At 46.4% G+C, this 72,089-nt stretch overlaps 2 protein-coding genes across 4 annotated transcripts in view; one reads left to right on the top strand and one right to left on the bottom strand.

Annotated features, from left to right (window-relative positions):
• Positions 1-11,829, bottom strand: part of tbl1x (transducin beta like 1 X-linked) — a 21,793-nt gene extending 9,964 nt beyond the window's left edge. Inside the window, exons 1-2 of one of the 3 annotated variants that reach the window (XM_072686690.1) lie at positions 8,007-8,078; positions 7,861-7,925 (exon numbers count right to left, since the gene is read on the bottom strand). The gene's annotated coding sequence lies outside the window, so the exon portion shown is untranslated. Of the gene's footprint in view, positions 1-7,860; positions 7,941-8,006; positions 8,079-11,788 lie in introns of those variants that run through there. The other 2 variants (XM_072686691.1, XM_072686692.1) reach the window with 2 other exon arrangements.
• Positions 11,830-26,387: 14,558 nt separating this feature from the next.
• LOC140560770 (anosmin-1) lies at positions 26,388-71,715 on the top strand. The gene is given in 16 exon segments (XM_072685301.1): positions 26,388-26,624; positions 37,103-37,150; positions 51,640-51,702; positions 52,340-52,562; positions 58,258-58,442; positions 58,654-58,783; positions 61,744-61,949; positions 63,272-63,419; positions 63,538-63,666; positions 67,007-67,095; positions 68,094-68,112; positions 68,115-68,264; positions 68,609-68,731; positions 68,734-68,818; positions 70,182-70,323; positions 70,678-71,715. Coding segments are annotated over 15 exon segments (1,914 nt in total). The 5' UTR covers positions 26,388-26,408; the 3' UTR covers positions 70,282-70,323; positions 70,678-71,715.
• Positions 71,716-72,089: the final 374 nt, after the last annotated feature.

The raw sequence follows: 72,089 nt of genomic DNA, 5'->3' as shown, positions 1-72,089 counted from the left end.
ATTAACAAACTCTAGCTGTTCTTAAGGTGCTAAATTTAAAACATAGGTGTTTTTATACATATATACACACACACACACACACACACACACACACACACAGTGTCACAGTATACACACACCATCCCCTCAGTGTCCAGTGTGCTGTTGTTCTCCTTCACTACAGTGACTCAAAGACGCCCACTCTCGGGCTCTGGTCGGACGAGTGTGTGTAATAATTGGAGTTGGCAGCTGGCGGAGATAACGCGGCCTTTTCTCCTGATCCTGAATTCTCCACATTTATCACCGGGACGCAGAGACGACTCCGGCGCTGGGCTGCGGGCTGCAGTAATATGTAGGTCAGCACTAAACCTCATAAACATGCGCGCAGGAACTCCATAACAGTAATGAATAGTCATCATGTGCTGCTGAATTATGCATTTATGATAATTCAGGCGGTGTAATGAACTGCTATTTTGGTGTTTATGATTTGCTAATTCGTTCCTCCTGGAATGCTGAAAATGAACAGACGCACTGTTTTAGCCAAATGATGAAGGCGGGGTTTGGTGTTTTATGGTAATCTGAGACCAGGTTATAGGATGAATGTAAAAAAGTGGTTTAGGGTAAACCTGAAGATCTGGCTCCAGTGACTCCTGTCTGTCGAGAAGTGGATCTACATATCAGTCAGGTCTTGAAGAACAGTCAGGTCTTGAAGGTCTTGCAGGTGATGAAGCAGGAAAAATGGACAAGCGTAAGAACCTGAGACACTTTGACAATAACCAGTCTGTGATGTTCTAGATACTGACTGGGTCAGAACATCTCCAGAACGTCAGCAAGCAGGTCTTGTGGGGTGTTCCTCCCAGTATGCAGTGGTCAGCACCTACCAAAATGGGCTCCCAAGGTTCACTGATGCTTAAGGAGGTCCCACCTCATAAGCAAATGTTAGTCTTGGTGGCAGATACACCAGGACACCTTAAGAGGTCTTGAGGAGGCCAAGCCTGGACACGTCAGAGCTGTTTTGGTGGAATGGGGAGGATCACATTTCTGTTATAATTATTATAATTATTATAGCGTACAGTTGTGTGTTTGGTGTTGATCTTGTCTGTGCACTGCTGGAACCCTAATTTCCTCTGAGGATTAATAAAGTCTCATCGTACGGCCCTCGTCGTTCCTGTTGTGAAAAGAAGAGCTCAGCTTAAATGAATCAGACAGCCGACGAGGACCGCCCGCAGCAAAAGCCCCGAGCTGCTGGTGAGTCATTCAATCAGATCAGTTCCAAACAGACAAAATAATGGAAACAGCTGTGATGAAATCAGTGTTTTTGTCCTTCATAGTTTCAATTACACTCTGCTTTCACCAGAAGCCGAATTCCCATCTCCGCTTCTTTATTTGGGCCAACTAACACAGAGACGTCCAGCTCTGCTCTGAGCGATGGGGGGCACCACCGAGCAACCCCTCCAGTGTTAGCTTAAATGTGTAAAAGAGGTCTGTTTAAGCCAATGACAGATTCATAAAACAAATAAATACAGCATTTGGGGGCGTGTTTACAGAGCTGAGATGTTTTGGGGTGTTTGGTAGCAATGTTAGCCTAGCGTGTCCAAACACGACTGAATCTGGACTCAAGAGATCAATCATTACACTCTGATCTGAACGGCTACTTCAACTTGGTACGAGTCCGACAGTACATTCATACTGAACCCCCTCCAGGTAAGGCTCTCTACTGGAGCACTGCTGTTAGTTAGTGAGGTCTGATGATCACCACCACACCTTATCCCACATGTACTGGATGGAGCTCCTCCACCATCATTCCAGAGAACACAGTTCCTCCACTGCTCCACAGCTCCTCAATGCTGGGGGGCTTTATACCCCTCTAGCCCACGCCTGGCATTATTAGGCAGCATGGAGCCAATAGGGTCATGATGTTGATCTGCTCCAGAGAGTCCTATTCTATTGGCAGTTCTTCTTCTCTACAGGGACTAGACAAGCTGTGTGTGCATTTGCACATCTGTGTCAGCAATGGGTGCAGATTACAGTAGCTGAATGCATTTAATAGAAGTGGTGTCCACAAACATCCCTCTGGTGATTGTGTAGCACTGTTAGCATGTTAGCATTGGGCCGCAGGAGGCTTGCCTTCACCCCGGCACTAATCCAGCTATCAGATAAGCTAATGCTGGACATGCCAATTACACAAATCCTCCCACCCATACCTTCCACCCCCCCACCGAGTGTTCAGGTGTCCCTGAACTCAAACCAGGGCCTCGCCCAGGGAACCCAGCACAAAACCAGGCTTACCCGTGCTAGTCGCACAGTACCGCAGGGGATTTGCTTAGATGTGCATGCAGGAGCTAATTACAAACCCAACCTAATCCCAACATGAAAAAGAACACTACAGGAGATCTGACATTTAGCAGAGCATCTGCCTCAGCTTTCTGAAAACCTCTCTGCCTTCGCAAAGCGATGCTAATGTGCTCGGAGACTATCACGCAGCGGAGTGAGCCAGGGCGACGAGATGCAGCAAAGCCCCGTACCCGACCTGCTAACTTCACAGGAGGAGAAAGTCAGGTTCCTGACTTTAATGAATGGAAATTCAACAGTTTTATTCCACACTGGAGCGTTTGATCGGTTCGCTCGTTATATAACATCCACAACTGTAAGCTGCTGTCTGGTGAATTACACCACTGCTTTTCTTAGAATATCTTAGATATGACATATTTCTACCCAGACAGTAGACAGTTCTAGGCCAAATATGGCCCAGTTAGGGCACTTGCATGTCAAATACTATGGCCCAAAATTGGCCCAACTGTAGGTGCTATGATTAAGGTACAACCCACCATTTCAAATGCTAGTACAGCACTTCTACTTTGGCCCAACTGCAGCCCACTGTGGTGGCATTTTAGTACCCAAATGCGGGCATCGGGCAAGTGATCACCCTCATTCCATGGCAGTTTGTGAGCCAGATGAAAGTGTGGGCCGAAATTGGGCCACGATTCACTTGAAATCACCATAAGTCTGTATAATTCTGGCCACACAATCTTCTGGGCCAAACAGGGATCAGTTATGGCACCTAGAGTTTACATTATGCTAATGATAAGTGTACAATGGCCCAAAACTGACCCAACTAGAAGCGTACTGACGCTTTGTTGTGGCACCTGAACTCTGGGCCTCCTGCTGCTAACTGTGAAAGGTTTGTACAGTGCTCCTATTTTGGCCCAAAACTGGCCCAACTGCAACCAGCAACTGCGTTTCAGCACCAGAATCAGTCAAAGGCATCGCCACTATTCCACGATGGTATCTAGGCCAAAACTGGGTCGTGATTCTGGTAGGATTCATTGGTTGTTGGCCCGAGAGGCGAGTGTCTATCCTGAGTAGCAGTAAATGATTACCCCCTATTCTCCAACAGCATTATAAGCTCTGCACTGCATAATGACTTCTGTAGGTCAATGAGAAGCGCTGCATGTTGGAGTACTGTGGGTAGGACGTGCTGTTCGGTATATTCCCAACTAAACCTGGTTTACTGTTAAATAAATCAGAAGAAGCAGAGAATTAACGGCTGGAACTGAAAGAGCGTCGGGTTAACGAACACAGAAAGCAGGAAAGACTAAAGCCCCCGAGCCACCGGCCCCTGGCTTACGTGGAAAAACAGGACACTGGTAACAGTGCAACCCAGAAATCGGAACAGAGGAGGGGAGGGGCTCTGCTGGCTGAGAGTCTGCAGAGAGGCTCGTTTCCTCCTGGCTGGTCACCTCCTGACAGATGTGCAAACACGAGCTGGAAACAGCAGCAGCCATTTTCTCCTAATCCGCTCTGGAGCGGCCCCAGGGGTCAGTGGTTTGGGACTCGTATCGCTAATGAGCCGGCAAATGCTAGCGCCATTTCTGCATGATCCTCCACTTCAGTGACGACTTAGTTCAGCGAGCCCAGCTGCGGGGGGGCGGAGCGGGGGTACGAGGGGAAGTACGCCATCTCTCAGGGGGACAGCGTGCACTGGAAGTCCGAGTTTCCAGAGTTCTCCTCTCTCCAGACTCGGTGCGGACTGCTCTGGGTTTAACGCCGGTTCTGAAGACCCACACTTCACAAGTCCAATCTGCAGGACTACACCTCACCCAGCTCTCACTGCGGACCTCTCAGACTAGAGCTTTAACGTGGTGCAAACCCAGACTGAGCCCGACTGTCCCCCCGCAAAAGACCGAGCCCGACTGTCCCCCCCACAAAAGACCGAGCCCGACTGTCCCCCCACAAAAGACAGAGCCCGACTGTCTCCCCACAAAAGACTGAGCCCGACTGTCCCCCCACAAAAGACCGAGCCCGACTGTCCCCCCACAAAAGACAGAGCCCGACTGTCTCCCCACAAAAGACTGAGCCCGACTGTCCCCCCACAAAAGACCGAGCCCGACTGTCCCCCCACAAAAGACAGAGCCCGACTGTCTCCCCACAAAAGACCGAGCCCGACTGTCCCCCCACAAAAGACCGAGCCCGACTGTCCCCCCCACAAAAGACTGAGCCCGACTGTCCCCCGCAAAAGACTGAGCCCGACTGTCCCCCGCAAAAGACTGAGCCCGACTGTCCCCCCCACAAAAGACCGAGCCCGACTGTCCCCCCACAAAAGACAGAGCCCGACTGTCCCCCCCACAAAAGACAGAGCCCGACTGTCTCCCCACAAAAGACCGAGCCCGACTGTCCCCCCACAAAAGACTGAGCCCGACTGTCTCCCCACAAAAGACCGAGCCCGACTGTCCCCCCACAAAAGACTGAGCCCGACTGTCCCCCCCACAAAAGACCGAGCCCGACTGTCCCCCCACAAAAGACAGAGCCCGACTGTCTCCCCACAAAAGACCGAGCCCGACTGTCTCCCCACAAAAGACAGAGCCCGACTGTCCCCCCGCAAAAGACTGAGCCCGACTGTCCCCCCACAAAAGACCGAGCCCGACTGTCTCCCCACAAAAGACTGAGCCCGACTGTCCCCCCGCAAAAGACTGAGCCCGACTGTCCCCCCCGCAAAAGACCGAGCCCAACTGTCCCCCCACAAAAGACTGAGCCCGACTGTCTCCCCACAAAAGACCGAGCCCGACTGTCCCCCCACAAAAGACTGAGCCCGACTGTCCCCCCCACAAAAGACCGAGCCCGACTGTCCCCCCACAAAAGACAGAGCCCGACTGTCTCCCCACAAAAGACCGAGCCCGACTGTCTCCCCACAAAAGACAGAGCCCGACTGTCCCCCCGCAAAAGACTGAGCCCGACTGTCCCCCCACAAAAGACCGAGCCCGACTGTCTCCCCACAAAAGACTGAGCCCGACTGTCCCCCCGCAAAAGACCGAGCCCGACTGTCCCCCCCGCAAAAGACCGAGCCCGACTTTCCCCTGACAGAAGACTGAATCCTGGGGCAGATTTTTATGTTCCGGACCTGAATTTGAACAGTTTGGTTCAGGACAGGAGAACCGAGCTGACCCAGAAGTGGAACAGTGTGGCTCTAGAAGGGTCAGGCTGATATATGGGGTCTTATTATCAGCTCTGCCAACATTCACAATAACAGTTCTGTGTGGCTCCGCCCCCAATGCCTCAATATTTATGTCACTTAAGGCTGTGAGTTTCTAGAAGTGCTGTGTGTGTGTGTGTGTGTGTGTGTGTGTGAGAGCTGTGAGATGATTTACAGTCCAGTTCACACACTCTCACACAAACACCACACTTCAAAAATAACAACGTTGCCAAGGAGACGGAATCCCGAATGTCTTATCAGCAGCTGCAAGTGGCACTTTGAAGTCTCGTCCCACCATAAACTTCTCTCTCTCTCTCACACACACACACACACACACACACTCCATCTAACACAGAGGTCATGGAGAAGGCTGTGCAGACAGAAGTGAGCATTTCAGTCACCCAATCACAGCGCAGCACTGATCCAGAGTATAGCACTGACCCAATCACAGCGCAGCACTGATCCAGAGTATAGCACTGACCCAATCACAGCGCAGCACTGATCCAGAGTATAGCACTGACCCAATCACAGCGCAGCACTGATCCAGAGTATAGCACTGACCCAATCACAGCGCAGCACTGATCCAGAGTATAGCACTGACCCAATCACAGCGCAGCACTGACCCAATCACAGCACAGCACTGATCCAGAGTATAGCACTGACCCAATCACAGCGCAGCACTGATCCAGAGTATAGCACTGACCCAATCACAGCGCAGCACTGATCCAGAGTATAGCACTGACCCAATCACAGCGCAGCACTGACCCAATCACAGCACAGCACTGATCCAGAGTATAGCACTGACCCAATCACAGCGCAGCACTGACCCAATCACAGCGCAGCACTGATCCAGAGTATAGCACTGACCCAATCACAGCGCAGCACTGACCCAATCACAGCGCAGCACTGATCCAGAGTATAGCACTGACCCAATCACAGCGCAGCACTGACCCAATCACAGCGCAGCACTGATCCAGAGTATAGCACTGACCCAATCACAGCGCAGCACTGACCCAATCACAGCGCAGCACTGATCCAATCACAGCGCAGCACTGACCCAATCACAGCGCAGCACTGATCCAGAGTATAGCACTGACCCAATCACAGCGCAGCACTGACCCAATCACAGCGCAGTGTCAGAACCCACATAAGCTAGTGTAATGGAGCTCAGGCTGGTGCACTGCTGAGCGGGACACATAAGCCACATTAGCCTCGTAGCTCCAGTGTAACGCTGAGCTCTTGTCTGATCTCGGTTTGGGGTGAGAGGGGTCTGATTGTTGATTTGGGGGTAATAACTGCGCCGGAGGGGAACTCCAGTCCAATCCTCCAGTAAGATTTTCATCAATGCTCTCGTAAAGTAGGCCAGGCCCGCGTCCTTATTTCTGCAGGATTTGGAGTCGTTACCGAGAGAAAGACCCGTCTCTCTCTCTCTCCACCAACCATTAACCCACTCTGCTCCTAATGATTTACAGCACTCAGACTGAAGCCCCCGACTCGCTTACACATGCGCTCTACTTCTCTGTAGAGAAGAAGTACTGCCAATAGAATAGGACTCTCTGGAGCAGATCAACATCATGACCCTATCGGCTCCATGCTGCCTAATAATGCCAGGCGTGGGCTAGAGGGGCATAAAGCCCCCCAGCATTGAGGAGCTGTGGAGCAGTGGAAGAGCTGTGTTCTCTGGAATGATGGTGGTGGAGCTCCATCCAGAACATTTGGGATAAGGTGGGGATGATGAGGTGGGGTGATGATCATCATCCAACATCCCGACCTCACTGATGCTCTTGTTGCTGAAAGCAATCAATCAAATCCTCACAGCAACGTTCCTCCTCCTTCTCTGGAGAGTAGAGACAGTTACTTTTAATATCCTTGATTTTAGAAGAAGCAGTGAATGAGCAGGTGTCCCAATACTTTTGTCCACATAGTGTAGGTCTGGGTCCACTACAAGAGGGGGCTGCCCAGTACAGGTAAGGCCTGCTTTTTCCCTCCGTGTCTCACAGGACTGATCTTCTCTGCCTGGTCTAAGAAGGTTCACAACTTCTTGCTTCTTCTCCAAATAAGTGGAACCATGGTTCCTCAACATAGCGTCTGGTCATGTGATCTGTGCTGTGTCTGATGTAATCGGTGTGCTTTCTACAGATTATTTAAGCTGTGTGTCCTTCAGAGCGACAGAGCATCAGCCTGCCCGGGGGACTGCAGATGGGAATCAGCCACTTGGCTAAACCCTGCAACTTACATTATGGAGTAATGATGCTGATTAACGTCCCCTACTGTCCCCTTAATTACACACAGCCAAAGTCAAACGTGTCCCTCAGATCTATTAATCAGACATAATAATCAATTCAATCTAATCAGAATCGATCACTGCTCTTTAATGAACTACGTGGTGCTGGTTTGCTGAGGGACGCTACCTTCTAGACGGACCTTCTGCTCCTTCTGGATCCAAAGAGTCCTCCACAAGCTCTCACGTTTACAGCTGCAACAGGAAGGTCACAACCTCAGAACTCCAAAAGCAGCTCCACAACACACCAACCGGTTCACCAACTCTGACCCGTACCTTTCTGACGGTCTGAAAGCGGTCCCAAGGGCCCGGATCATGAAAAACCCAATTCTCCCTCACGATCCAGAACCTCCCCCGCCCCCACAGTCCACATATAAGCACTAAACAGGAAATAGAAAACGGGTCGTTTTTGTGATGTCACAAACATATTTACATATACCCACCTACTCAGCTTAGCTCCGCCTATTTGGCCTACAGCACTGTACTGGAGGCTCAAGGCTGGAGTTTCTAATAAAGTGGCCAGTGAGTGGAAGCATAAGGTAGTTGTTTCTGATAAATTGATCAGCAAATTAACTACAAAGGAAGGTGTTTCTAATAAAGTGGCCAGACTGATCTGGTCCCACCCTGGTTACAGGCAGTGTGCTGTTATTTAGCGTGGCGGCGCGCCACAGCGGTGCGTCAAACAGAAACTGAATGAGGCGACGCGGTGAGGGGTGAAGACTGCTGACTCGAATTCCAGAAAGTTCTGCTTTATAACTTCCTCATTATTAAACATCTGCTCCACTACCACCCCACCACTGAAGGTCACAACACACCCAGACTCACAACACCCCTCAGAGGCGCAGATTCAAATATTTTACATTTATACCTCTGATCCTGTTGCTTTATGTGCTACAGTGCGGCCATATCTAAATATCTAATAATAATGTAAAATAAGTCACTTCCCATTATTATTATTATTAATATTATTAAAAATAACTATCTTAACTCTCACAGTAAAAAATAACTAATTTGAGAAATTCTGAAACTAGCACACACATCAACAGTTAATGCATCGCCCCGACCGAGACACACCAATATGCAAACCAACACCTTACACCTTATTATAGCTAATGCTAACATCACAAACTGATTTTAATGACTTATTATAATTAATAAAATAAATGTATAGTATCTAAGCTGTACAGTTGATGATCTCCTCCAACTACAACTACAGACAGCAGCCCATCTGAAATACTGAACCATTAAAATAAAGCACCTGAAGAGGAACACCCTCCACCATGTTTATTATTTTACCTCCATCATCTGTTATTGTTATTATTATGATGATGATGATGATGATGATTAGTGAGCTGGTGCGGCAGACGGACGTTGGGTCAGTGTGCCACAGCCTTCAGGAAAACACCTGAAAGAAGAGAGCGGGTCAAAAAATCCCAACCAGACACAATGAGACCAGCGAGCCCCTACGGCTTCCTACGGTCCATACGGCTCAGAAAATGGCGCTTATGTTACAAAGGCTCTGAGCTGGCTGCCAGCTGGCCCCCGGCCCCGTGAGAACGGGGCGAGGAGAGCAGCCTTCCATCGGAAACATCAACCACCAGCCTGTGAAGGCAAGCCAGCGCCGGGGCGGCACCGCAGGACCTTCTGCCCGGGTAAACCGTGGGGCTGATCGGCCCGGGGCCGACCGGCGAGTTTGTGTGCCAGCCGTACAAACGGACAGCCAGGTGGACGGAGAACCGCGCAGAACCATGAGCTGGGGATCTGATGAAGCCGCCGGGTTCAGAGCTCAGCGTGAGCGCAGGGTGAGCGCGGGGTGAGCGCAGGGTGAGCGCGGGGTGAGCGCAGGGTGAGCGCGGTGTGCTCCGGCTGCTGAACAGAACTCACACCCACTGCCTGGTTTGTTCTGTGACTCCGCCCCTTGACTGTGATTGGTCCAAAATACTCCCTTGTTTGTTTTAAGACTGCTCCCCCTGCCTACGACTGGGTGTAATTACACTCTCGTTTGGTCACTTGTTCTGAGACTCCTCCCCTTGATTGTAATTGGTCATATTCTAGCTCATTTCTTCTGTGACTCCTCCCCCGGTAATCAATGAATAGTTCCACTTTATTAGGAACAGCAGAATAATGGTAGGTAAGTAGGTGTGCCCCTCCCCCCTCGATCACTTATTGTATACAGTGCAGCACTCTTCATCATCATCACCCACCTCCTCCTCATCAATCATCATCATCATGAGAGAGGTAGAGAGAGAGAGAGAGAGAGGTAGAAAGAGAGAGAGAGAGAGAGGTAGAGAGAGAGAGAGAAAGAGAGAGAGAGGTAGAGAGAGAGAGAGACAGAGAGAGAGAGAGAGAGAGGTAGAGAGAGAGAGGTCGAGAGAGAGAGAGAGAGAGGCAGAGAGAGAGAGAGGTAGAGAGAGAGAGAGAGAGAGAGGTAGAGAGAGAGAGAGAGAGGTAGAGAGAGAGAGGTAGAGAGAGTGAGGGAGAGGTAGAGAGAGGTAGAGAGAGTGAGAGAAAGAGGTAGAGAGAGAGGTAGGGAGAGGAGAGAGAGAGAGAGAGAGAGGTAGAGAGAGAGAGAGAGAGAGACAGAGAGAGAGAGAGGTAGAGAGAGGTAGAGAGAGAGGTAGAGAGAGAGAGGAGAGGTAGAGAGAGGTAGAGAGAGAGAGAGAGAGAGAGAGGTAGAGAGAGAGAGAGAGGTAGAGAGAGGTAGAGAGAGAGGTAGAGAAGAGAGAGAGAGAGAGAGAGGTAGAGAGAGAGGTAGAGAGAGAGAGAGAGAGAGAGAGAGAGAGGTAGGGAGAGAGAGAGAGAGAGAGAGAGAGAGAGGTAGAGAGAGAGAGAGAGAGAGAGAGAGAGAGAGGTAGGAGAGAGAGAGAGATGAGAGAGAGAGAGAGAGAGAGAGAGTAAGCGAATCAATGAAACGTGTGTTTTTACCGTCAGTCCGCCGCGAGCTCCGGTTTTTCCTCACCGCTCCTTCCCGCCCATCCTGTTTACTGTTGTGTTTGTTTACTCGCCTGTTTGTTTGTTTGTTTGTTTGTTGCAGCGACTAAAGAAAGAAAATAAAAAGAAACGGCGCGAATGTTAAGGTCGCGTTCACTCGCTGGTCGCGCGCACAGAGCGGAGCGCGTTCACGAGGAGGAGGAGAAGGAGGAGGAAGGGCGGGGCCTTCGAATAGGGTGACCAGCCATGAGGAAATGGGTGAGCAGGAGAGAGTGGAGATTACTCACACAGACAACAACAACAACAACAACAACAACAACAACAACAACAGGCGTTACGCTGCTTCCACAGCCCCGCCCCTGTTAATGGCAGTCATGTACAGTTCCAGCAGGCTGTTCACTCAGCCGAGCCTCACAGGCTTTAGGAGTCAACCGAGCTGTGATGAGTTTCCTCCGGCCCCATGTGGATGTGTGTGTGTGTGTGTGTGTGTGTGTGTGTGTTTAAGTATATGCAATTACTTTAAAATTGACTCAACAAATCTGTCACTCACATCCTCTTTTAATGCGTCTCACACAATCAGTTTGGATATGAACATTAAAATATGCTAAAACATCCATCCAGCGCCTCAGTGAGAATTAGGCCCACAGGTCAAATCTGCCTGTTGACCCCTGGAGCTGCAGAGCCGCAGATACGGACCTACACTGGAGAGAGAGAGAGAGAGAGAGAGAGAGAGAGAGGTAGAGAGAGTGAGGGAGAGGGAGAGAGAGAGAGAGAGAGAGAGAGAGTGAGGGAGAGAGAGAGAGAGAGAGAGAGAGAGAGAGGTAGAGAGAGGTAGAGAGAGTGAGGGAGAGGGAGAGAGAGAGAGAGAGAGAGAGAGAGAGGTAGAGAGAGAGAGAGAGGGAGAGAGAGAGAGAGAGTGAGGGAGAGGGAGAGAGAGAGAGAGAGAGAGAGTGAGGGAGAGAGAGAGAGAGAGAGAGAGAGAGAGAGGTAGAGAGAGAGAGAGAGGGAGAGAGAGAGAGACATAGAGAGATAGAGAGACAGAGAGAGAGAGAGAGGTAGAGAGAGAGGGAGGGGGAGGGAGGGGGAGGCCGCGGGGGTGCAAAATCGTGGTGTGACGCAACACTTACTGGATGCCTCTCCTCTCCACGGCTGGCGGCTCTGTTGCGCCTGCCCGGTCACAGCCAGGCTGATTTAATTCCCCCTCTGGCCCTGCTCAGTCATTCACATTGGGAAAGTAAATAACAAGTTGACATCATTACAGCCCTGCATTAGAGTGACACATCCTCTGGGTGCCGTACACACTGAAATACACACGCACTACACACACACACACACACACACACACACACACTCTTTACACTGTGTGATATCTGGAATAAAGGGTACTGACTGAAATGGTCTGAAATGTAAAAGATATATCAAATATAAAAGCGTTTGCCTGCTTGTACTTCCACTCTGCTCGGCCTTCGCTGACGTTATAACTACAGTAGAGCTGGAGGGAATTTACTGCTGCTCCTCATCTCAAACCAACCAATACTGTAATGTAGAGTAAATGACAGCTGACAATAAATGGCTTTATATAAACTTTATAATACAGCATAAATAATTAGATATCCAAATGAATGATCAGTGGTATTCAGTGATCGCCCGCGCGCCGTGCTGCACGTTTCCACTGATATTTGAGAATAAACTGAAATATAAATCATGTTATTTAGTTGTATTTGTTTTATGTCTCATTTTTCTGTGAAGGCTGACATTGAGAACATGTAACCAGTTAAACCTGGCTCTGAACTTTGGGATGAGTGTGAGAGATGAATGAGGAAACTCATCCCGGCTGAAGCCGCTGTCAGAGCTGCAGATGTGCTGGAAATCCATGCTAGCTCGTATGCTAGCTGCTCCACATGTGAGTTTGGGTGTGTTCCCCGTCTCCCTGCTGAGCTTTCTGGCATTGAGGTTGCGGTGTCTTGCATCATGGCAGTCTGAGATTAGCTCTGTCACCCCCCCCAACACACACACACACACACACACACACACACCACAAAATCAAACTTTCATGTCCCGTTTCTCTCAGGCTAGCACCCTCCTCCTGCCTCTGCTAAAGCGTTCGAACCTGGAGCTTCAGTACTTAAACTCTTAACTTTTACTTTCGAGAATGAATTTCCTAATTTAACACCCAAAACACAAACATCCACAACAAATAACAACAACAACCAAACATGGCAGCTACAGTTTAGGGTCTGAACAGCTACACGGTGCTAACGGCCGCTAAGTGAGCTAAATGAGGTCAGACAGAGTAATAATCTGAGGTCAGGGTATTTCACAAACGCAGGTCTTCTCAGGTTAGTCAGATAACTCAGGCCCAGAGTTTTCGGCTAGCTGAGGAAAGCTGCTTTGAGATAGTCCACTGAGCTCGGCCTCAGCATTCAGACCATATGGAATTATAGTACACTAGCACTAATCCACACTCCCCAACTCATCCCCAAGTACTGGATGGAGCTCCTCCACCATCATTCCACAGTTCTTCCACTGCTCCACAGCTCCTCAATGCTGGGGGCTTTATACCCCTCTAGCCACGCCTGGCATTATTAGGCAGCATGGAGCCAATAGGGTCATGATGATGATCTGCTCCAGAGAGTCCTATTCTATTGGCAGTACTTCTTCTCTACAGAGACTAGACAAGCTGTGGGTGCATTTGCACATCTGAGTGCTGCTTTAAGTAGCCGAATGCATTCATTAGAAGGGGTGTCCACAAACATTTGGACACATAGTTTGAGTTTATGCATTTGTTTGTTCGTGAGAACCATTTAAATGAACTATTAGGATGTGTAAATGGTTCTCTATGGTTCTGAAAGGGTCTAGTTAAATTGTTATTCACATATATGGAGATGGTTCTGTGCAGAACTATATATGGTTCAGCAGAGCTGCCCCGCCTGGATTTTTACTTTCTGGACCTGGATCTACCACTTTTGGTACTGAGCTCAGAACCAGATCAAACAGAAGGTCAACAGGATCAGTAATCTGAACCCAAACAGCCCACGGCGAGGCTGTGGAGGAGGCCGAGTGCGCGTCTGTTAGCGGGCTTACGGTAATTGGGCCTCCTGCTGGGGAGCTGTGGAGCTGGTGCTGACCTGCTAACAAAGAACAGGTTCAGCCCCGCCTGCCCTCCCCCTCCCCCTGCCCCCCCTCCTCCCCCCACCAGACTGATGAGGGTCACATGACCTTTCTAGACAGCGCTGAGCGGGGCGGTAATATGGTTCCGTGGGGAAGGGCGTCCCCAGACACACTAGGCCTCCCGGGGTGTGTGTGTGTGTGTGTGTGTGTGTGTGAGTGTGTGTGTGAGTGTGTGTGAGTGTGTGTGTGAGACACTTTCTCACCCGCAGTACACACTGGGAGTGTTCACACTGCACTGTGTTGAACTGACTTCATTCAAAACACAAACAAACAAACAAACAAACAAACAAACAAACAAAATGATCAGTATTAATAATAATAATAATAATAATAATAATAATAAATATGAATACTTTATTGTGTGTGTTTATTGTATTATGCACACATTTAAATCAATGCTACAGTGTACTACACAGACGGTTCTAGATAGAACCAGTGTTGTTTGGATTGTGGAACCTTTTTGGTTCTGTATAGAACCTTTTTGATGAAGCATTTATGCTAAAATTGTTCTTTGCTTGGTTAAATAAATCGTTCTATATATAGAACCTTCTAAAATGGTTCTCCCTTTCTTTTGGTTCTTTGACTCATAACCATAAAAGGTGGGTTCTTCATAGGTTCTCTGAATAGAACACTTTTAAGAACCCACCTATAAGAGACTTTCTGTAAATTTAAGGAACCATTATAGACATTCAAACGGTCCTTTGTGTTGTCATGGTTCTCTATAGAACCATTGTTTTTATGAAAGAACCCTTAAAGAACCTTGAGCATGGCTCGTGGATGTGGAATGTAAGTAGGGGAATCTCAGTAGAGTAGCAGTGATTAAGTATGTGTGTGTGTGTGTGTGTGTGTGTATGTGTGTGTGTGTTCTGCTATGAGGAAGTGTGTGTGAAGCTGTGCTCACAGACTGTACACACACACACACACACACACACACACCGCCCATCCCCCACTATAGCAGCAGAGAGCGAGCGAGAGAGAGAGAGAGAGAGAGAGAGAGGATATTACATCAGCCAGCTCTTCTGTCGACACACAGCTGCTCACGCAAACCTGTACGAATCGCTTCACACGGCGCAGACACCCACAGCCTCGGTTAAAGCGATAGTTCAGCAAAGGAGCTCATACCCCACCAATTAGCACTGGAGCTACGAGACACATGTTCATGTCAAGTAATTAATAATACACATCACCCACCAATTAGCAGTGGAGCCATGAGGCTGATGTAACAGTCAAGTAATTAAAGCCTATAGCCCACCAATTAGCACTGAAGCTACAAGGTCAAGTATTGTAAGATAACAAATAATGAACTCTTATACACCGGCAATTAGCACTGCAGGTACAAGGCTAATGTAGCTAACAGGCAATAAAAGACTGTACCCCTCAATTAGCGCTGAAGCTTGTACCCAACTAATAGCCATGAGGCTATTGTAACAAGCAGGCAATGCTAGCCCCACCAGTTAGCACTGGTGCTACGAGGCTAATGTAATGTAGCTAGTACGTGCCGTGATTATAAACAGTTAGCATAATGCTAACTGCAGGCCTGACTGTAATCCCGGAGGTGGAGAATGAAAGCTTTAGCACCATTTGAGGAGCTAGGAAAAAAACTATGTAGGATTTAGGTGTCCTGGTTCTCCATAGAACCATTTCCTTTAGCAAAGAACCCTTGAAGGAACCACTGAACAGCAGCACAAAGAGGCGTATGGGGGAATGAGGGGCGGGGCGGGGAGGTGGGGGGGGGGTGTGTGTGACCAGACAGATGTCAGAAACTTTAGGCTAGAGGTCAGAGGTTGCTGACCTTTGACCTGCAGCTTGGCAGCTTGGAAAAATATGTCACCTCATGAAAGAGTGGAGGCTCCCACATGTGATAGCACTGGGGCTAACAGCGCTCTGCTCTGGTTTGTTAAGCTTTAGAGGGATACTTTACTATACGCCAATCAGCCATAACATTAAAACCATGTATAAAGCACAATATTGTGTGGGTTCCCCTCGTGCCATCATAACAGCTCTGACCCGCCGAGGCATGGACTCCACAAGACCTCTGAAGGTGTCCTGTACTGTATCTGGCACGTGAGGTGTGGGACCTCCATGAGCATCAGTGAATGAGCCTTGGGTTCTAATGACCCTGTCGCTGGTTCCTTTCTTGCGGAACACCTCACAAGACCTGATGCCTGATGTTCTGGAGATGTTCTGACCCAGTCATTGTCTAGAACATCACAGTTTGGTCTCAGATTCGTACGCTTGTCCATTTTTCCTGCTTCATCACCTTCGTCACCTTCATCACCTGACTGTTCACTCACTGCCTAATATGTAGATCCACTCCTCGACAGACAGGAGTCACTGGACCCAGATCAGCAGTGTTCTTCAGGTCGGCTGGCAGTGGTACTAATGTTATGGCTGATGAGTGTATATTGCTGTATGTGGAAATGTAATAGCAGTAATGGGTCTTTTTACTCTACCACAGGAGGTTCAGGAGCCCCTTTCAACTGTGAGGGGCTAAAACACCCTTCCTTAAGTACTGATCCACTGCTGTTGCGGCCTGAAGTGGAGTGACTGATCAAGGCCGTAATTAGGGTGCTTTTAGGATTCGAGCATTTTGATGTGAACTGGCTCTGGAGGATAGATGTTCCTCAGTGGGAGAAGCACACAGGGACGTTTGTGAATTAAGATGAGATAAGATAACACTTTATGGCTCCCCGAGGGAAACCCGAGCTTTAAAGCAGCCTGACTTGGAAAATAGGTTGAACACAGCAGTACACTGCAGCCGAGCAGAATAACAACAGGGTCATTACAATACTCCAGCTCTGTACAACGTCAGGGCATACAGAGGGATATGGGATATCATAGAGGTATGCAAATATGGATGCAAATATGCTATTACACAATATATTGACACAAGTATAATAACCAGCAACGAATAAAAAGACGAGCAATCAGCAGGGGATGATGCTGGGCTGTCAGTACTTTGCAAAGATGGATAATCAGAGTCAGTACTAGATGGTGTTGGGCAGTCAGCACTAACAACATTGAACAGTCAGTACTGTACAATGTTGGGTATTCAGTACTGGATAATGTTGGACAGTCAGTACTGGATAATGTTGGACAGTCAGTACTGTACAATGTTGGGTATTCAGTACTGTATAATGTTGGACAGTCAGTACTGGATAATGTTGGACAGTCAGTACTGTACAATGTTGGGTATTCAGTACTGGATAATGTTGGACAGTCAGTACTGTACAATGTTGGACAGTCAGTACTGGATAATGTTGGACAGTCAGTACTGAACAATGTTGGGTATTCAGTACTGGATAATGTTGGACAGTCAGTACTGTACAATGTTGGGTATTCAGTACTGTGTAATGTTGGACAGTCAGTACTGTACAATGTTGGGTATTCAGTACTGGATAATGTTGGACAGTCAGTACTGTACAATGTTGGACAGTCAGTAATGTACAATGTTGGGTATTCAGTACTGGATAACGTTGACAGTCAGTACTGTACAATGTTGGGTATTCAGTACTGGATAACGTTGGACAGTCAGTACTGTACAATGTTGGACAGTCAGTACTGGATAATGTTGAGTATTCAGTACTGGATAATGTTGGACAGTCAGTACTGGATAACGTTGGACAGTCAGTACTGTACAATGTTGGACAGTCAGTACTGTACAATGTTGGGTATTCAGTACTGGATAACGTTGGAAAGTCAGTACTGTACAATGTTGGACAGTCAGTACTGGATAACGTTGGACAGTCAGTACTGTACAATGTTGGACAGTCAGTACTGTACAATGTTGGACAGTCAGTACTGGATAACGCTGGACAGTCAGTACTGTACAATGTTGGACAGTCAGTACTGGATAATGTTGAGTAGTCATTACTGTATAATGTTGGACAGTCAGTACTGGATAATGTTGGGTAGTCATTACTGTATGAGGTCAAAATTCAGTAGTTAGTAGAATCATAAAGACTGTATAATGGTGGACGGTCAGTACTGTATAATGGTGGACGGTCAGTACTGTAGGATGTTGATCAGTCAGTACTGAACACTGGACAGTCAGTACTGGATGGTGCTGAACAATCAAACATACTGTTTATCCTGTCCATGAATACTGAATAAATAAGTGATCTGCTGTGAAGAGGCCCGTTATCAGACCTGGTGGATTGTAACAGTGATTGATCTCTGTTAATCTCATATTATGAATATTAATATATTTATATTGAAGGTAATCTCATACTGAATAATAACCAGAGACAGTTCACCTCCTCCAACAACACCTTGTTAAGCTTTCAGAGTCTGTATGAAACCGTAGTGCTGGGGGGGCGTGCTCTGCTTGGGTCAGCATATTGCAGCGCAACAGGACTCAGAGCTTGGCCAGTGATAAAGTGGGACTAGGCCAGATTCTGTCAGCTAGCCAGCTTTACAGTACAGTAGAGGTACAGTACTGTACCCAATCTGGGACTAGGCCAGATTCTGTCAGCTAGCCAGCTTTACAGTACAGTAGAGGTACAGTACTGTACCCAATCTGTCTCAGTGTCTCCTTGTCTCTTTTTGCCCTCATGTAAATATCCTCTTCAGGCTCCACCCATTAATGTGTTCTTCCATAGCTACTGTTGCTCATGGACGAGCTTTACAGAACACTGATAAAAATCCCAGTCTCCCAGTGAGGGGCTGTGGGCCAGTTCCGAGCAGCATCAGCCGGCCTGCAGATCTCTGGTCACTTTACTTGGCTGTGTAATTGATCTGATTGGACAAAAGAAGGTAAATAACTCAGAAGGAGTGTGTGAGTGTGTGAGTGTGTTTTCTGCTTCCTGCTGGACTAAGGTGAACTGTCTCTGGCTCCACAGCTTTGATGACGGTTCTGCTGGGATCGTCGTTTTGCTCCTGGGGTTCCTCCAGTTGGTGGAGGTTCAGCTGGAGAAGGCCAGACTCAGTGTTCAAGAGGAGGGGGTCACGGGGGCCCTCAGTCAGAGGATGGATGAATATGTAAATACTGCCATCTGGTGGTCCGTCTTGTTATTGTAACCAAAGCTCCCGACCTATTCAGGATCGTTTTAGGGGTCCTAAATGACATAATTATAGGCCCGCCCACTCTTACCATATTATTGTGTGAGAATAAAATGAAAAATGCTAAATTAAATAATTAAACAGATAAATGTATGCAGTAGTGTGTAGTGTTTTATAACAAATATGTAATGCAGTATGCAGTAGTGTTTTATAACAAATATGTAATATAAATATAATATTTTTACAAACATTAGTGCACCCCTGTACACATGTTGTTGAGGGTAAATAAGTAAATAAATGTTTTCTATATTTTCAAAATCTATATATAAAACTATACAACTATAATATAATTACTATACTTTTTACTATTACTATAATGTTTATAATTAAATTATATTTTAGACAAAATTTATGTTAATCACGTCTTTGTTATTTATATATTATGTATTGTTGCACACACTGCATTTAAGGTCAATGTTCTATTGAAAGGGAGGAAACTGTACACGCTCTGGCTTCACCGACTGCACTATAGCTAGGTGCTCTGCTGACCTCCAGGAGCCGTGTGATCCCCTTTAGGCCCGGCCGGGTGCTCAGGGTGTGTTCAGGGCCAGAAACAGAAGTAGATTGTGTGTGGCGCGGTGTGGTCTGCAGTCACGGCCGTTAAGTCTGAGAAATGTTCCTCCGAACCTCCAGCGCTCCGGAGGCTCCTGGAAGTGTCATGTGGAGAAAAAAACAGAGGGAAAAGCAGCGCTTTTAATACGTAAGAGTATTAATAGAGTCAGTTCTAAACAGAGGCTGAGCGTGTCCAAACAAAGACAGCAATGTGGAGCCAGTCGGAGGGTCCGGCGGTGGGGCCTGTCCATCATTTAAACCTCAACATCCTCTCTCTCACACACACACACACACACACACTCTGACCTGTATGGGAAGGTCAGAATGAAGTGTGCTAATTGTTCTTGGCTTAGATTCACGGTTCTAGAAAGAACCTTCACACTTTTAAACAACTTAAAAACTCTGATCTCCTCTCTATCTGCTCCTTATGATGATACATACACTGCCTGATGCCTGAGACACGGTTCTACCAGAGTTCTGAGAAGAGTTCGGCTCTAGAACCTGCTTTTAGAATCAGATCATTAAAATGGTGGAGGGATACATGCTGCAGGGTGTAGTGCAGCTACAGAAAGTAGTCCCTAAAGAGAACTGCATTAGTTCAGATTCTCTATTCACTATTTTACCTTCATCATCATCATCATCATCATCATTCCATATAAAACTCAGTAGACTCGTGTAGCTGCACTGGTGGGTTTGGATAGGAGATCAATTATGGGCTGTATCTGTGTTGTTGTAGTCATGGTGACCGATGCCTGCTTCCATTCACCTCCACTGTAGAGAGATCAGAGTGGGTCAGTTTCAGTTTCAGGGTTAGTCAATGTAGTAACTGTGAATAGCTGTCTTTGACTGCAAATTTTGGAACATGAAGGGTTTTATTTTGATGTTCTAGATAAGACATTGAGTCACTTTGAAAAGGGCTCTTTTAGTCCTTTATTGAACAGCTCCCCCTGGTGAGTCAGACTGGTCCTGCAGCAGTGAAACTCTCACAGCTTTAATAGACGTTACCTGGCTGGCCTCAGAAGGCTGCTGGGCTGTCTCTCCTCCACCCCCTCCTCTCTGAGCTCTCTGTAGAGCTCTCTGTATTGTGTATTGAACTGAGGCTTGGCCTTGAACCTGAGAGTGGGTTTGTACAGAAAGCCATGGTGTGGGAGGTGTTATTTTACCCAACCAGCAGCACACGTCTCGGCTCTGAGGCAGTCTGCTTATCTCAGAGCAGCAGGAAAGCACAGACCATTAGCAAATCTACATTTAAGACATTCTGACCTATGGAGAAGCTCCGGAGTGGAGCATCTCCACCCAGCACTTTCACAGGCTGGGTTTAACCGGGTCAGGCCCCTTTAGTTTAACAGTACTTTGTGTGGAATAGGATTAGTAATGGGTCCAGTCTTCATGTAAACCTGAATTTTAGTTCAATCGTCTGGTTTTAATGCATGTAAATCTGGGATCCGTTGATTGGAACCATTTCTGGTGCTTCATAGAACCATTTCAATACTGTAACGAATAAATACACAGCAGGTCGAGTTATCATGGTTCTATACACTGTTTTACTAAAGGTGTCACAAAGGGTTCCTTGAGCAAAACCGAAGTAGAACCCAGTTTGGTTCCCTGAAGAAACATGTTTGGGGTTTGTGAGTGTGAAGAACCCTAGAAAGACTTAACGTGCAGGTTCTATACACATATCTACAGTCCTTTCATCCTGTAGAGGTTCTTCACACCCACAAATTTCATTTACAAAAATATCTCTCTAAGGAACCATCCGTTCAAAGATTCTTTAGGAAACCAACAGTGGTTCTTCTATGGCATGGGAGCCTTTGCTTTTAGAGGTTTTATGGGAATTATAAAGAGAATTTATAATTTAATAAATATTGGTGTTCTTGTAAACATGCATGCTATATTGACAAAAGTATTGGGACACCTGCTCATTCATAGTCACTTCAGGAATCAAGGCTATTATAAAGAGCTGATCCTGCTTCTGTTGGAGTAACTGTCTCTACTGCCCAGAGAAGAAGACTTTCTACTAGATTCTGGAGGAGGTGCATTGCTGTGAGGATTTGATTGAATCAGTTATGAAATGTAATATTCGTTCTAACCTGTTCAATGTCAACAACTGCCTGCTGTTTATTTGACTTTGTCAAAGCAGTGTTGCCCTTCAGGCTCCCGTGCAGGCACACACTTGCACACAATTTTACACAGGTGTGTGCAACAAAGGGTACACCTGCAGCTTTTGGGATCAAAGATTTACAGCAGTAAGAGCCCACACAAACAGAAACCTCTCCTGACATACGGGCTGCAATCTGATACTGCCGCGCTACCGTCTGTGCACTACAACAACTGGGGTAACTTCACCAGCTGTGTTAGGGCCCTCTACTGGTGGGACATCCTCAGGGACATACATACATACATACACACAGCCATAACATTAAAACCCGCTTAATATTGTAAAGACCCTACTCGTGCCTCCAAAACAGCTCTGATCTGCATGGGCTTTACATGACCTCTAAAGGTGCCCTGCTGTGGTCTTTGACACCAAGACTAACTGTAGCCTCAGATCCTTTAAGTCCTGTCATTTGTGAGGTGGGACCTCCATAAGCATCGGTAAACCTTGGGCGCCCATGACTCTGTGGGTAGGTACTGACCACTGGAACACCCCCCCCACAAGACCTGCCTGCCTGATGTCTTTGAGATGTTCTAACCCAGTCTCCTAGAACCTTTATTCATACTCTTTAGAACCCTTTCTGCTCTGTGGAAGAGGTTAAACGCTTCTCTGAAGTGCTCCTTAAACGATTGTGGAGAGCTGCTTTCTCTATTCGATAACAAACAGAGGAGCAAGTCTAGGCCTAATCCACGTCCGGGAAACCACCCTCAGAAGTGTTGCGGTGTGTAAACGCTGGTGTTGAGATGTTTTTACAAGGTACATGAAAAGGTGTAATACAGGAGACACCGTGTTCTGCTCTCTGAGCTCGCTCTACAGGCCCCATCTGAAAACACACGACGATCAAAGCCCTGCTCTGACTGGCTGCCTCGGCTATTGTGCTGCAGACTCGCCGATGCTTGGTTTGAAGTGAGGGGAGAAGAAAGCGGGGCAGGTAGACCCCTGAACAAAGCCGTGTTTGGACTCCCTCATTGAATCCTTCCCTGAGGACATGACTCAACTGGCTCCAGGCTTCAGAGCTGACGGCCTTGACGTTCCTTCTGTTCTCCTGTGCTGCTTGTGTGTGTGTTGGAGTACGGCGGTCTGCAGTTTGAAGTTCTTGGCGGGCTCTTGGATTGGAATATTACAGCTTTTGAATCAGGGTGAGGCTGATAAGGCTGATAAGACTGAAGTGACGCTCGCGACGTTCTCAATACAGATCATTAGGGTCAGCCCTTCAGTCAGTGAGCCAAGTATTAACGATTTGACATTAAATTTCTTTTATCAGTTAAGTAGGAAATGGATCCCAGGTTCTTTATTCTTGGACTTGGGCCCAATTACATGCTACTCAAGGGGTTTTCATTGACACCTACTGTCTTCTAAAATTTAAACCTAAAGCTAAAAAACTTACATTCTCATCCAGAACTCCACCGATCCACTAACATATCTGAATATTGTTTATCTGTACAGTGGTCATTGACCTCTGATATGCATGGACGTGGTCTGAGGCCTTTTTGTGGGAATGACCCACATATAAAAGCTCTGTAGGACCCGGTTTTAAGGGTGTAGGCTTGTGAACTGTAGCCTCACTGAGTATTCTCTATTGAAGCTCCTCCATAGCCCAGGCCTTGGCTTCATATGTGTCCAGCCTGCGTAACTCAAAGAGAGATAAAAGGTCTCCCAATGGGTTTATTAAGGAGTCTACAGGCTCTCAGCCCCAGGAATGCATCCCAGAAGATGCATATTTTACATTCACACACAGAATATTATTCCAAGAAAACCCAAATGCCCTCGTCCGATGAATTCCAGATGCTTCCGAACTTCTGACGGCGGCCGAGTGAGTCACAAAGCGATGCGTGCGATGTCCTTGGGAAGTGTCGGATAAAATGATGCACACAAACGTATAAATGAGGCGTACGTTTACTCTCTGTAGAGCTCTTGATTGTTCAGTATTTATCTTTTCTCTCTCTCTCACGTTTACGAGACATGGGGGCGACAGCGTTCCTTCCACATGTCGACGTAATCGTACTTTCTGATAGTAACCAGTTTCTAACAGTTGCTAAGTAATAGAAGCCTGTATCCAAAAAATAGCCATTTACTAGACAGGCACCAGACGCCAATTTGACGCCAGAAAGATGCTGGACTCTAACATCGGACAGATGTTGAATTGAATTGCTAATGAAAATCAGGTTGATGTCAAAACCCAGCGCTGTACAGATGTTGGTTGGAAATCGTGGTCACATATCAGTCAAAAACCAACACTGTGTGGACATCAAGCTCCAACGTTAGACAGACGTTGAATTGTACCCAGGCAACAAGCTCATAAGGGTGGAACGTGGGCTAGGTGGGTTCCAGGTGGGCATGGGCTCTGAGTGGGTGTTTTTAAAATGCGTTTTTACTGGGACCCAGTTGAGCTTCCCAAATGGGCCCCATGGATACAGCCCACCTTAATCTCACATGGGTCCCATCCAGGCCCCTTAAGCAGTGTACAACCCAGATGGGACCCATGCTTAACCCCTCCTGGTCCCATTACTGATGCCCACGTAGTGGGCATCCATATGTGGGACCAACGTAGAACCCGTGGACAAAATGTTCTGGTTCCTGTTGGGCGGCAACATACAAGCCCCACATGGACATGCTAGCTGGATGGTTACTTAACACCATGACCTGAAACCAACAGCATGCCGCTACGATGTCTAACAACATTAGAATTTCACATTGTGTGGACATTAACATTATGAAGTTCTGCAGACGGTACCACCCATACCTCTCAAATATCCTGTCATATGATGTTGGCTTGAGACTTTTGGAAGACGTTGGATTTTGGTTCCCCAACATCACAACACTGAACATCTACGTTGGTGAGCAGGTGGGTTGCCTCTCTAGTAGAGGGAGCAGAGCTAAGCCTCCTGTATTCTTGTCTTCACCCTGTAAGCGACTGCGTCATGGGAGTGACTGCTGCTCGCACATGTTAAGCATTTGACCGTAATGTAAGTTTCCATGCTGTCTTCGGTGAAGCGTGCTCTATATGTTGCTAATCAGTGTTGTTTGTATTTACACATATAAACAGAGGTTGCCACTGGAGACCAATAATGCACAAGCAGAACGAGAGTGTGATTGTTCTTAGGCCTCCAGTTCCACATTCTGACCAGATAAACACCTTGTCTAACCACTGGAGCGTCCTTCAGAGTCTGGGAAGACACCGGGACCGCACACTGTCAGCCAAGAGCTGAGCTCTCCAACACATGGCTATAATACTCAGACAAATGAAGCCGTTAGAGGAGGGTTTAAGGAACACAGACAGCCGCGTTTAAGCGGTCTTTAGGAGTGGTCGGGGAGCTCCCTCACTGCTAAAAAGGGGAGGCCCACCTGGGACGTGGCCTTCGCAGGGAATGTGAGGTGCACCTACACGACCACAAGGGTCACGTTCGCCATGCGACCCGTCCTCCCGACCACACACGCTTTGGAGCCGACCGCAAAAACCGCCTCGCTGTGTGTGGTCAGCGGGGGCAACCTTCTCACAAAAATATGAGTTTAGCTTGGCAGCAGCTTCCCCTCAGGCAGAGGAACCACATCAGCCCGACTCCCTGTTTCATTACAGAGGTACGAGCTGAAATGTTTGGCCCAGACGCAGTCTGGCCCACGGCTAGGCGGCAGCTTCCTGGGCCAGAACCCCCGGCTGTTCGAGTCCCAGTTTCTGTCCGGCTCTGTTTAAGAGGTATACCCATAAAGCCTCATTAGGCAGGAACGCTGCGTGGCTTCTGCTGCTGCTTCAGTGGCCAGACGAGCGCTTCACGAGCTGAGAGAAGCTGAAGTCAGAGCGGGATTATAATAAAACCCTACAGGGAACTTTCCAATTAAACCCTCGCTCTTTTTTGACTTCCCTTTACAGCGACCAGCGTTGTTAACATTGTCTTACATCTCGCAAAAAAACAGCAGTGAAGGTCTGGGAGTTTGTAAGGTCAGGTTTCTGTCCAGACTACCAAAACAAGAGTCGCTCCACGAGCTCGGGCCAAAGGGTCATGGTAATTTCACCGTTTTTCCACCCCGCTAATAAAAATCCAGCTCAAGACCAGTTTCTGCGGGTAGCTGGGTGGATTCTGGTGGTCTAAACTTTTCTTTGGTCTTTGGTCATTGGTCAAGTTGGTTGAGAAGCTGGTCATCCAGGAGAGAATATACCCTGCTGGTTGACCAGACCAGCACTGCGAGTCATTAATTTGAGTTTAATGGACTAGGTGGTCCATCAGCTTGACCAACCCAACCAAGTGCTTCATAGCGGTTCACTGGATTGGTCATGCTGGTCAACCAGCATGGTCATGGTGCTTATGCAGGTCGGTCATGTGGTCAACTATTTTGGATATGCTGGATTACCAACATGTTCATGATGGTTCATAGTTGGTTCATGGTTCATTTGATCAAAATGGTCATGCAGGTCATGTATCTCCAACCAGTTTGACCAAGCTGACCAACCGTTTTAACCAATTTACCAATATGACCAACATGTCTACCAACAAAAGCCGGTTTCATCTGGATTAAAACCCAGACTAGTCTAAACTGAGCCCCACTTTAAACCGGGTTGAGTATCAGGCCTCGTCACTGGCTGTAATGTACAGAGCCGTGACCGCTGTCCGACATTACCTCAGGAGGGGACGGCAAAGCGCGCTAAAAGCACCCCGCGCGAACTCAGCTACCTGCCACGCGAGCCCCTCCTCCCACTGCGCTGCAGCTCGCGCTGCTGTGGCCCCGCCCCCCGCGCTCTCGCGTGCCGGGACCGTCAAAACTTTCCCCCTCAGTTTGCGCGGAGAGGCGCGAGCGAAGCGGAGCGGAGCGCAATGATGCCAACGAGGAGCGCGAGCAGCGCGAGGAGCGCGAGGAGCGCGAGCAGCCTGGCCGCGTGCGTGTGGATTATTACGGCGGCGCTGTGGGGCGCGAGCGCGGGGAGGCGCGAGGACACGGCGTTGGCGGGCAGCGTGAACCGTGCGCGCTGCGCCTCGCGCTGCCTCAGTCTGCACATCACCCGCATTTCGGCGTTTTTTAAGCATTTCCAGGTAGATTTGAACATTTTCAGCCACATTTCTGAGGGAAAGTCCGGCTCGAGCTGCCTGCCTGAGCCGCGGGGTTAGTCGGTAGCGGAGAGGAAAGCGAGGTTGCGGGGATTTGGCTGAGGGGTCAGGTGCTGGCTGCAGGGGGGCTCCAAGACCGAAGACCCGGGACTCAGTGCTCAGGAGCCATGGCTGTTTATGCCATTTTACTGAGGGAACAGCACTGAAGGTTTGCAGGGAGGAGTTCATAAGAAGGATAAAGAAAGTACCGGTCAGATGTTTGGACCCACCTGGCTGAACGTACTTTCATCATCTAACGAGGTTTTGTTTTAAAGACAGTCTGAACTGGTTCAGATTCATGAAATTCAGGTTAATGAAATGTGTTCCTGTGGTAAATATCAGAGAAGTTGATTCCTAATGTCTTAAAAAGGTTGTTGGAGAGATGCTGTAGAAGAACCACCTTTGGTTCCCCAAAGAACCGTGAAAAAGTGTTCAGGTATTGTTTAGGTTCTATGAAAATGTCTGAAAATGAGTTTTTACGAGAGTGAAGAGTTCTCTAGAGAACCACCAATCATAACATAGTAAGGTTCTGTTCAAATCTGAGGAACAAATCTGGTTCTCTTTTGAGCTCAATAACAGAAGAAGCTCTCTGAAGAACCTCAATTGAAAGGTTTTTTAAGGAGAACCGTGAGGTGAATAATATGCTCCGTTTTTTACGTTTGACATGAACTTCTGTTCAAGCCATGCCTGCTGGTTCCTCATGGACGTCTAGAGCGTGTCAAGCTTCATCAAAGGGTTCTACTGAATGATCTACAGTAGAACACTGCTTCACATGTGTTATCTTATAGGAGTTCTTCTTTTTTGTGAAAAATGTTAAAAATAATGAAAACCCCTCCCTCCCCTCATCAGTAGAGGTGTCCATAGTTTTGACCGGTAGCTGAGGCGTATCTCTGTTAGCGTTATTGTAATAGTATAAACCGAAGCATTAAGCTGATGGCCGGATTTACTGGGTGTTAGTGGGGGATAGTCATCTGGGCATGAAGTTCATGTTTAAATGTGGGTGAAGAAGACAAACGCGGGTCAGAAACGCCTAATTAGGGTTTACGAGCTGTGCAGATGTGTGTTGTCAACAGTGTGTGTTCACACCAGGCGAAGGGCTGTAAAGGAATTAGCCCACTTGTCCCTTCTACACCTCGCTGCACACACTGTTCCCCCGCCGGACGTCAGTGAAGGCCCCTGCAATAGAGCTGGCGTTCTCTTCGGGTTCTTTTGGCGTTAGGTTACCCTGTCTGAACCATTAGCATGGGGCTGCTGGGGCGGCTGGCTTTCTTTGACCACACAGTGTGTTGATCAGAATCTGATGGACAACCACAGTTCATTAAGGAGGTAAACACACCCAACTTCAGCTTTTTATCTCCCATCCAAACCCACCAGTCTTCTGAGTTTTATATGGAATGATGATGATGATGATGATGATGAAGATGAAGGTAAAATAGTGAATAGAGAATCTGAACTAATGCAGTTCTCTTTAGGGACTACTTTCTGTAGCCGCACTACACCCTGCAGCATGTATCCCTCCACCATTTTAATGATCTGGTTCTAAAAGCAGGTTCTAGAGCCGAACTCTTCTCAGAACTCTGGTAGAACCGTGTCTCAGGCATCAGGCAGCGTCTTCATCACCATTAGGTGAAGAACTTTCTGTGAGGAGCTTTTATTATTAGAGCTTCAGACGTCTGCTTCCCTTCACCTCCACTGTAGATCTCCAGCTCTGATGGGGGAGATTATCTAGAACCGAGCGTTTTTTTGGACCTTCCAGAACATTCTGAATCACATCATCTTAGATAATAGAATGTCATTGCCACGGTGTAGAGATATAGACAATAGATCGCCCACTACTGGCCAATAAAGCCTGACTATTAAGCTGTATATAAATGCCAATGGCCTGATTTAAGGCTCTAATCCTGGCGGGCGTTCCTCGCTAACAAATGAGGACGCTTTGAGATGTTTTATCCCAGAAAAACAGACGTTTGCAACTCCTGACAGCTCATTTTTTCTGTCTCTGGCCGTGGAGGAAGTGCGGGCTGGAGCTGAGATGTACAGGGAGCTTGATAAGGAGCTGGTTGAGCGAGCCGAGAAGCTCCAGGAATAGAAAGCTGTTGTTACTGATGCTCTGCAGAGACTGGTCTGGAGATCTGTTGGCTTGCAGCTCTTTCATGTGGAAATTGGAGGTCTCGTCAGCTGCGAAAACATACAGCCACCCGCCGCCCTGACCTCCTCCCCCCACAAGCTCAGCCACCAAATGCCAATGTCACCCTTCTCAGAGGAACCTCGCTGTCTGTGTATAGCCAGGGTGGTGGGGTCACCTTCCTGCTAAACAGGGCCTTCACCCCCACTGAGAGGCTTTATCGGGCCGCTAGTGTAACGCCAGGCGGATCTGCCTCCTGTAAGGGATCTGATTTCCTCCACCTTCCTGTGTTCGTAGGCTGGGGTACAGCGGACTGCTTTGGCGGAGAGATCCGTGCCCGATGTAGGCAGGAAATGAATCTGATGAGTGGAGAAGATGGGGGGCGAAGTGGAAACACTGCAGAGTTCAGTTTGGATGAAAATGATCATCTACTTGTTATTAAGTGATGTTGCTGAGTAAATCTGTCTTAATCCATTGGCAGGTAATTTTGCCAGTGAAGATTTCTACAAATAGGTTGTATAGAGACCATGGAAGTGTGTCATTCCCTAGCTGGTGTCAGTTCTCTCTTTTATGTCACCCTGTGTTAAACACACACTCAGCTTGTCTAGTCCCTGGAATAGAATAGGACTCTCTGGAGCAGATAAGCATGAACGTATTGGCACCATGCTGCCTTATGCCAGGCGTGGGCATTGATCTGTGGCCCAATACTTTTGTCCATATAGTGTATATGCATTGCTACAGGCTAAGCTAACACTTTTGAACTCCAACTCCAGCACTGTTATAGGACAACACCAGCTCCTCAAACTGGAGCCTAGACCTGCTAAAGCCTCTTAACTCCACACTGAACAGAGATCACTGGTCTGTTTGGGGTGTTTTGGTGAGGGTCAGTCTTGTGAGGTCAGTAGTTAGTTAGCTTAGCATGTGCGATGTTAGCATTTCACTTTCTTAATGAGCTCGTCGTGTAGAAACTGGATCAAGAGCCAGTGTTGTGAGTGTTGTGTATGTTGTGAACGGAGCGTAATCAGGTGACCACGCAGTGTAAACATTTGGGTAATAAACTCGCTCGTCCTGCGTAGATTTTATTGCCGACCAGATACGCGAGTTTCACCACTGAGGGGACGTGTGCATTTTCTATTACACACGTCCCCCTGATCAGCCATAATGCTGTTTGTTCCCTGTCTGGGTTGACTCGTCTGGAAACTTGGATAAACAGGCCAGAATTGGGTGTGCCCGAACTGATGCCGCAGGTTCCACACAATGATCCAGTCAGGTTTTATCACTGATCATTTTATCTGTTGGAATTTTGGACAGGGTAAAAAAAGACCAGCACAAACCGGTGGTTCACCAGAACCGATCATCAATGCGTGCCGTTGTAAGTGGAGCCAAAATGCTGGATTGTATTTTCTGTGTTATTTCATATTAAACGTCCACATAGCAGTGTATTTATGTACATTCTAACTCACATATGGGTGATCTCTCACCTTCCCACAATAGACAGAGAGGGAACACCCAGCCATAAAGCACTGCGGCCGCTAACGCGAAGTGAAAGGAGGACTGTGTTCCGCGGTGCGTTTGGAAGGCATCCGCCTGAAGTCGGATTATTTATGTGTGGACCTATTAAGCCAAAGGTGTGTCAGAGAGGTCCTGCTGGTCCATTTGGAGTCATAAAATATATGAGATTTTAAATTAAGCCTTTCATTCCTCCCATCTGGCTCTCTGGCGGTTAATGTGCCGGGCCCGAGAGATGCATGTTTTAATCCTGAGGAAAGACAAACATTGGAAAGTAGTCTTGCCATGTCCCCTTGTCTTTGGCCTTTGATATGAAGCAACGTGGGAATGGAGTCGAACCCTGCGGTCGTTAGCGGCTCGTATGTGTAGCGTTTTTCATTAGTTAAGACAGCGCAATGAATGAGGACTTATGTTGCCTGGTTTCACCCTTTACGGATCCAAACATGAGCACTCACACACACACTCACACACACTCCGAAACGTTCTCTGAGGAAAATTCTGGGCAGGCTGCTTAATTTTGTTTTCGTGCCACTGAGAAATGCTGAAGTTGGGAAATTGCGTGTCACTTCTGTAATGAGTTCATATATTACACTTGATTAGCTTTTCCAAAACTGTCTTCTGGCCACTTGGGTGACCACTCGGTCCAGTCAGTAACATTTTTCCTCGTCTTTGGGAGTTATTTACTCCTAGTTTCACATTTCACTCAATTAATAATCAGAAATTTGGAGTTTGGTTTTGCAGATTGCACACATATTGAAATTCTAAATACACTATATGTCCTATATGATGGTAGTGCTCTATCCATTACTTTAGGAGAGTTTTTGGGGATGAGATGGGGTTGTGATCATCCAAATCTAGTAGAAGGCTTTCCTTGGACAGTAGAGGCAGTTCCAGGATAAACTCTTTTGAATACCCTTGATTTCAGAAGAAACACTGAATGATATATAAATATATATATATAAGAATCTGAGACACTCTATGTTGTAGGCGACTGGGTCAGAACGTCTCCAAAACCTCAGGCAGGTCTTGTGCGGTGTTCCCATCTAAGCTTCATTGACACTCATGTAAATCCCACCTCACAACTAACATGACTTAAAGGATCTGCTGCTAACTTCTTAGTGCCAGATACCACAGCAGGACACCTTCAGAGATTGTGAGGACTCCATGCTTTGATGGGTCAGAGCTGATTTGGAGTCACAAGGGGACCTACCCAGTATTAGACAGGTGGTTTTAATGAATTGGCTGATTGGCATATATATATATATATATATATATATAATCCAGTTATTTCATATATAAATCAGTTGTTGATTCAGGGTGGATTAAGTGACCCAGACAGTGGGCATGTTAGTCATGTTTACTACACCAGCCATAACTGTCCGGGTCTTGTCAGGGTGTGCCTCAGCATGTAAAACCCAGAGTGTAATGTATGTAAATGTATGTGGAGGCCTGCAATCCTAACGCCAAACTATGTGGATAATGCGGTGCTGTCATGCTCTGATGGCGTCAAACAGGATTTACTCTGGCGAGGTTTATCTTCAGCCCAGTGTAATAAACATGGACTACGTGAATAGTGAATTACAGCCATACAACAATTCACTTATTGAATTCAGTCTGTTTGTGTCTGCAGGCCAGGAATAGCTGCATTCCTGCAGTAGTTATCAGGAACACAGTGATCACAGTGACGTCAGTGTGAATGTGATTCATCTCTTAGTACTGTGCACAAAATTCCAAATTGAGAGTTACTCATTTACACCCCTGTTAACACCTAAGCCTGGTTGGTTTATGGTTATGTGTGTGGTCACGTAGTTAAACTGATTATATACACCAAAAGGAGTCATATTGTGACTTTAAGACTAAGATATGTAAATAAAGTCTGTTCTGATAGCTTTCCAGGATCATATCAGGTGTCATTCAGAAAGCAGTAGTACTCTCGGCTGAATGGGTAGAGCTAAACTACTGCAGATTGAATGGGCGGGGCTAAACTGCTGTCAGCTGAATGGGTAGAGCTAAACTACTGCAGATTGAATGGGCGGGGCTAAACTGCTGTCGGCTGAATGCGTAGAGCTAAACTACTGCAGATTGAATGGGCGGGGCTAAACTGCTGTCAGCTGAATGCGTAGAGCTAAACTACTGCAGATTGAATGGGCGGGGCTAAACTGCTGTCAGCTGAATGGGTAGAGCTAAACTACTGCAGATTGAATGGGCGGGGCTAAACTGCTGTCGGCTGAATGCGTAGAGCTAAACTACTGCAGATTGAATGGGCGGGGCTAAATTGCTGTCGGCTGAATGCGTAGAGCTAAACTACTGCAGACTGAATGGGCGGGGCTAAACTGCTGTCAGCTGAATGCGTAGAGCTAAACTACTGCAGATTGAATGGGCGGGGCTAAACTGCTGTCAGCTGAATGCGTAGAGCTAAACTACTGCAGATTGAATGGGCGGGGCTAAACTGCTGTCGGCTGAATGGGTGAACAATTCTGACTGAGTAAGTTTCTCTAGAACTGAGCGTTTGATTGGTTGACCGTATTACGCTATCATTAATGCACGGTTTAGTACCGCCTATTTTTTTATCTGTGTCCTAAAAGAAGGTGCAGTTTTGACTTCGCCCTGTTGGAAGCATATGTACAGCATGTGTGGAGTGTGCTCCCATAGCTCTCTGCTCTTTGGCCCATGTCCCAGATGGGACTGTTTGGATTACGGGTGTGCTGCAGAAGGCCTTATCTTAACTACGGCTCAGGCAGGGCTTCACAAACCCCACACACACCGAGTCTAATCAGCCGGCCGCGACGCCTGCCGCAGCCCTGCGTGACCGCGGCTTTGGAATCCCGCTTTACGGCTGTGGACTCCGGCACTTCCAGCCATATCTGCCCCAGGAATGCGGCAGCTGCGGATGCTTGCAGCCTTATGAAACACTGATAAGAGGCTGTTAGCAGGTTGTTGATAGCTGAACACGCCTCGAGTGGTTGGTCTCTTCACTGTTGTTACTGTAAAACACTGGCGCTGATGTCATGTGACATGAGGGACAGTTAATCCTTACTAAGTACTGTGCGGTATGAAGAGCGGTAATCTGCAGGACCTCACCAACACCGCCTGTCAAATTCTGCTGGTTGCGACGGTATTCAAACAGATTCACATGGCAAGACCTTTGACCACGGAAATCATTCATGCTTTTATCAACTCTGGTTTCTTTACAGTGGAGGTGAATGGAAGCAGGCGTTGGTCGCCATGACTACAACAACACAGATATAACCCATATTTTATTTCCTATCCAAACCCGCCAGTGCAGCCACACGAGTCTTCTGAGTTTTATATGGAATGATGATGATGATGATGACGATGATGATGATGATGAAGGTAAAATAGTGAATAGAGAATCTGAACTAATCCAGTTCTCTTTAGGGACTACTTTCTGTAGCTGCACTACACCCTGCAGCATGTATCCCTCCACCATTTTAATGATCTGGTTCTAAAAGCAGGTTCTAGAGCCGAACTCTTCTCAGAACTCTGGTAGAACAGTGTCTCAGGCATCAGGCAGCGTCTTCATCACCATTAGGTGAAGAACTTTAACTTTAGGCATTAAACTCCTCATTCCTCCACCACGGTGAAAGACAGTAATACCAGGTTTGGGTTGTCTGTTTTTGCAGCTGCCAGTTTGGATGAGGCTGGTGATTGTTGGCAGCTGGGGTCTTTCTTTCCATTCTTTATTATAATAAAATATTAGAGTTAAGTGAGTTAAACAACATGATTAGACTGGACGCAATTAGCCAGGACTGAACTGCTGAATAGTCTGCTATAGTGCCATTCAGTATGGTCTGTTTAGTCCAGCACTAGGTGTCCGGACTGTGATCAGCGTTTATTTTTATTTCCAGTTGTCTCGTTGAGCATCGTGCTACACTTTAATTAGAATCATAATTTGGGTGCCTCTTTCCTTAATCTTAGGATGAAGCTTTTGCTGTCTGCACAATGCCGCCATTCTCTCCGTCCACACACAACCAAGCTGCGAGATGAGCTCCCTCCATTTACGGAGCTGAAAGACCTCAATTGATTCTGGGCCGAAAGGTTAAAAGTGGTTCAAAAAGGCCTCTCCCTCCACTTCCAAAGCAGGGGTCGTGGTTGTGCCCTATAATTATCCTGGGGCAGGTCAGTGACACGGCGAGGTCAGTCCTAAAGCAGCTGGGCCGGTATCCCCATTGAGCCGTCCAGTGCTGCAGGGATGGTGTTGTGGCTCAGAGTTAATCTCTGGTCTGGGTTCCTGTCGCCTAATGATGGATGGTCTGGAAAGGTGTCAGAGAACTGCTGTCTGATTCCCTGTCTGTTTCCTAACGCTGGTCTTTGGTGGTTTCACTTCCTTCATGAACAAGGTACTATAAAAACAGTTCTTCTGTGTCTTTCTATTGCAAGGCCAAAGTTCTAGCTTCAGTCTGGTCCACTGGGATACCCATATACGTTAAATATATGTCATTTTTGTGAAAACCCCTTCTGCAAATGCACAATCAGCTTGTCTAGTCCCTGTAGAGAAGAACTGCCAATAGAATAGGACTCTCTGGAGCAGATCAACATCATGAACCTATTGGCACCATGCTGCCTAATAATGCCAGGCGTGGACTAGAGGGCATTAAGCATTAAGCTTTGGAATTATAGTGGCGCTCCATCCAATGGGATGAGTTGTGGATGATGAGGTGGGGTCGTGATCACCCAATATCCTCCAAAATCTAATAGTCTTCTCTCCTGGACAGTAGAGACAGGTGTCCCAGTATTTTTGCTCAATGTTTTGCTCCAGACAAACTTGCAGCACCCAGTGTAATCTGGCATCCTGAGAATCATTGCCGTTAATGGCATGACTTGCTTCTACAATCGTGCAAAGCCAAGGGCCATTTATGGGATGAAGACGTCAGGCCTTTGAGTTGTTTTGACCACGTTTGCGTCTAAGTTGTAATGTCTTCGTCTCAGACGTTGATTGACGACCCAGACGACTCATTTAGTTTCTGCCTCGCTGCCTCTCGGGAGCTCCTTCCCCAAGGCTGAATCAAGCCCAGTCTTCCTCAGTCCTAATGGAATGATATCTTCTTAAAAGGATAGACTGTTCCACTCTCGGCTCTGGCTCGCCTTTGAAGCCGCTTGACCATTATCCTTGACACCGAGAGCACAACACCCGCTGGTACTGGATCGCAAATTAAGTCTTTAATGATAAGTTCTTTCCCAAGGTTTCACTGGGAATTTCCAGTGGATTACATTGTTCCAGAAGCCTTTGAACTTGACATTGAACTTGAGCAGACTTTTTGACTCGTAAAAGTTTGGCCGTGTCCTCGCTGCGCCCGTGTCTGTGTGAGAAAGAAGACAGGGATTTATGTCTGGACAGTGATCATCTCCTGAGCGCTTGTTTGCTATCAGAAGTCCCTTCCTTCTGTGTTGATACTTGGCTTCGTTTTTCCCAAATACAGTTTTGCCGAAGCTCAGGCTGAGGATCAGAGAAGGCCAATAAATCATTATGTCTGTTGTAATAAAAATCTCCAGCACCTCCTCAGCATTTAGCTTGTTAAAATTCCTGTCCGACCACTTCTGTAGCCTCACCTGTTCCTCTTGGATGACTGTCAAATGTATGTGTAATTATAGTCCTATTGAGACTACGCTGACACACTGACGAGGGGGTTGATATTCTAGAGAGTCAGAGGAAGGCCCTACACACAGCTCATGTTAACTTTTATCCTAAGCAAAATAGCTTCTCATAACAGTAGTGGAACCCTTTTGGTGCTATACAGAACCACCTGCCAAGGTGGCCATTAGTAGAACTATCTTTACTCCTTCGTTTACACTAGGCAGGTACTCAAGCTGGCTGATTACATAGGTTGCTCCTTGGCTAAGGACACCAGCAAGTCATCCGTTAGTTAGCTTCTTGCTAATTGCAAAGTGCAGATTTCTTGTCGGTCTACCTGACGTATCTGCCACAACATTTAGGTGACCAAAGTGACCAAGCAATAACAATCTGGACATCAGAGATTGTTTAAACGCTCGCCTGCGTCCAAAGCTGTGTGAACAGTGTGACAGTGGTCTTTTACAGCTGTTGGACGGGCTCTTTGGTATTTACTGTCCTCGTAAGAGTGTAGTTAATCTTTGGCTGAACTGTAGGCAGTGACTTCTCTGTGTACACTGGCGTGACAGTGAGCAGATATCCGCTGGGTTCTGCTGGGCTGCCTCCAGTCCACTGTTCTCATAACTGTGTCCCTTGAATTAATTTGTAATGTGAAGCATCTAATGGTTAACATCATCATACCCAGCATGCAACACTGAGACCCACTTTACAGAACCAGTGACAGAACTCGTTTTATCTGTCTGTTCTCGGATGTTCTTGAGCAAAAGCCAGTGTGGGTTTTCCCACTACATGTTGAAAATGTGAAGATATTTATCATTATCATAAAAATTGTTATTTTAATAGCCAGTATGCTTTTCTGAACATATTGTGAATACTACCAATAGACCACTGAGCAGCTGCATGTTTCACTAAAGAGAGCAGAATTCATTTTGTTAAAATGAATGTAGTGCAGCATAATACTATAATAATAAAAATAATAATAATAATAATAATAATAATAATATACTATAATTAGTAGTAATAACAGTTTTTATTTGGGACAGCTATTGATTTTTTCTTATGTATCATATATTATATATGTATTAAGAGAATGTCTGGTAATATTGCAGTATAGTATTTTTGCCATGTCATCCAACCCTGGCTTTGCTTGCTTGAAAAGATTATTTCCAATATTAAGCCTTTTTCCCTCTTTCTTTCCAGGGCAATGGATCTTTGGTGTGGTGTCAGAATCATAAGCAGTGCTCCAAGGTAAGGATCTTTCCAACCAAGCTGGGAGAAAGTGTGGGAGTCTGTTGGAATAAACAGAGATTGGGAATCTGAACAATTTTGGAATAAACTGGTTACGAGATTGTCCTAAAACTGAAAAGGGGCTTCAGCGTGATAAGATCAATTCTGAAGATAAAATGACTTAACCAACTGATTCGTGTGAATATTCTCAAATCCATGGATAGTGTTTAAATGCTTGTAAAATATATCACATAGACAAATTCAGTTGTTAGTTTAATTACTTTGTCCTGCTTTAGGATTCTGAACGACAGGAATATCACACATCACTGCCTTTATCCTTTAGGTTAGACAAAACATTAATAAGCTCTTACAGATCCAAACTAGGTTCTGAAAAAGCTCACAATCACGCTCACTCTCGCACTTACTCAGGAAAACCACAGCGCATCCAACAAGAACCAAATCCTCGTCCATCTTTTACACAGCAGTCCATTAGTACACACACTCACTCAACCAGTACAGTTACACCAGTGAACAAACACACTCAAGCAGCACCGTTACACCAGTACATACACACATACGACCAGTTTGTTACACCAGTACACACACACACACACACACACACAACCAGTACTTTTACACCAGTAAACACCAATTCAACCAGTCTGTGGGCAGAATGTCCACTAGGGGGCCTGGGGGAGGAGCTTAATGATCCTTCATGTCAATGCATCTCTCTCTTCAGTGAGGGTTAGGTGGCGGGCGTCAGGACTGAAGGCCTTGAGGACGTGAGGTGCGTGAGTGTTGTGGGGTTTTTTGTGCAGTAGCTGAAGCAGAAGCTCTGCAGGGTTTCTCCTATGGGTGTTAAGGTCAGACACATGGCAAACCTCTCACAGCTCTCCATCAGCGCAGCTTTTAGTTGAGTAAACCTCAGGCACACACACACACACACACACACTCATGAACAGGCACAGGACAGTGGGTGTTGATGGCTGGTACTTTGTTCTGACAGCAGTAGTTCTGCTGTGGCAGAGCCCGGCTTGTTTATTTTGACGGTGTTCGTCGCTCGAGGCAGACTGGGGGCTGGAAAATAAACAGAGCGAGAGAACGACAGCTTTCTCTCCAACTCGTGTTGACATTGAGTCACGCCACAATCGTGCCCGTTTGCTTTTCCGCTGCGTGTTTTTTTCCGTCTAATATCGGATCAGCTTGTCCGTGAGATCCTGTTTTCCTACAGGTGACGACAAATTACACTTCACTCACACCTGTCTGTCACTGCAGACGTATATGAGCTCGTCTGAGGCCTTCAGAGAACCTAGTGGAATTTACAAAACACACTACGGGTTGGTCCGAAACCTCTGCCTTGTGTGCTTCCATTCACTGGCCACTTTATTAGAAACACTCTACATTGTTCTTTCACTTAATGGCCACTTTATTAGTACCCCTTACTTGCACTTCCACTCACTAATGGTGCTCTAAAGGATGGTTAACACCTGAGCTACAGTCTCTAACTGAACACCAACAGTGTGAACAGCAAGAGAGGCGTTTCTGATAAAGCGGCCATCTAGCATTATTTATACTATAGGGAGAAAAGTATTCAGACACCTGTTCATTCATTGTTTCTTCTGAAATCAAGGGCATTGTCACACTGTCCTGAATAAGATGAAGCTAATTTGAAGGGGTGCCCATAAACATTTGGACATTCAGTGTATATCTTTAATCTAAGCAGTCTGATCACAGTAGTAGGCTACAGAGATGCTTCTCAGTGTGGAAACGCTGGAAATGGGAGCACCTACTAAATAGCATTTGAAACCCTGCAGCTCTGCCCCGAACAAAGCTCAGTAAACAGGCGCGGAACAGCAGAACCATAATGAATTCCCCTCAGCTCCTTCTGTTTTTTCTCTCAGTCTGAGCTAATGAGGTTGTCAGTGGGCCTTCAAACAGGAGATAAAGTGCGGCTTTAAAGCTAGCCTTCTTTATTTCCCTCATAATACACCAGAGGATGTGCGCTCTGTTCCTTTCTGTAGCTGGTTACCGTCGGTTCCAGCGCTGTCCTCAGCCATTCATCACCGGTTCTTTCTTTCTTTCTTTCTTTCTTTCTTTCTCTGTGTTTGTGAAGGCTCAGTCTGTTTGCTTGTGTACGTCTAGAATTTTCCATTTATGGTCTTCTGCCTGAGTAATTTGGACTGGACGTTTCTGAAGACACCTTGGCCTACACCAGACTGACATCAGCCTTCCCAAACTGGCATCGGGCAGATCCTTCCTTCCATCCTTCCTTATTTCCAGCCATGGAACTTCCCAGGCGGACCGCGAACAGAGAGCGTTTCTTTAATAGTCAAGGAAGTGGCACATTTCAGACTTTGTATTGTGGAAATGGGTTCTACACTGCGTGCTGTCTGTTCAGAGCTGTAGTAATTACTAGGGCAGTACACCAGGTGAACACCCAGCTATGAGAGCCGTTTAACTCAAACTTGAGGAGTACACCTGAAAGTTGGGTTGGTAGTGGAGTCCATTTAGAAGACCACTTCTTCTCGGTGCAGTTGTTTTGGTCCACATCCAAGTATTCACACCTCTCCAAGCGAATTGAGTCCTGAAAAGTACAGATTTGATTTGATTTGGCTTTGTGGGATTAGTATCTGCTGTAAACGGCACTCTCATTTTAATGTGGTTTGGCCTTAACCAGATATAATCCTGATACTCAAGACATATGAAGTGACCAGATGTAAACAAGGCCTTAGCTGTTTGAGCAAAACTTGGATATCCAAGTAAAATAATTTTCCAAGCAGGAAAATATGTTCTTAGCTTGACTGGGAGTCTGTGTGACCAGTGAAACCAGTCATTCTGAATCACTTTTGCTGGTCTGATTGTTTCGATGCTTCGGTTTGTTCTGACAGCGATGACAGATTACACACATACTAATTGAAAGCAGGCCCCAAGAACATGTTCCTCCAGCGGCATCAGTTTAGAGTTATTACTCTGAACCGCTTTGGCTGGAGAGTGTCTTTGGTTCCCTTTAATGTTTAGACGTGTGTTGCCTTAACATAGAGTCAGCAGAACTGAGCGTGGACTTTAAATAGCAGTCACAACAGAGAGCGTCAGGATTGAGGGGTTTGTTCTTCTTTGCGCCGTTAACGACGAGGATTGTTCACCAGTGTGTCTTTGTGTGGCGTTTGGATAGCGATCACCTCGTAATGAGCTGAAGTGTTTGGAAAGATGTTGAAGCATAAAAGGAGATCCAGTTTAAACAGTGTGTCCACTCTTTGTTTTGGGTTACAGTGTGTGTGTGAGTGAGTGTGTGTGTGTGTGTGTGTGTGTGTGTGTGTGTGTGTGTGTGAATAGCTCCGTGGACGCCGCTTAGGCTTTTCTCTTCTCTCAGACTCAGGACAAGTCAAACAGCTCAGCTCAAGTAATGGATTGAGCAAACCCCCGACACCACACACTCACACACACACTGAGAACCACTGCTGATGCAGTTCCTTTCGGCCCTTCATGGGGTCTCGGCTTCGACAAAAGCTGCGCACACACCGGTTAATTATTTAAACAAAGACGGAGTGACCTCGCCAGTCCATCAGCACTTTTGGAAATGAAAGCCCTCACTGTTTTCATTTCCAGTTTGGGGGAAGGTGGTGGTGGCGGCGGTGGTGCTGCTGCTGCTGGAGGGGGGTAATGTTGACCATCTCCTCCAGAGCGTCCTTCGCTGGCTCAACGCGACTCCACTGCCATTAGCATCCAGTTGTTATGGTAATTAACCTCGCTCGCCCGGACTCTGCCTGTCACAGAGAGAGAGGATGTGTTAGCCTTCATTAGCATGCTATAGCCCCAGTGTCGGCCTCCATTCAGGCCCAGCCACGCCAGGAGGCCGGCATGCCAGAGCACCACAATGCTGAGGCCCTTTATCCTGGCTGTTTTGTCATTTTGGTTTCTTTATCTCCACAGCGACCTCCTTCACCAGAGAGAGAAAGCCCTGGCCTTCCCTTCGCCCTGAACGTTTCACAACCTCTGGTGTGTTTGGGTTGGGCTGCTCACATAAACTTTGAGAATTTAGGGTTATCTAAGGGTTATTATTCAGTAATTACATGTAAAAACATGCATCGACTGGTCTAGAGAGACACACCAAAGTGCATGGTCGTCCATGCACTTTGGTAAAATGGTGCGCCTTGTTGCATTTTATATATACTAAATGGACAAAAATATTGGGACACACCTCTTAATCATTGCATTCAGGATGCCACCATTGCAACAAGTCAGCTGGTGAAATCTCCTCCCTCCTAGATCTTCCTCCATCAGCTGTGGGTGGTGTTATTATTGAACAGTGGAAGAGTTTAGGAGGAACAGCTCACAGAGAGCAGCTCAGTGTCCACCGAGTGTCTGTCAGACCACGTAAAGTTACAGAGCGGGGTCAGGGCCGAGTGCTGAGCTCAGAGCAGAGTGCAGAAAAGCCTCCAACTGACTCAGTAACTGCAGCAGAGCTCCAGACCTGCTGTTCTATGGGATTTATTTTAGTGGCAACATTGATGCCAAGCTCTACAAACATTTTGGCTTCTACTGCAGATGAAGGCAATGGGAAACTCAGGTATCCTGTGATTTGCCTTGCAGATAAAGACACTGACACGTTATGGTCACGTTATGCTGATGGACCAAAATTGACATTCTCCATTAGCTTAAAGAATGGACACACATAGCGCTCATTACACAGCAGAACCGAACTATTCCATTCATTTCTGATTAGACTTCTTCGTCCGCAGGAACAGAACATTCCCTTCCCAAGGTCTCACCGCGCTTGCCAAAGAAAAGGCTTTTTCAGTCCAGCAGTGCTGGCTGTGGACGTGCTGTTTTAATTACGTTGAGGAAAGCCATGGCCAGGCGTCCCTTTCTGACGCCGTCTTTTGACTGAGGCCGAGCTATTGAGGGAAGAATCCCTGTTGCAGAACAAACAGTGGAGTTTTTTCTTTTCTGCCTTTCAGCCACACTTATATATCCTGACCCTTTCAGAGTTTCGAAGTGAAGGTGAAAGCGCTCGCCTGAGTACAAGAACAGAGGAATGGAGCCACACTGCCGGCTCCCAAGCGGCTTAGAGTGGCCAATCAACATCCTTCCACGGTGCTTTTTCAGTCAAGGAAGGTCCAGAAAGATTCTAGCAGTGCAGTTTTATTTTTACGTGAGAATGAACAAACAGCACATCGGGAGGAGTGTGAATGTGTATGTGTTGGAGGGCCAAATTCCTTCCTGACTGCCAGTGTTGAGCCGCGTGTCATGCTGATTCTCCACGGCTGCTGTGTGGTCATCGTTTTCCCCTGGATTTGCTGAGAGAAAGGCCAGACGCTGGAGAAGAAGGGAGGGTGTTGGTTTTTATTGGAGGCCCAGGCTCCGGTAGCTGCATCTGCCAGGAAGCACTTCAAAGCCCCTTTTGGTGGACTCTCAAACAGCACCTCACCTAAGGTGAGTGTGAGTGAGACGGCCATCAATTGAGCAGCAAAGAGAACTCTAAATGAGGCGATTCAATAAAGCAGCTCAGACTGAAGGATTAGTGTTGGATGGCAATTGAAAAGTCCTTTTTTGGGTTTTTATTTGACTTTGACCTTTCAGTGCTTTTTTTTCAGACACCCTGACATATGCTCAAAGACGTCAGGAGTGCCTCAGATGCAAAATAGTTAATAGCGCCTAAAGCTTGCATAGATTTGCAAAGTGGTGCTGATTTCAGATACAAATTAGATTGCTTTAATACACCGCTGGGAAACTGCTGAGTCGGCCTGTAGTGATGCAGCGAAAAGAGCTTTTCTCTGTGGGGTATTTCTGTCTTACAGCTGTCATTCAGCATATATAGTCATTCTGTTTTCCTGTACTAGTTTTAGATACAAATTGTATACAGGGCCTAACATACACCCCTGTGGAACCCCTCAAAGGCTCGCACCAGAGATATTTCTCTTCTAGTGGGAATTCAACATGGATACCTTGGAGGTTGTTACTTTGTCTTCAACTAGCATTCAGTTGTATATCTTTATATAACCGAATGTAAAGTTCTCTGAAATCTTACCCTAAATCCTCAACTTTGTAGGTAATCGACTAGGTTTCATTGGTAGGTTACAGATCGGTTATACTCGCTCTGCATACGTAGCGACGTTGTTTTAGTCATTCGTTATTTATTTCTGTTTCTCTTTGACTCTGACATTCAGGTACATGACTGTTCAGTTAGCATTCGCTTTCTTCTCCTCTCTCTACATCCAGGGTGGGACTATTCTTCTTAGCAAGTCAGCGAGTTTCTTTGCTTCCTGATATCTGTGCCATTTGTGGTGGTGCATGTATTCTCCAGTGTAAGTGTGTAAGTATGTATGTGTGTGTTCTGGCCCCTACCCCTCTCCGTATGGCCTGTTTTGTGGTAGTTCCTGCCACCCACCACGGTGAGTAATGAGACAGAAGCTCCATCCCTCCCCCTCCACACTATCACCGCTAACAGCCGTGTCCCCATCACGTCCTCTCCTGCTGGGCCTGACCAACCCACAGACAGAAGCCCCTACCACCCGCCCTCACCACCCACACACACATATAAACACACTCAAACAGGTCATTGTGCATGCTTCAACCACCACATGGCAAACCAGACAAAACCCTCTGGTAGAAATCTCCACCAAGCCGTTAATTCCTTCCACGCCCAAAAATAACATCTCTGCCTTTCTCGCCGCCTGTGCGCTTACATGCACATCTGCAGTCGTAACGAGACACCCGGGCGTGCTGGTTTTGCATTCGGCACAACTGCAGCTCGCCCAATAGGGACATTTCCCCATTATTCACGCTCTAAATTAGCAGCGATTAAGAAACAATCACATTTTGATTTCTTAATCACCATCTGATGTCTTTCTGTGTCAGATAACGACTCCTGCTTTAATTTCTTGGCTGGCACGATGGGCTCGACGTAATCAGAAAAGCTTGCAAAATCCTCTTTAAGTCGTGGCAGGCTCGATCGAAGGCTGTGGGCTTCTCTGCCTCTTACAAGCCAGCTGATGGGAAAGGAATCGACCTGGTTCTTCTTTGGTTTGTCCTCGATTCTTGGGATGAATTTGCATCCAGCTTTGATTCACTTGTTGGGCTTTCTTCAGATGATTAATTGCTGATTCGTTTCAGAACACCCAAATCAATCACTGATTTACTTCACAGTGCTCGTTAACTTGGAAATCCCTGGAATGCACCAAGGCCCAAGGAGCGCTGCAGGTTATCGCAAGCCTCACATTTGTCTGATCAGTCTGTCAGTAGTGTCATAAGAAGCACTAAGACCTCGTCCATCTTCAATCAGGCAGTCATCCGTTCATCCAAGACTAATCCGGCGATAAGTCCTGGTCCAATCCTCTCCGGCCAGCGACCCTGAGCTGTCTGCTAGCTTTGCCGGCCTCCCTGCTGATTAAAACTCTTGGGGAAACTCTTAAGATGATCCACATATACAGTCTCTTCAGGTTTCTTTTTTAATACAGTATTGGAAAAGAAGTGGAGGCCGTTGGTGTCAGGTGCCAGGAAAGGGCCCAAGAAATCACAGGCAGGTATGAAAACAGTGGGCATACTTTTTAATCAGTCAATTCACTGACCTCTTCATAGGCTGTACAGTTACACTCTGTGGCTCCATGTATTGCTGTAGTTTATCACCCCCTCTACCTCTGGTGTCCAAATACTATTGGGGTGGTGGACCTTTTTCAGTATCATTATTTGGTACTTTTTAGGTCAGGACTCAGAAGTATCCAAAACCTGACCTCCAAGGAAGGGCTAGTCTTCAGCTCCAGACTTGTGACACTCCAATCAGTTATCAGTCAGTCACCAATGAGTTACATCAGTAGTTTAGGTAACTACTAGTGATTTGAGATTAAAGGACTGGAAACTGCATTCAAGGTCCAGAGCTGAAGATCAACAGATAGCCTACAGATTCTAGAAAGGTGTTTCAAATAAAGTGGCCGGAGTTAAGTGTTCATCTCATGATGATTGTGAAAGGTACCAACTCTGGAAATCAAAAGATCTGTCCAAATCTCAGGGTTCTATTTCAGAGTCAGTGTAAGGTATACCTTCAGTGTAAGGTATCACCATTAAGATGTTCCCTATTTAAAGTAACATGCTGAAAGTCATGTAGTTCCAGTTCTGTAGACGAGGTAGAGCTGCGGTTTGGGAAAGCTGCCCAGAAAGCTCCTCTCAGCATCGCTCTCTTTACCGGCGTCCATCATCACATGGATACGCTGAGTGTTTCCGTCAGCACCTCTGAAATATTGGCGGGGCCATTAGGGAGGCACTGCGTATACAGTAAATCAGAGACAGGGCCTAGCATGCGCCCCTGTGGAACCCCTCAGAGAGGCCCACTGTTTCCCAAAGTCCCTCTTTAGTGACGCATAGCCCGAGACTTATCACTCATCCGAGGCCTTTCTGACGGCAACATCCTGTCGAAGGGTGGACCGCCGTGAAACCCAAACTAAGCCTGGAGGGACGGCGGAGCGATATCACGTTACAGCATCTGAAACGTTCTCCTCAGACCTTTATTAGCTGTATCCACCAGCATCACCATCAGCCTTCAGGTTTTAGGGCAACTGTGATAGCCGTCGTCAGACGGTGCCCACTTTCCGAAAGAGATACCCAGCCGGAGAATGGCTGCCGTCTAAGCGCAACTTGAAGTGTCATGAAGTATTAACGCGGAGCCCGTATTCCGCTGGAGCGCAGACAAAGCGCACTGCTGCCTTATTCTGTTCGCTCCGCTCATAAATTAACCAGGCTCCTCCGATTGTGGGCCGCATGTATAATTCATGACCACCCGCCTCCCCCCCATCCCTCCCTCTCGCTCTCTATCTCCTGGCGGAGAGATGCCTCCCAGGCCTCTTTGTTGTCGGCTCCTCTGCCTGCATTGAAATCAATAATTAAAGTGATACTCCAAGAATGTCTGTTTGATGCCACCTGCTAGGCTATCATTGCACCATGCAGCAAACAGGTCGTCCTCCTGTAGACAGTGATCCCTTTCTCAGGGAGTAGAGGCTGCTGAGATCGCTTGGTGACAGGCTTTGTGGAGGATGTTGCCGGTTGTTCTCCAACAGAGCGATCTCGCTGATTCAAAGACAGTACGAGAACATTAACTAGGAAGTCCAGAGAGAAACATGTAATGGTTCTCTGGGTTTCCTAATCTTGAAGTTTGCTCCTCTTTTAGGTTCTTCCTGATGTTACTCCTTTTAAGTCTGGGTTCTTATCAGTGGTTCTTGCTCACAGGAGATTCTCCTTTTAAGTCTAAGTTGCTCTTGATGGTTCTTCCTCATGCTCTTAGGGAAGTTCTCTAGTCAAGGCATCTTGTAAGTGCTTTCTTTTTTACACTCTCAGGGAGCGTAAGGGTCTTGCATCGGGGTTCCAGTCAGTTTGGTTCCTGTCCCAGAGATTCTCCTTTTAGTTCTGGTTGCCCACGATGGTTCGTCTACATGCTCTTAGGGAGGTCTTGATGAGTGTCCATGCCTCTCAGCCGTTCTTCCTCATTCTGCTTTAGGATGACTGTTGTGCAGAAGCCATTAAACTGAAGTGAAGTGAATGTGAACAGAGCTGCTGATTCTCAGGCTGCTTTGAAGCTGGACAGGAACTTGAGCCAAAGCAGCGCAGGGCTGGTGATGAGAGATGTGTGTGTGTGTGTGTGTGTGCAGTAACTCAGACATGACTTAATCCACTCACACACTTACATGCACTGGAAAACTTGCGACTGATGCTGTGTACACACACACACACAACATGCTTTTGTGAATACACTGGTTTCCAGTAGTGTTACAGCTCATGCTGGTGATGTAAATAAGCTGCAAAACAAACAATTGAGTAACTGTGAAACATCTACACTCTTCAAAATGAAGGTGCTACAAATGGTTCTTTGAGCAAAGCCATAGAAGAACCACTACTGGTTCCATAAAGAACCATGTTTGTAATAGAGATGTGTGAAGAACCCTTTAGAGGTGTAAAAAAAACATCACTTGATGCAAACGCTCTTCACACTCACACATCTCTATTACAAACATGGCTGGAACATCCCACAAACACCTGGAACACGCCGGGAATATTTCTCCTGCTGGATCGAGGAGCAGCGACTGTGATCCTGCCCGGAGCGTCCGTTTCCGCCCTGTGAGGGTTTTTCTCTCCACTTTTACAGCGGCTCGTTTCAGCTGTTGCCTCTAGACGTGTCTGTGCAGCAGAGCAGAGGGAACTCCTACGAGAACGAAGCGACCAAGTTTCGCTAAAAGTTTCTGAACTGAGCAAAATGCTAGGGAACCCACTTAAAACTCCAGGTGGTTCAGCAAAGCACTAAGGAACTGCCTCCAAAGTTCAGTGGAGATGTAAGGCACCCCCACCAAAGTCCAGATAGTTCTGTGGACAGCTAAGAAACCCACCGAAAGTGCAGATAGTTCAGCAGAACTCAAAAGAAGTAGTTTATTGGAGAGAGGAAACCATCACAGCGTCCAAAGAACTGAGCAGAACACTAACAGATTCCATTTGAAAGTTTCGATAAGTTTCGAGCTTGGGAAACCACCCCAAATCCAGATAATTGAGCAGAACGCTAAGGATCCCACTCCAAAGACCAAATGATCCAGCAAGACGCTACGGAACCCACTCCAAAATCCAGATTCAGTAGAGGCTAAGCAACCCACTTCAAAATTCTGATTATTGAGAAGGACTTCAAGTCCAGAAAATGCAGTGGAGAGCTAAGGAACTCACCATAAAGACCAGATAATACAGCACAGCACTAAAGAACCCACCCCAACGTGAAGAGAATTGAGGAGAACAGTTGCAGGTACTGAGCAGAGAGATGAGGGCGATTCCAGCAGACTACCCAGTCCTCCGCTGGGTAGAGGAATGTGTTGCCAGTTTAGCCGAGAGCTATCTGAATAGGAGAGCTGCTCTGATCCTCAGGCTTATGAGTATGTGCTCTGTGATTTGTAAAGGGGGATTTGAGGCTTTAGTGTGTGTGTGTGTGTGTGTGTGAGGACTAGCGGCAGTTCCTGTAGATGCACCACCAAAGCACAAGACAGCCTGTCAGCTCCTTTCAACAGAACGGCCACCTGTGTTTACTACTGTTCAGAAGAAAGAGAGATACTGCAGACTGCAGCTGCTTCAACTAGCTGTACCATCACACACAGCCTCTGGCCACTTTATTAGATACACCTGCCATGTGCTTCTTAACTGGCCGCTTTACCTTTTACCTTTCAGATGATTTAGAGTGAGGGAATGGATAACCCAAACTGGACCCTCAGAACATAGCTAGCAGGTTTCAGAATTTGAGGGTTCAAGGCGGTCTTGCTGACGAAGGCTAAGTGTTAGGGCCGGCCGTGTAGGCTGACTAGTGCTCCCTGGGCGGCGGGTATCGCCGAGGCTGATTAGCGAGACGTGGTTTGTCATTAGGGGCTGGCAGGCCAGCGTGTGCGGCAGCGTGATTTTTGTCGGATTTACGTTTCCAACATGCGCTCACTCCATTAAAAAAGCAAATAAACATTTCACTGCAAACGGCAGAATAATTGCGGGGCAGCGCTAATGAGCTAATTAAAAACCCATAAACAAGTCAGCCGCCTGACTCAGCCCTTTACATTTCCTTTTTCTCAATATTACTGTTTTATGTGTGGAGGGAGATTTCGATTCAGAGTGTGTGAAAGTTCTGTGATGTGTTTATACTGCTACACTATATGGACAAAAGTATTGGGACACCTGCTTTTTTTCTGAAATCAAGGCTATTAAAGAGCTGATCCTGCTTCTGTTGGAGTAACTGTCTCTACTGTCCAGAGAAGAAGACTTTCTACTAGATTCTGGAGGAGGAGCATTGCTGTGAGGATTTGATTGCATTCTGCAACAAGTGTTAATGTCAAGTTGGAGTGTTAGTGAGGTCAGGTTGTTGAATGACCACCATCCCCAACACCCCCTCCCACCAACATCCCAAAAGTACTGGATGGAGCTCCTCCACCATCATTCCAGAGAACACAGTTCTTCCACTGCTCCACAGCTCCTCAATGCTGGGGGGCTTTATACCCCTCTAGCCCACGCCTGGCATTAGGCAGCATGGAGCCAATAGGGTCATGATGTTGATCTGCACATTTGGACACAGAGTGTATGTAAATGCGTGTTTATTGAGGCGTAATGCATTCTGGCGCTCACAGCTAACAGTTAGAGTTCCAGCTCGAGCTAACTGGAGATGTGACTTCTGTGTGAACCGTTGTGTTAAGCACACCGCGGAGACCCCCGTGCCTTTTCCAATAGCGGCATTGCGCTAAAACACAGAACCGTTCCGCGGATAAACTGTGCTGTGGTGCCTCGGCATAGCTGAGCCATGACCGGATCGAGAGCTAAGTGTGTTCTGGAGCCGATTTAGCACACTTGGGGTTATAGCGTGGTTTGGGACGGTCCCAGCCAGTGCTTAGCTTTTACTGTGCTGCTACGTCTCCCTCCCTCTCTCTCTCATCTCTCTTTCTGAAGGCTCTGTCTCTATCTCTGGAGGTTCTCTAAGTCTTTGATCTGATGGGACTGACCATGCCAGTGATGCTTCGATGGCCTTCGCTGATGGAGAGCCTCTTTAGCTGCGGTAGCGCTAGCGAGCCTCTGTCCGCTGCTCGTGGACTTTCATGTTCTATTGCATTTAGGGCAGAGTGGATCTGATTGGCTGTGGGTGCAGTGTGTCTTCAGAGAGGGAGGAAAGGGAGAGTGAGATTACGTTAATGTGCCTTTCATGTATCTGTTTCACCGCTTGTTCAGGCATGAAGTCATGCTAAACCATCTCCACGTGCTGCACGAAGAGGGAATCCCAGGTGCTCTGAAAGCGGCGTACCGTCCATCTGGCTCTCTTTAAACGTCTTCATAACATCATTATACACAATATGTCCAGATATTTGTGGACACTCCTTCTGAGTGCATTCAGCCACTTTAAGTTGCACCCATTGCTGACTCAGCTTGTCTAGTCCCTGTAGAGAAGGAGATCAACATGAAGCAGTGCCATGGTGTGGGCTAGAGGGGTATAAAGCCCCCCAGCATTGAGGAGCTGTGGAGCAGTGGAAGAACTGTGTTCTCTGGAATGATGGTGGAGGAGCTCCATCCAGTACTTTTGGGATGAGTTGGGGATGATGAGGTGGAGTGGGGTAATGCTCTCGCAATCAAATCCTCACAGCAATTTTCTTCCTCCAGAATCTAGTAGAAAGTCTTCTTCTCTGGACAGTAGAGAACCGTGTGCTGTAGTGTTACAGTATTACATAGTGTGTGTGTGTGTGTGTGTGCCGGGGCAGCTGGATTGGGTTCTACTGCACTAAAAACTGTTACCAGTATCTGTGAGTGTATCTATCAGTGTGTGTCAGGTCCAGCCATGTCAGGCTCAGTGTGTGTGTGTGTGTGTGTGTGTGGGGATCTGTCTGGAGCTTACTTTACCCACTGAAACACAGCCAAAGCGAGGCCCAGACAGCATGCCCTCATCTGTTCCCCGCTCTGTCTGCCTGTTGTCTGAATGTCTGCGTTTGGGCCGAGTGTTTGAAGTGTAAGGGGTTTGTGATGGGGAGCGTCCGGCCTGCCAAGGAACCGATTGCTTGTGTTTTGGACATGGGACGCCCAGACTGTCTTCTGTTCTAAATCCTCCTTTGTAAACGATTAAAGGTTTTTATCCAGAGTGCCAGCCAGTCAGCACTCAGTAGCCAGAGTGCCAATTTCATAACTCAGTAGCCAGTATGTCAGCCAATCAGCATCTATCAACCAGAATGCCAGCCAATCTGCACTCAACAGCCTGAATGCAAGCCAATCAGTAGTCAGAGGCCTGATCTTCAGGCAGATCATTTTTAGCTGTTTAGCCCAATTTACCTCATTCAGTACGTACTTACTCGGAGCGCCCTCTAGTGTTCCTTAGTCACTGTCGGGTAGAAAGGGAGGAGTAGGGTGAGGCAAGCTCCTCATGCTCTGGCTCTGACAGTACGATAAACGTGCATTGTGTAAACCGTACGGTCAGTGAGCTTTAGATGGGGTCAGCACCAGTGCTGTTAGGATTTACAGCGCTTTGGTCAACCCCTCAGCCGAGGTTCTGGATGAAACCCGGATTAGAGAGGGTTCTATTTTGGGCATTTTCTCTAGCTGTGAGACCTAACAGTGTATCTATCTGTCTGGATGACGGTGGTCTGATAAAAGGGTGCGCACTCATCACGTTACTCTGATAGGTTTGATTGGCAGGGATGCACCAATATTGATAATTGATCATTAGCACCTTAAAGCTAAAGCTATTAATTTGACTTTTATGCATTTACAGTTCCTCGACATCTAAACTGAGCTTTTCTGACTATAACTAATCATATCAAGCTGCCTCAAAGACTTTCTCCTTGTGTTCCATCAAAATGTAACGCTTGCTGTCTATGAAGCAGCCTTCCTTCATCCATGAACAGCTGTGACCTCTGTATCGCCTGCTTTCAAGGTCACGGCTCGCCCCGGTTTGTTCAGACAACATAAACCAGACAGAGAAGAACATCGGCCGGTTCGGTATGTGTGTGTGTGTTCATGTCTGTCAATTTCTCTTTCTGCAGTGTCTGGAACCCTGTAAGGCATCATGGGACCTGAAGGAGAACCAATGTCAGGACCTGTGTGAGGTACAGCAGAACTCCTGAGAACTCTCATGTGCCTCTCAGTGATAATTATATAAACATTTTCTCACTGTCGCCAAGAACCTCGTATCTTCACACGAGAATTTTGGTGGAAAGTCAGTGTAAAAAGATTCCAGGTCAGATTTTGGAGCATTTCTATTGGTCCATTCAACAATAAATTCTGAGACAGTATAAAGAACAACTGCAGATTCACATAATATAGAAAAGTGAAGGAAGCAAAATTGATTCATAAGATATATATTTATGTATTTAATGATATTTCTCTCTCTCTCTCATTTCTCTCTCTCTCATTTCTCTCTCTCTCTCTCTCTCTACCTCTCTCTCTCCTCTCTCTCTCTCCCTCTCTCTCATTTCTCTCTCTCTCATTTCTCTCTCTCTCTCATTTCTCTCTCTCTCATTTCTCTCTCTCTCTCTCTACCTCTCTCTCTCCTCTCTCTCTCTCCCTCTCTCTCATTTCTCTCTCTCTCTCTCTTTCTTTCTCTCTCTCTCTCTCTCTCTCTCTCTCTCTCTCTCTCTCTCTCTCTCTCTCTCTCTCCCTCCCTCTCTCTCTCTCTCTCTCTCTCTCTCTCTCTCTCTCGCCCTCTCTCTCTCTCTCTCTCTCTCTCTCTCTCTCTCCCTCCAGACTCTGTTTCCGAAGAAGCACTACGAGTGCCTGACGAGTTGTGAGTTTTTGCGCAGTGTGGAGGCAGCGAAGCAGGGCGACTGCCCGGCGCCGGACCGGGCCAGCGGATTTGCCGCAGCGTGTGTGGAGAGCTGCGAGGAGGACGCAGAATGCCCTGCCCACAGGAAGTGCTGCTCCAATGGTTGTGGACACACCTGCCAGGTGCCCAGGAACCTCTACAAAGGTACACACAAAGCACATGTGGCAGAAACACCGGGCACCACAGCAGAAACATGGGACGCCACAGAAACCCTGTTTCCTAACATCAACAACAGCAACATCAGGAGCATCTAGTTTATTAAACGGTGAATTTTTGGTATTTGATCAAGAGCTTCACAGAGTTGGAGTAACAATATAAGTCACATCTGGAAGGTGCAGCATTACATTTACCAGCGAACTTCACTGGCGCTCCAGACTCACCCTCTCATCAGATCGGCCTTTAGCGGAGGCTAAAAAGTCCCGTCCTGCAGCCAGCTGGTCTCTACGCTGAATACACCTCTAATTTATTTTTAATTGTCCGTCAGCGCAGTGCTGAGTGAATGACAGTTTCCCGCAGAGCTCCAGACTGATCCTCAGCACCCTGACTGCGTTTGGCATCGCTGCGTGTGCCACTGTGAACGGTCATTACACTGAAAACATTTAGCTTGGCTAACAGCGCCGCCCATTTGCTTTTATACCGAGAGTCTGTGTTTGTGTTTTTGAACATTGCGGCCATGTTTCTGTTAGCTTTGGTCATTTTCTAGCACTCAGGATACTCACCATCTTCCCTTGGTTTCTGGTCGCAGCGGATTGGATGAATCATATCAGTGCTGCCAATCAGCGACTTTTGGAGCGCTCAAAAGTCCTAGATCTGTCCCCTCTGTTGAAATATTGGGACACCTGCTCATTTACTGCTTCTTCTGAAATCAAGGGTACTAAAAGAGCTGATCCTGCTTCTACTGCGACTGTCCAGAGAAGAAGACTTTCTACTAGATTTTGGAGGAGGAGCATTGCTGTGAAGATTTGATTGCATTCAGCAACAAGAGCTTTAGTGAGGTCAGGATGTTGAACAACCACCATCCCACCTCAAACTCCCCAACTCATCCCTGAAGTATTAGATGGAGCGTTCCACAGCTCAGTGTTGGCATTAGGCATAGTGCCATGTGTCAATGGGTGCAACTTAAAGTAGCTGAATTAATTTATTAGAATAGGTGTCCACAAACATTTGGACATATAGTGTATCAGCATCGACCCTGTATCAGTCCTGTATCAGTTCATCTGTAGATTAAACATTTAGTATTTAGAGAGGAAAGCGCAAGATGGTGCTCCTTTACCCTCATAGAAAGAAGGTTCGAGGGTTCAGATGGGTTCCTCCAGTAACAGGGCGGCAGTTCCTCCAACATGTGGAACCCACTAGAGCTCCAGCCGTTGCTGTCGTTATTGGCTAAATGGCCAGACAGGGATGGCCGGTCGTTGCTGTCAGATTTGCTGCTTTCTCCCTCATTTGCAGGTAGGCTATAAAGGCCTTGATTGGGTTCCAGGCCCGTTCTGGGTTTGCTGGAGAGCGTCCGTTATTAGCTCATTGTGGGGAGAGTGTAATTGTTTCTACGTGTGCCTCGCTCTTCGGGGGGGAGGACAGTCCAGGTTGCTGGAAACCATTAACCTCACTGCGAGTCAGGGGCCAAATTGAGCGTTGCGTCGCTGGCGTTTCAGATCGCTGTCAGATGTTCCTGCAGGTGGGGAACCATAGCCTTGGAGTGTGTGTGTGTGTGTGTGTGTGTGTGTGTGTGTGTATCCCTGACCTTGGCCCAAGACACAGCAGAGTACTTTGTGCTCTTCATATCGAAGAGTGCGCCAGGCTGCAGGCCCCAACACTGAGGGCCAGATGTACTCAGGCTTTAGTGCCAGGCTTAGGACCGGACTAGATCGCGCTGTAAGTGAAAACTAGCATACAGACCTGTACAGACATGCATGATTAAAAAATGTCCAGACAGACTAAAGAACCCATGGGTGGAGCTGCTGGAAGTGCGACTGATTCCAAATTACGTTCAGTTTGCTAAACTTCAGTCACTTCGGTTTTGCATGGCTCTTAAAGGCTGCAACACCGTATCAGGGAGGGTCACTAGCTGAGCATTTTCTCTCCATGATAGATGGGGTGGAGGTCTGCACAGGCATGCAGCTGAAGCCCAAACTCAACCCACATTTAATAACTACAATGTGAATCATGCATGAGATGAGCCGAGTCTCAGGCTCACATGGTAAAGAAAGGTCAGTTTTGACCTCAGGTCGATTTTAAAGGAGGGTCTACTCTTGTACGTACATCTGGCCCTCAGAGAGTCTTTCTGTCTAACGGTTAACTTGTTTTAGATGCAGAGCAGCTCATAAATCTTACTTGTCACTCACTCACTCACTCACTCACTCAGGGTTGCTGGCTCATGTACTCTGGCTTGACTGAAACTTCCACCCTTCCAGAAATTAGTACCGGCTAATTCAGCCAACCCCACTGTAAAATGTTATTAGCTAAAAAAATACATGCTGGTTATGGACTGCTTATGTTGGTATATACAGTATTATATTAGCATTCTCATTAGTAAGGGAAGTATTGATACACTGTAGTGGCAAAACTATTGGGACACCTGCTCGTTCATTGTTTCTTATATAATCAAGAGTATTCAACAAACTTGACTCTGCTTTTTTTGGAGTAACTGTCTCTACTGTCCAGAGAAGAAGACTTTCTACTAGATATTGGAAGAGCATTGCTGTAAGAACTTCTCAACTCATCCCAAGCCAAAAGTACTGGATGAAGCACCATGCATCATTCCAGATGGTTTCACTGCTCCGCAGCTCAATGCTGGGGGGCTTTATACCCCTCTAGCCCACACCTGGCATTATTAGGCAGCATGGAGCCAGTAGGGTCATGAGGTTGATCTGCTCCAGAGAGTCCTATTCTATTGGCAGTACTTCTTCTCTACAGGAACTAGATAAGCTGTGTGTGTGCATTTCCACATCTGTGTCAGCAATGGGTGCATCTTAAAGTAGCTGAAAACATTTGGACATGTTCACTAGGATGTCTCAGCTTTAAAGTTTCACAGTCGCTTCTGCTTCCAAAGCTGCTGAGATCATTTGTGTAGACACATAGTTTGTAAAACCTGTGGTCTCTGTACAGGTTTCAGCCCCTCTCAGCCGCGTCCCGTTAGCTTACGACTGTTTGGTGAGACGGGAGAGAAGAAAGGAACCAAATGTTTGGACGAAGGAGCCGGAATTGTCGGCCAAAGATTCAAAACTGTATCTGAAAGATTTATCACTGAGGAAGCAGCGAATTCCAACCAAACGAGGACGCGGCCGTGTGTTAGCTCTCAGCACGATCACGTCAGCCACTATTGTTAGAGCGACTGTTAGCAGGAAGGTCACGATCCGCAGCATATTTACGAACCCCGCAGCCATAAATAGAAGCGAGGAGGATGAAGAAGGCCGTAAAAAAGGCAGCCACACCAGCAGCGTGAAGCGGGTGGCCTTTGGAGCGAATGCTTGGCTAGTGTGGTTCTTGGAAGACAGCGAACTCTGCGGCTCGCTTTGGGCAACGAATGAAGACACCAGTTATGAGTGGAAGCTGATTCTTTCTCTCTGTGTGTGTGTGTGTGTGTGTGTGTGTTTTTGAGTGTGTGTTGTCATGAAGGAGATGTTCCAGTGGTGGTTAAAGCAGGAATGCTGCGGGATTGTTGTAGTTACCCACGTTTTGCTTGGAGGAGGTGCTGCACACATGTGCTAGCTGAGAAACCACAGCGCAATACCACACAGCTGCTCTCCAGAGAGATACCAGACCCCCCTCCATACACACACACCCACCCTGCCAAAGGATCACTCCAGCTGGCTGCGAGCTCCACACTTAGCTTATCTGCTTCAGATTCACCCAGAACCAGACATCATTAAAGCCACAGTTCTGTGAAAAAGTTTATTTCATATTTCAGTTCATGTTCTAGATAACTGTGTCAGAAACCACATAATCAAGTCTACTAGAGATACTACTGAACACCTCCGCACTCTTTGATGATGTAGGCACGTACACTACATGTCCAAATGTTTGTGGACACCCCTTTTAATGAATGCATTCAACTACTTTAAGTTGCACCCATTGCTGACACACGGCACCATGGTGTCTAATAATGCCAGGCGTGGGCTAGTAGAGGGGTGTTAAGCCCCCCAGCATTGAGCTGTGGAGCAGTGGAGGAACTGTGTTCTCTGGAATGATGGTGGAGGAGCTCCATCCAGTACTTTTGGGAGGAGTTGGGGTGTTGAGGATGATAAGGTGGGGTGGTAAAATCCTCACAGACATGCTCCTCGAAAATCTAGTAGAAAAGGTCCGGCTTTCTGTGGTCTGCTTGTGAAGCCTGTCTCCCCCCGTTAGAGTGGTGGTCTGAAGAAGAGGAGGAGTGCAATTAATGTTCGAAATGACAAAATAGTTTAAAACTTGATGTAATTATTATGTAATTTTTAAATTATATTTTAAATTTTTTTCCAAAATTACTGTAATAACTTGCTTTTTTACAATATAACAGTAAACAAATGACAGCAAAGCAGATATACCATGTTTTTGAAGATCAGTTATATTTATTGTCAGCCACAACCGGGTATTGCTAATCACTCGTAGCATCCTGCCGTACTCATCTGTTGTGAACAAAAACCAAACTTTTTATTAAGAAAACAGCATTTTAATAAGTGCTCAGACACCTTTAACAATACAATATTGGCTAACCCCATCTCCCGGCACCACCGCTATTCCAGCAATGCTGTCACCATGGCCTGCTGAGAGGCGCGGCACAATGCTCCTTCAGCGTCAACACGTAAACACGGCATTTAAGTTGAGCTTGGTTTCATGTACTCTTCAGAAACGGACGTCCTCCGAGGGCTTTCCGCGACGACGGAGGCCGCCTGGCGTTCCTCACCAGGCTGATTTATGGAGATGAATGAGAGTTATTCCTCCATCTCCATGTCATTAAACTCTCCAGTTCCATCAACAGCTCTTTCCTCCGCAGCTGTTATGAATTGGTTGCAGCGAGTTAATCTTCCACGGCAGAGCATTTCTCTGGAGTTGTGTTTTTTTCTCCTCGTAAGCCCTGTACTTAATAAATCTTTAATTTATTACACATGGAAGCATTTATTACGGCTTTGAGGGTCGAGTGGGAGTAACCGTGATGTGGGTAAAGCGGTTGCGTGTAGTCTCGCAGCCTTCTGCACGGTTGGGTAACGCTTTGGAGATCCAACGGGGCGTCCTCCGCGAAGGCCGTAACTTAGTGACAGTAATTAAAATGAGATGTGAGCAACATTTCATACAGACCTTCTCCAGAATTAAAGGGAAAGTTTGGTGACAAATGATAGGTACGCTGTTTTCCCACTTGCCTCAAATGGAGTCAGTCAGCCAAGACATGTTCGGTCAAAAAGAACAACGACATGGAAATCGCTAGAAGTGCTGCTAATGTTTTTATCTTAGCTGTGCCCAGATGTTTGTGGACACCCCTTCTTATAAATGCATTCAGCTACTGTAATCTGCACCCATTGCTGACACAGATCTGCAAATGCACACACACAGCTTGTCTAGTCCCCCAGCATTGAGCTGTGGAGCAGTGGAAGAACTGTGTTCTCTGGAATGATGGTGGAGGAGCTCCATCCAGTACTTTTGGGATGAGTTGGGGAGTTGGGGATGATGATGTTATACAGTTTCAGAAAACACGAGCAGGTCTGTTAGAGATTACTGAACACCTCCATACAGTTTCAGCTGATGCTAACTGATGTTAACAAGCTTTGGCTACTCAACTGGCTAAACATCTGTATTTTGGTTAACTGTGTAAACTTTGCAAAACTGTCTCTTTAATCAGCTGTTATTTTTTCTCTCTGTCCTTCAGGAGCTCCCCTGAAGCCCAGGAAGGAGCTAGTGTTCCTGGAGCAGCCGTCAGGGCAGCTGGAGGTTCGCTGGTCCTCCAAGTTCAACATCTCGGTGGAGCCGGTTGTGTACGTGGTGCAGCGCCGCTGGAACCACGGCATTCACCCCAGCGAGGACGACGCCACACCATGGCAGGACATGGCACAGGTCAGTTGTTGTTGCTAGGGCGTGCTTGACGCTGACAATTATTTTTTTGTATTGATAATTATTTATTTATATATTTATTTCGGTTTGCTTGCATGTTTTAAACTCTGGGGGTGTTCATACTTTCGCACAAGGTTTTACTGAATCAGAGATGTCATTTTAAAACAATTCTGTTCCACATGTACCGTGACCTTGTCCCCTCTGTGACCCTCAGGTGGCGGAGGAGCGTGTCCAGTTGGCAGACACCAGGCCAAGCAGGTGGTACCAGTTCCGCGTGGCGGCCGTAAACGTCCACGGCACCCGTGGCTTCACAGCCCCCAGCAAGCACTTCCGCTCTTCCAGAGGTAGGTTGTCCTGGGTGGTCTTCACCCTCCCGACCACTCCCACTGCCCCCAATAACCTGCCACCCCCCACAGTTCAGGGTTAAGACCATTACAGCAGGTGGAGTCTTCGACTGACGTAGTTTTACGACTGAACCCACTCTTATAATCGCCCGGTTTAGCCAAGTGTGCTTCACGCCTGCCTGCCAGTCCGGCGCGGCTGCAGGGCGACACAATGGACCTCATTTATCGGCCTGGAGCGTTAAAGTAGTAACTGGAACATTTTGGCGACACGCTTCAGTTAAAACCCCAATCAGCGGGATTTCTGGAGCTAGGCGACATGTAAAATGATTGATGTGAACCTACTGAATGTGTGTATATTAATAAAACAGGTCCAGTCTGAAAGAGATCGATAATCAACTACATAAATAAAGTTTGAGAAGCTGTTTTAAATCTGAGATGCAGTCAGGTTGGGAAAGTAGCTACTACTCTAACAATTTACTGAGAAAAGAGGTGTATACTAATAGGGCAAATCTGAGCTGGCAATAAATAAAATGGTTAACATAAAAAAAAATTGCAAAAGACACAAAATTTAGGACACATAGGTTTCAACCAAAATCTGAAAAAAAGTATTTCATTTGAATACAACAAAAAATTCTCCAAAACTCTAATTGAGAAAAGGGCTTAATACTTGGAATAGGGCAAATCTGATTTGACCAAATGACATCCAACATTGTGGTCTCACTAACGCTCTTGTCGCTAAATTCAATCAAATCCTCACATCAATGCTCCTCCTCCAGAATCTAGTAGAAAGTCTTCTTCTCTGGACAGTAGAGACAGTTACTCCAACAGAAGCAGGATCAGCTCTTTAATCCCCTTGATTTCAGAATTAACAGTGAATGAATACGTGTCCCATTACTTTTGTCCATTAGTGTAGCGGTCAGACTAATGCTAATGCTGCTAACAGATAATGAATGGGAATTGCTTACAGTTAACATTAAAGTAAAGTCATTATGCTAGCGGGTGGTTACTAGCTTCTGTTATTGTTAGCCATGTTAGCGTAGCGGGCCGAGCCTCTCCTGTTATACAACAGTTAGACGGCCTGTCAGCTAAACCCTTTCCAAACGTTGTTCTGTATTTAAATGCTTCCCTCTAAAAGCTTCATGAGTGGCTAATTCTTTCCGACGGTAATAACAGGAGGCCGCATGTAGCCTGCAAGACTTACAACAACCAGGAGTTTCATTTCCACGGGTTTTCCCCACTTTATGCTCACATAAAGTGTAATATGTCTGAATTAGCGAGGGGATATTGCAGGTTTCAGATACACACAAGGCTTTGTCGACGTGCCAAGATGTGAGGTAAGGTGTCTGCTTTAGATCTTTACCACAGATCAGCAGGCTTCTCGCGAGCTTGAGTGTGTTGAATTTAAAGCGACATGAAAGAGGTATTTAACGTAGCGCTCTGTAACGTGCCCCAAAGCTGGAGGCACTTCTTTCCAAACGCTTCAGCCTCATCTCTGCAGAGATCTGACTGCTGAGAACAGTCCCGTCTCCGTACCTGTGGATTACGGCAGGTTTGGAAGTGAAATATGAGCTCAGTTATCGTCTGGATCTGAAAGTGTAGCTTAAAGCAAGAGTCTGCAGCATAGCTCAAACTGTTCAGCACTTGTACGGGGGGGGGTTCTTTAAGGGCCCATTAGTGAGACAGTGGTTCTGATATGATATGATGATACAAAAACATGACAGAACCGTTGCTTTCACTAAAGAACCTATAAGGAACCCCTTCGTTCTGTTTTAGCTATGCTGCAGACTCGAAGAACTGGCGGAAAGCTTACAGTTACACTTTTGTAGATGGATCTTTACAGAACCTTTTAAAATGGTTCTATAGCATAGGTTCTAAAAGGGTCTACCATATTTACAAGTCAATAAACCTTCTTTCAAGCGTCCTTAAGTAAAGGTAGTGGTTGAAACCATGAAACCATGTTGACCCAAAGCGGTTCTGCTTTTAAGGAAAGCAAGTTTTTTTAGATGGTACTTTTTGGAACAGTGGTTCTAAAGCTTCAGAATAGTCTTTGATATTTTTGAGCCGTAGAACCGTTCTTTTATACCTTTCTACAATTTCTTTGATAATGACAGTGGTTCTGTGTACAATACCAGGACAACTCTTGAAGAAGCTAAAGTTCAGACACCAAACCTGTGGTGAAAGACAACAGTGAGGGAACCCAGATGGAAACTCTAGTGCTGTTATGTCTGCTTCTCCTACATGCTACGTACACCATCTCTTTCCCTGCAGCTAATAAAGCTACGTGAATTCAGCTCACGTTAGCTCTCTGACCCTTCCTGCCTCTCCTGACGAGCGATCAGAGAGTGTGTCGGCCTTCCGCTCCGTCATGTGATTTCAATTTCCCGCTAACATCATTTGTCGGAGCAATTTGTGAAAGCTTCGCCGGCTTGTTTATTTTGCGCTGCTAAAGGTTAGCATTACCGACGACACACGCCGCTAGCCCAAGTGGTCCAAATGGCTTTCAGGTGGGAGAGGATTGTGGTACAAAGAGGAAACTGATTGGCTTCCAAATTGGGTCATTTTCTCGTTAGGGTCTGAGTTTACGTCATGACTGAGATGTCAAGCTAACTGGGTTTTCTGACGGGACTGCTGGACCAGACGTTCTCTAAAGCGCAGAAGATTGGAGGAGATTGTACAATTCTGAGACGACCTTCAGTTTAAACACTCTTCACTAGATAAGCTGACCTTAAAGTCATTTACCCAGTTCCTCCACTTACCTCAAGTGCACTCGAGAAGCCAAGACGTGCTCGGTTCAGAGTTCTGCTATTTTAGTATTTTGGAGGCCCGTGTAGCTAAGAAGGCCGTACATGTCCTAATGTTTGTGGACACCCCTTGTAATAAATGCATTCAGCTACTTAAGGCTGCACCCAGACACGAAAGCGAATGTGTTTTTCTGATGTGTGTGTTGGTGTCCCTCACAGACCCGTCCCCTCCACCGTGTCCCTCTGGCCTGAAAGTGACCAACGTGTCGGTGGGGACTGATGGCCTTCTGACCGCTCGGCTGGACTGGACTCTTCCCGAGGAGTCAGACGTTCCCGTCCACCACTTTAAAGTGTTCTGGAGCTGGATGGTTCCTGGAAAAGCGCTGGTGCCCACCAAGAAGAAGAGGAGAAAGACCACCAGTGGGGTATGAGTTACTGAGACTTCTGCTTTTTTAGATCATCCGGCATGATCAGAGACTCTATGAATGACAAAATTCACTATAACGCGATACCTTTAGCTTACATTCATTGGCCACTTTATTAGAAACCCTAGGTTGAGGTTGTTGCTGAGTTAGGTGTATGAACAGATACAGTCTCTAACTGAACACCAGCAAGGTGGAGCTACAGAAAAGGGGTTTCCAATAAAGAGGCCGTGGAATGGGCATGGTAGGTGATGTTTTTCCGTATTAGCTCACTTGCTATTAGCTAGCCCTGAAAGTGTTAGGACATGCGGTTCAGGTTCCTCCCTCCGTACAGGACAGGTTAGTAAAAGGCCTCACCGGCGCGTCTTGGTCGTCTGTTTACACGTGTACGCCCGGTGACCCGCTGCTGCAGGAATGCCAAAACAAACACGGCCGCATAACTAAATCCAATCAAACGCCCGCTGTTGGCGGGGCGCTCCAGAATTGAAGGTGAGGTAGCCAAGCAGCGGGGGGCTTTCTGAAGTTTCGGAGTGGAAATTCTCACCATGTTGCTGCTCACAGAACACATGTGCTTCCAATAACCACACAAGCCTCTGAAAGGGTGCAGTGTAGCGCAGCTGGCTGGGAACGGCAGCGGCAGGCCAGGTACTCCAGCAGCTTCAATACGTTCAGTTTCATTTGTTTTTGTTTTTTTAAACTCTTAAACTCTGTGACTTTTATTATGTGTTAAAGATTATTCATTGGGAACAAGAATGACATGATGTTCTGTCATTTCCCTTATAATAAATTAATAAATATGAGAAAAAGCCAGGATCTACTGGTGGTTCTGAGCAGTTTAAGAGGATGAATTAATTATAACATGGCACAAATAAAGTGTTTAAAATGTTCAATCAAGTGGAAAAACTGATTCTCCTGTTTAAAAATGAATTCTGTGAAACAAATACCAACACTCTCACCTCCCCATATCCTTAATAATAATTTGTAAGCAATTTTGGTGAGCTTTAATATTAGAGTTATTAAAATAATTCTTTTTACAGACCTTATTTGTCACTGACCCAAGAAGGCAGGTCTAGAACTAGAACCAGGTTTAAGTGGTTGAACTTAACCACAACAATATGTAATATGTGTTCAGTCTATTCAATAAAAGCTGCTTTTGTTTTAATGTTTTTAAATGTATTTACATTCAGTTTTATATTTGAATTTTATTTTTAAAATGTAACACATATTACCAGACCTCTTTTTCCAGGCACCAACAAATGAAACTCGTTCCTGGTGTGTTGGTGATGTTATGCTCACACTTCTGCTGTTTCTGCCTGTGATTTTAGGCTAAAAGCTCAGTGGATTTGGAGGGTCTGGTGGGGAACAGCTCGTACACTGTGGAGCTGCAGGCCGTGGCGTATTGGGGTCAGGTTCGCCTCAAGAGCCCCAAAGCCTCACTGCAGTTCAGCACGACACCGGAGAACAGCCACCCGAGTACGGCTCCTCACACTCCTCACACGCCTCATACAGATCCTACACGATAATCACAGAACTGTGAGGAACATCATCTGTACTCTTCATTTGAACATGTTTGTACCTTCTGCCCAATTAGAAATATCCACCAAGCTGAAGAAGGAGGAGTTTCCTGCGGGGAAGAGGCCGGCGAGCACTCTGGAGGTCGGCACGCCGTTTTACCAGGACGGACAACTGCAGGTCCGCGTTTACTGGAAGAAGAGAGGAGGTACTTCAGCTTATTATCACAGTAAGAAGGGTGCTAGTCAGGCATTAGGGGACCTTTGTCCCCCTATCCTCCTGGAAAGGCTTAATATTGTTGAACATTGCTGTGAGCAGGATTTGATTGCATTCAGCTCAGCGAGAGTGAGAACATCAGTGAGGTCAGGTTCTGATGTTGGATGCTTCGTTCTGCCGAATTATTGGATGGAGCTCCATCAGTTGAGAAAACCCCAATGCTGAGGGTCTTTATACCCCTATAGCCCAGGCTCTGCATTGGGCACGATGAATTTAGGGGTCATGTGATCACAGCTACTCCAGATGTGTCCATTCTGTTGGACAGTGCTTTTGTATGGAGATTATACAGCTGTGTGTGTCACTGCACTTTTCTGAACATACAGGACGCTCACTAAAGCAGTAATTAACACAGCTGAAAGAGCGAAGAAGAAGTGACCGCGTGGAGTGAAGTGTGTCATGGCTGCTTCTAATCTACCCACTGATCCGGTCTGCACAGCGCCGAATCGGTCAGGTTAATGAGACTGGACGTCATCCCTCCTGAAGCGCCGCAGGGAAACCCCAGAAGGGCTGCAAGTGTGGATTTCTCCGCGGCTCGTTCTGCTAATGCCACAGCGGAGATGCTGAAAGCTTGAAAGGCCGCGCTCCGGGGCCGTGCTGTCAGCTCTCATTCAGGCTCTCCGCCAGGCCGCAAATAAACGTCATCACCTCGGCCGAACGCCGCGTGACTGATCCCGGAGCAAGGGAGGCCCGGAGCTTGTGATGGAGCAGCCGCATGCTCGATGCTAATGAGGGAAATTCCTTCTCATCCAACCCTGTTAGCTTTAGCTAAGCACTAGTGCTAACAGGCATGATGGTGATCCAACCAGGCACCTTCCAAAGCCGGCGCGTTCTCCAGGACAAGGATTTATCTAGAACGTTTCTAAACCCAAGTTACAAAGTGTTTCCTAGTACAGCTAAATACATTCATAAGACATGTATTAACAAACACTTAATAACATCTATTGATTACATTATTGATTGTAATTACACATTTATTGGTTTTAGAGTTTGCATTTTATATACAGACATAAGATAGTTCTTTGTTAGTCCCGCAGTGGGGAAATTCACAGTGTGACAGCAGAAAGGGATAGCAAGACACTCAGTTACAAAAATTTAGATAAAAATTTACACTATATACACAATATAAATAAGAATTAAAAAGCAATAAACAATATTATTTACAGAAACAATATTATTTACAATAATATTGTAAAGATGAAATAATATTATTTCATCTTTATTGATGAAGATATTGAAGGTAATTACACACAGAACAGCTAAGTATATATATAGCTATAATATTAATTATTCATATATCAATTAATGGATCAATAATAATAGTACACTTTCTGATTGATCTGTGATTAGTATTTTGGTAGTCGTACATATTGTGCGCTCTGAGACGTGCTCCATCTGCTGCCCAGCTGTGTGTTCTCTCTGCCAGGTTTTCTTGTTCACTACTACTCTGGATCGGAGCAGCTTCATTTAACGCTGATTGCGGCGCTCAGTCTTCAGCCGAGCAGCTTCAAAGCGGGCTGACCTGTTTTTACACACTGCGCTGAAACCCAACCCAGTGGAAAAACACACATTCCTTAACTTAAAAGCGGAGTACATCATCTGTCTACAAATGTTAACCTCTAATAGTCATTTAACAAGACTTCAATTTGTAAACAAGTAAACAAGTTTCACAACCTGCCCCACACTCCCCAGAACAGCATGACAGCAGTTTAGCCCCACCCATTCAGCCTACAGCAGTTTAGCCCCACCCATTCAGCCTACAGCAGTTTAGCCCCACCCATTCAGCCTACAGCAGTTTAGCCCCACCCATTCAGCCTACAGCAGTTTAGCCCAGTGTTTCAGCCCAGATGGCTTTCTGAATGAGACTAATCTAATCAGGGCATCCAGTCTGAACAGAGCTCTATTTAAATACATCAGTCTTCCAGTAACAGATACAGTGTGTGTGTGTGTGTGTGTGTGTGTGTGTGTGTGTGTTGTGAGGGATGAAGAGAGTTTGTGTTCTGGATTTTTTTGGTTTATAAACTCGTAGGAGATACAATACAGTACAAATGAAGAATATGGGCTCTTAACTCAAGAAAACAAATATTAGTTTATTTGTGTGCATAGTTTTATTATTATTTAATAATATTATTGCTGTTATGAGGAGCTTGGCTTAGTCCGTATATTCTGAACATCCCTTGTTCCCCAGTTCAGGATTCTTCCTGGTGTTTTACATACCACTTCCCTTTTCTGTCAGACCGGCTTTACATACCATGTTTATATTTCCTCTCTTCTGCTTCCAAAAGCGCCGCAAGCCTCCTGAGCTCCAGATTTCGTGTGTCGGGCTTCAAAGAGCTCCTTTTATCTCGCCGGCCGCCATCCAGAGCAGCGTAACTCAATTATTAATTGGAGGAGCAGCGCTTTGCGTCCAGGCGGCGGCGGCGGCTCAATGAATAATGAACTCCAACAACACTGTGCGCAGTTAGCATAAACAGCAGTGATTAGTGGCAGGCAGATTAGCGAGGAGCGGGAGTCTGTCCATGTGCGGCCGGTTAAAGTTAACGGCTAATTGCATTCGCAGGTAGCAGAACTGTTGATTTTGGCAGCGTGGAGCCGTTCCGCTGATTCTGAGGGGGTCAGGAAAGTTCACATGGCCCAAACTCCGTTCATCAGAAGCTAATTCAGGGTTTAAGCTACGCCACGCTACACTGCGAGTTCAGGAAAGAATTCTGAGACTGTATGAAGAACAACTGCCAGATTCACATCCTGGAGGAATGGAGATATAAGGTTTTTATGCCAGTGGTGACAATTGAACTCAAAAGTTGAGAGTTTACAGGTTTAGGATCAGATTATTTTTCAAAAATAAGAGGTACAGTTAAATTACTGATAAAGTAAATTGAATGAGTTTACATGAGTGACTGCTCACACACTCACATGCAACAGTGTTTGACACCCTGGGTTGTGAGTGTATATAAGCATCATCCTCTGCTGGGACACTAATTACTGATTATTTACTGAATTTTACTGATTAGGTCGATTAAAGATATGCTGTCATACAGCCAGTATGTAAAACAGTTGGGAATACTGGTGTCTTGCTCTGGATTGGAATCATTAAATGAATGGTGGGTTTCTAAACGGCTAATTGAGAAACTGAGCAGTAACCTCATCTCCAAGTTATTATGTGATGAAAAACCAGCCAAACCTTCAACAAACACCTGTTTACGGCTCAGTTCAAACGAAAGCAGACAAATCTGGGGACTCTCTCTCACACGTCTGTTTTTTCTGTGTGTGTTCAGACTCCTCGGTGAGCCGCCATCACGTCCAGTGGACAGCTGAGCACTGCAGCCACAACGAGACCACACCGCCAGAGAAATCCGTCACACAGGTCAGTGAAGCAGCCGTACATGTTGTTTTTATGTGCAATGCATGTTAACCCTAGCAACGTCATAGCAACCACGTGGAGTTACCTACAAACTACATAGCAACACCATAGCAAGAACCTAGGATATCATGGCAACCCCTTAGGAGCACCTTAGTAACCATTCTGACCACTGACTTTATGGGTTTATTCTAATGTTATATAGAGTTAATTACAGGTAGACACTCTCACTGACCACTGACTATGTTTATTGGGTTTATTCTAATGTTATATAGAGTTAATTACAGGTAGACACTCTCACTGACCACTGACTTTATGGGTTTATTCTAATGTTATATAGAGTTAATTACAGGTAGACACTCTCCCTGACCACTGACACTATTGTTATATGTGTATATGAGTGTATTCCAAAAAAGCATATGTAGAATACATGTTCTGATGTTATGTATGGATACCACAACTACCTCCTGCTGAAACTGGCCTTGAGGCTCAAACTCTAGTGTGTGTGTGTGTGTGTGTGTGTGATGGAGGATGGCAGTAGCCTTAAAGGCTCCACGCATTCTTCAGTGTGCGCTGCCCCGGTTGCTAGGGAATGCGCATCCCCGTTTTGTATGGAGCGCTGGGAAAAAGCAGCATACCACAAACGTTTCCCGGCCCGGCCAAACGTCTCCAAGCTTCCAGACAGAGAGAGATGGCCACTCCCCTCCTTGATATAATGAATAAATGAAAATGTACGTGTGTGTGTGTGGGGGGGGGGGGGGGGGGGGGGGTCACTCGCACTGTTTACTGATCACCTGTAAGGGACAGCACTGTACAGTTCCAGTGATTCTAACACAGGTAATAGTGTAGGTAGCTCAGACTCCAGTGGCATCCTGCCTTTATACAGTAGTCGCAAAGGTCTTGATCAAATACACCAGAGTTCAGTAAATAAAAATAGTATTGATTATAACCCAAGAAACAGTCATAAAGCTAATCCAGTGTTTCTGTGTGTTTGTATCTCTCAGGAGAACTACATCAACCTGCCCGCCTGCTGTTCTCCTGTAAGTACAGAGTGAGTGTGTACATTCTGAAGAACAAACGACGCTCAGAGGACGACACCACCACCTTCATCACCCCGTCCTGCGCCACCCTACGGAGCAAATCCCACAAACCAATCACCTGTCCTGGAGAAGGAGGTCAGAAACCAATCTAGATCAATATTTTACTGAATTAAAAAAAAAAAATAACCAATACTACAATTACACAATCAGACAAGTCATGTTTAGAGTCTGAGTGTTTATTTATTAAGCTATTATTGCTAAATAGCAATGGAAACAAATATACACCAACTAGCATGGCACTACCTGCATGCCTAACCAACCATGTGGAGTTCCAATTATGTTAGTAAAAATAAAAAGATTTGACATATTAGATTTGTCAATATAAACATTTATCTGCAACTACTAGGTTTTATATAGGAGCTGATTACATTCCTGCTCAAACGCAGTTATAAATGGATCTGTTGCTCTGATTACTTCAGGAGTTCCAAAGGTTCTGGCAAAGCCCGAGAACCTGACGGCATCCTTCAGCACCCACGAGGGAAACGTCACGGAACTTCCACTGGAGAGTGTCCCACCTCAGCCACAGCAGACAATCACAGGCTTCAGGTCACATGGGCAGAGGTTACCACAGTGAGCCGACAGAACAGCCTCCCCAACAGCATCATCTCCCAGTCCAGATTTTACCTCCGGTAAGCAAGAGTGGAACCCCAGCAACATCACAGAGCCCGACATCACACACACCACCAACACTACCATGTCAGCGAGTGAGAACACTAGGTGGGAGTTTCTAATAAAGTGGCCAGTGAGTGATTTACATAGAGGCAAATACTGACACAAAACCAATATCTTGGGAACAGTGTCACAGATCCGTTGGTATTTAATGTTTTATTAAATATATCAAGTACATACTAAACAATAAGTATTAAATTATAAATAATACCCAATTAGTTTTATTATGTATGATTTATGCTGTTAAATAAATGATCTAGTCTATGTTTCTCAGCATCTCTACTTGCACATCAAGAGAGAGCAGCAGATTGTGTTAGGAAGTGCTAATCTTGTTTTTCTTCATGAAGAGAATCACAAAGACGTCTTTGCTTTCCAAGCTGCTCCTCCTTTCATTTCATTCCCCGTCCATACGTCCTCTTTTATCCCTCGTTTTAGCATAATCAGGCCTACCGGCTCCTCCTCCCCGGAGCGCTTCAGGCAGAGTGTAAACAGCCTCGGTTCCTCTATTCAGCCAGAACTCACTGCAAGAACTTATTACTCCTCTGTTTTTCCCTTCATTCAGCAGCTTTCACTGAGATCCAAGTGATTCAGGGCAGTTAAGGAGCTCCTATCACAAGTCTTTCATTTATTTGTAAATACAACAGTTTGAGTTGTTACATTTCCTCATTCAAGCTACAGCCAATTAACCACACCCATTTACTCTACAGCCAGTTAACCACACCCATTTACTCTACAGCCAGTTAACCACACCCATTTACTCTACAGCCAATTAACCACACCTATTTACTCTACAGCCAATTAACCACACCTATTTACTCTACAGCCAGTTAACCACACCCATTTACTCTACAGCCAGTTAACCACACCCATTTACTCTACAGCCAATTAACCACACCCATTTACTCTACAGCCAGTTAACCACACCTATTTACTCTACACCCAATTAACCACACCTATTTACTCTACAGCCAGTTAACCACACCTATTTACTCTACACCCAATTAACCACACCTATTTACTCTACAGCCAGTTAACCACACCTATTTACTCTACACCCAATTAACCACACCTATTTACTCTACAGCCAATTAACCACACCTATTTACTCTACACCCAATTAACCACACCTATTTACTCTACACCCAATTAAGCTTTTGACCTTATACAGCTTTTAGAACGAAGCACAGTGCAGGGCAGCCAATCAGAACACAGTGCATTATTATATATCAGTCAGTCTTAAAGGCACAGTAACAGAATCAGTGGAATAAAGAGAGAGTTTCTAGATTTTCTAGAGTTGTTTATGAAAATGTATTCTTTTTTCAGGACCATAACTTCCTCGTGGTGTCCAACCTCAGACCGGCCGCTTCGTACAGACTGGAGGTGCAGGTCATCACCACGGCAGGGGAGGGACCGGCCACCATGAAGACGTTCCAGACGCCTGTGATTTTCTCAACCCTGCAGCACAGTAAGCTCTCACACTCACCGACAGGACGGGTCCGGAGATCCAACAACAGCCCAGCTAAAAACTAGAGAAATAAATCTTTTTCCTTTATTAAATATGAGCGGATTTTTCGAACAGTTGCTTGGGAGTGTAGCCAGTCACTTAACTGAACCCTGAACAACTAAACCCTCTGGCATCCGATTTAAATTACTGAAACAATGTTCAGGTGATTTCCAGCAGGTGATTATCACATTCAGTATGTTCAGTATATTAAAATTTCCAGAATAAAAGCATGCTCATTCCACTCCAACTCCAGTTAAACCAGTTCACTTTCGTCTTGCTCTGATTCTGAGGCCTTCGTGTTTGTGTTTCTTCCAGAGCCCAAACTCCGTCAGCACCCGCAGCATCAGAGACCCTCATCAGGAAAGCACTGAGAGGCCGGCCCGCTTCATCATCGGCAATCTTCAGGGTCCGAGCACTCAGCACTCCCAACCTTCTGGACTTCTCCTTTCTGGCAAAAATAGTTTCTGTGCTGCTTCTGCTTGGTTCTTGATTTAGTTTGGAACAGCGCAGGTTTGGAATGTACTCACTCTGGACCCGTCTCTTAAAAATGCTCTCCTCCTCTCGAGCCACGTTAACACGTCCAGGTCAAGGTTGAGAGTCCACGTTCCTTGTCCCCCTCACTCCCCCCCCCCCCCCCCCCCCACTTTGAATAGATGAATGTATCTTTGAAGCTCCGGATTCTGGCGGCTTTTTGTTGGAAGCGACGTACGGATCAAGGTTGAAAAGTGCGCTTGGAATTAGATTTTTTTTTGTCCACGCAGGAACGGATTGTCGCTCAGGCGGACGGTACCGAGGCCTCAAGCTGTGGCTTTTTTTGCAGGACGAGTTTGATTCGCTTTTAACCGAGTTTGTAAATGAGTTAAACTAGCATTAAAAGTGCATGTCTTTTATTGTTCAGTAGGCATGAAAATAATCCGTGTTACCTCTTTGTGAATATGTTAGCAATATTCCATTAACAGATTAACAGAGACCTATATGAGGAGTAATATTACTGTATTGTTTATTAATGACCGTATAGCTTTTTGTGTGACATTTCTGAATGAACTGATGAAACTGTATATGTTCTTGGCTGTAGAGATATTTGTTGTGAAACAGTCATTGAATGCCAATATTTATTTATGTGTGTATTTCAAAAATTTGATTAATGTGTATTGAGTGTGTGTATGCGTGTGTGTGTGTGTGTGTGTGTATATGTGTGTGTGTTGTAGCATATCCTTTTTGGAACTGACAGCTTCTTGTAAAGACGTTTTGTAAAAAATGGAATTGTAAATACAGTCCTATGTTCTGTTATTTTTCAGTGGTTAGACCCTGTACATACTGTCCAGTAATAAAATAATCCCCCGGTTCCTTTAACCCAGTATCGGACTCTTCCTGTTTACCTGCCTGGGTCTGCAGGACCGCTCGGCTCACACTGTGTGCATTCTGCACCGCCGCCGCCGTTTATTTTGGCAGCGCCGCTCACAACACTGAACAGCAGCTCAGCAAATTTGCTCATCGCGTTCCGTTTTATGAAGCATGAAATATGCACTCAGGCTGTTTGGATAAGAAGCTCATTCAGGGACAAGGCAGAGCACGCGGCACACTCCCGTCCATATCAGCCCACATTCGGGAAAGAGGCCGCTGCAGCACTGCAGAGAACATCCAGCGCTACGCCTTAGAGCCGGTGATCAGCGTTACAGAGGTGAACACAAACAGAAGGGGGTTCTGTAGGCTCAACCGGCACACTG

Source organism: Salminus brasiliensis, chromosome 8 (genome assembly GCF_030463535.1).
Source record: "Salminus brasiliensis chromosome 8, fSalBra1.hap2, whole genome shotgun sequence".
Taxonomy (NCBI): Eukaryota; Metazoa; Chordata; class Actinopteri; order Characiformes; family Bryconidae; genus Salminus; species Salminus brasiliensis.
Note: the sequence above shows the minus strand (reverse complement) of the source record. Positions and strands in the feature narration are given on the sequence as shown.